The sequence below is a fragment of the Akebia trifoliata genome, chromosome 2 (assembly GCF_017979445.1).
Source record: "Akebia trifoliata isolate Shusen 1 chromosome 2, ASM1797944v1, whole genome shotgun sequence".
NCBI classification, from domain to species: Eukaryota; Viridiplantae; Streptophyta; class Magnoliopsida; order Ranunculales; family Lardizabalaceae; genus Akebia; species Akebia trifoliata.
Genome location: NC_141376.1, coordinates 18,255,691 through 18,327,779, shown reverse-complemented (window position 1 = coordinate 18,327,779; position 72,089 = coordinate 18,255,691). Strand labels below are relative to the sequence as shown.

Sequence of the window (72,089 nt, the reverse complement as noted above, 5' to 3'; positions counted from 1 at the left end):
TTGATTACCACAAGCGCAATAAAGATTCAACTTTTAATTTTGATTAATTTTATTAAAGATTTTGAGTCAGGCTCAAGAGAACAAAATATTTCCTTTTGAGACTCATCATAGAATTCACCATTCTCTCCATTGGTTTACTTGGGGAAGTAAGAATTTTCAGATCGATCGTAGACAAGATACTTGTGGCTTCTGAATCTATGCCTGGTTTAAGCTGAGTATTGAACTTGATTATTCGGATTTCTGACGTTTCGGCTCAAACTGCTCTCAGCTTGGGATTTTCTTCTATTTTTTTTTTATTACTCTAATTTTTGCCTAGATTGCCTTTCCAGGTTTTCAGTCTATCGAGCTTGCTCTAACTTTTACCTAGATCGCCTTTTCAGGTTTTCAATCTAGCGAGCTTTTTCTTTTTTTTCTTGGCTCTGATTGTTGCCAAAGTTGTCCTTTCAGATTTTCAACTTTGCGAGCTTGCCTTAATTTTTGCCTAAGTCGCCCTTTTCGGGTTTTCAACTTAGCAGGCTTCATCATTTTTTTTTTTATCTTTTTCTTTTTCTCTGACCTTCTAGAATTACTGTCTGATCATGTTCTACTACCCTCCTTGACCTTTTCACACGGTACTTAGGAGGACTTTTATAGGTAGGCTTGGGACTAGGCATAAAATGAAAGGGATTTTGAGGCTCAAAAACCCAAATGCCCCTTGTGTGGCATTTCATTTAAACTTTTTCTTGAATTTTCTTTCCCATTTTGGATGATATTTTTTTGTATTTTTTTTTAGATTTTTTCTTCATCAGGGAATCTATTTTTTATTTTGATGTGGTCGGGCCTGAAGTAACTTCTCAGGTTGCCTACGTACCCCAAATTTTTGGGATCAGACCAAAACGTAGTTCAGATCTTCCCTCCCCTAGGTTAGGTGATCGGGCTGAGAAAGAAAAAAGGCATCATTCATTTTTTTTTTTTTTTGAAAAGGCTATAAAGGGTTGAGAAAGGATATGTTGAACAGGGTAACTGGGTAATATGAGGATTGATTCGGCCAAAGATGGCCTCCTTAAATGTAGTACCGCTTGATCTGGTCAAGGTTGGTTGGTTCTGGTAGTTCATCTCCATCATGATCTTGAAGTCTGACGACTTTTCCAGACAGTATTTCCTTAATGAATGAATTTCTCCAATTTAGACTTTCTCCTATAGTCGATGAGGAGTGTTCAATTTTCTTTGAAGTCTGATAGTTAATTCTTTGACTTGTAAATGATGAGCTTTGACCTTCTTGTCAAATGCACAGGTGACTCTTCTTAGATAAGCTTGCACGTGGTACAAGGCTTTAACTCGTTTCCTTCGATCAAGTTTAATTCTTCATACTACTGACGAACCCAATCTGTTTCTAACAAATGATTTTCCAACAAGACCATGAGAGACGGAATTTCCATTTCAACTGGCAATACTGCTTCCATGCCATACACTAAAGAGTAGGGAGTAGCTCCAATAGAGGATCGAATTAGGGTTCGATATGTCCACAGCGTGAATGATAATTTTTCTGACCAATCTCGATGTTATTGACTCATTTTCCTGATGATAGTCTTGATACTCTTATTAACTGCTTCAACCGTTCCATTGATCTGAGGAAGGTAGGAGGATGACTTGTGATTCCGGATCTTCAACTTTGAACACGGAGTAATGATTTAAGCTTTGAAGTACGACCCATTATTAGAGATCAGTTCAAAAGGTATCCCCATATCGATTGATAATATGTGATTTGCAACTCAAGATGTAGTAAGGATAGTGCTGATATATTTTATAACATCTTCTTTGATTCCATCGATATAGACGAGTCAATATATAATCCGTGTTAGACAACACCCAAACTTGCACCTAACATATCCTCATAGGCCCACGTGAACCAAGTCTTCGAAATTTCTAAGAAAATTCATTATCCCCTTGTGTTCTTCTGGAGATAAGATGGTTTCTATTTGAATCTCTTTAGGAATTTATTTATGTTCCGAGGTCAATGACCTTTCCTTTCTCGATTAAAGGTTGAGCCTGACTCTTATCTTCGAAATCTATCAAATTATTAGTTAATTCGTTAATGCGCTCGGGGTATTAAAAAATTTTCTTTATCCAATCAAATTCAAGAGGGGCGATAAACACCTCTATAGACTCGATAAACTAACTTGACTCAATAGGAAAAAGTAGACTCAATTTAAGGAAAACATGACCTTGTTGGAAAAAAGGACTCGAGCTAACCCAAATGACTCACGAAAACTCAAGACAAGTACCCACACGAGTTTGATTAGGATTGAGGACTGAGATATTGCTTACAACCGGTAGGATTGAAGCACTATGATCTTCAAAGAACAACTGGACGATGTTGAGAAATTTTGAGGTCATTTCTGATTGTTGATTTGATATTGACGTTTACTTTAACTGACCGGATTTACAACCCTAGCTAGACGATAGACGATTGAGCTTAGATACAATGATAACCCTTAACCTCTTTGAAGATAAATTTAACCAATTTCAGTGTCACCCCCTTGATAACATTTTAAATGAATCTTGAGATTTTATTGAATTCTGTGCACCAATCCATTAAAAAGTTCATCCATTTAATGATTATTCAGAAGAAAAATAATTTTACTGCACTCTTGAAAAATATTGACAAATAATGTTTTCATTGAATAACAACTTCAAACATATTTCAATAATTTTTCATGCAAATATATATCTTTTGTAAATCATTTTTCCTTCATTTTCTTTTCTTTTGGAAAACATTTTCTTCTAAAAAATAATTTTTATTTAGAAAATATTTTCTCCTGGAAAATCTTGTTCTTATGGAAAACATTTTCTAAAAAACATTTTTTTCTTAGAAAACATTATAACACTTTTTCTGGAAAACACTTATTTTGGAAAATACTTTTTCTAGAAAATATTTTCCCTTCGTAAACCATTTTTCTTCTTTGAAAATTTGATTTCTATTTCGATTTAAATGGCCCGGTCCATCAGGATTGTTGGATCGAGTTGGGCTGGGTCATTTGCAAGAGATGGATTTTTTATTGGGTCGGTGCACTCATTTTGATTTTCAAAAACAACATTTTTTATCCTTGAGGACAATCATACACTCTGATCTCATCATTCACATACATTCACATACATTCATTAATCACATGTATTCATTCAATAAACAACCCGGGAACACCCATGGTAAGTTCGAGTCGTGACTTACTGGGAAGGTTTCTAAACTCTAAGCTTACTGCGTGCAATGCATTTTTATCTGGCCACCCTTGCCCAAGCACACCTATATACCTTTCGATACGTGGTGACTTGGTTTGATATACCGTATAGGTGATAATCTAAAACCTCAATTCACTTCTCTGAAGCCAAAAACAGCCAGTTTGATCTCCAGTTGAGAGGTGGCGCACAATGCTGAGCAAGGGCCCACTTAAATACCTCTCGTCTAGAATAGACGTAGTCTATCCCCCTCGTACAGTAGGGTACAGCGGGGCAAGATCTTGCTTAGGCACCGGTTTTGACCAAGAAGTGCAATTGATATACTTAGATTACCCTTTATACCTACGGGTACGAGTCAAGAGTTGTAGCTTTCATAAATGGTTTGGCATCCCACGAGGGGACCGACCACGTACTAGTACTACATTGGCAATCGGGACATGTGACTGTGTGGCTTACAATAGGTCAAAGGCTCAGGTCGCTCCAGCCTGGGTGCATCAACATACTTCTCAGAATCACCTGATCAGATGGTATTGATGCCCCTAGTTTGATATACCCTAAGGTACGTGACTGGAGTTGTGGGTTTCATGAATGACGTCGCGTCTTCGAAGAGACCGGACCACGCACTAGTGCCACGTTGGCTAAATGGGACGTGTAAGTGAATAAAGTGGTAAACGTGCATGTGGTGTGTGCAAAACAGGGTAGGGTGTGCCCGGGGCTTTTTTTTTCAAACAAATGGGCCCATGGGCCTGATCATACCATCATACATTGGATTATGTGAACATTCAATCAAGATCGACATCATTCAAATCATATGAATATTTAATCAAGATCACATTATTAATCAAATCACATGATTGAAAATAAATATATCAAGCGTATATCCATGTTAAAATCAAACATTTAATCCGAAATATTTATTCATGTATTTTAATCAAAGGTCATTTTGGATAGTCCAAATTAATTCCGAATTTTAAGGCACATTGGATCGAAGACAAATGGATGATCGCTAGCATGGAGATCCAAAATCAAATAACCCATTTTTTATTCTTTTATTTTTTTATTTTTTTTTTAAAACAAAAGCCTAAAAATTTGATCCTTAAATGAATTATCATATCATTTTTTACTAACGTCACCCCAATTTTCATATAAACAATCATTACAATTGAGGTGACATTAGAATCGTTGACATGTTTAAATCACATGAAAATAGATGTGCTAGATTTCATCTACCCATAACACGTGAAATCACCTTTTTTCTCCTTTTTTTTTTTAAATATATATATTAAATGGACAACAAGCAAAAACAGCAACAAAAAAAAAAAAACTATTTTAAAAAAAATTAAAACAAACGGCCAATTGTTAGGAACCAACATATTCAATAAAGGGGGGTGCCTTTAGTAAAATGTAGCTACCCTCACACCATCTTCTCCATCAGCTATGTTCACATTTTTTTTTAAAAAAACTGATCTAGACTCTCAACCCGATTGGTTGAGGTCAGTTTGATCGATTTAGAAATCTTATCAATGATCTCTTGTGATTCAAATCTGGATTGAGTTTGATAAAAACGCTGCCATTAACAACCCATTAAAGTTCGAGCTCGAAAAAAAATCTGCATAAACTCTACTAACCGCGGGTTCGATTTCCCTCTTCGTTGTATATTGAATACAACTCTTGCTTCAATTTTGAAAACCCGAAAACAGAGGAAGAACCCTCGAGTTTCTTAAAAAAAAAACACTTTCTTTTTTCGATGTTCCAATCCATAGATCGATTGGATCTATGGATCGAAATCGATTGGGCAAAAACAGATCCTTTGGTTGATCTAGAGAGACCGATTTAAAATGTGTCTCTCTGTTGGAGATGATGAAACCACATGTAAAAAACCAGATTTGAAGGAACACTCATTGTTGGAGACGTTGAACCTGCATTTAGCTCATTTGGTAAGATGGTGTGTGAATAGAACAATGTCATTTTATTTATCACACACCATTTGAAGGTACACAAAAAAAACTGAATTTTTTTTTTATTTTTAAAAATGGGTTTCTTTTTACTACACATCAGCCCCCATATTGCTGTTGACATCCTCCAAACAAAATTTTTTTTTTTAAAAAAATAAACTCTTTTTGTGATTTCCTTCTTGCCATCAACATTATTTTCCTAAAAAAAAACAAATTATTTAAACTAATTACATACTTTTTTTTAAAAAAATTGTTTTATAAAAAAAACTACAAAAACAACACACTATCCTATAATCAATCGCATTCACCCTACAAAAAAAATAAAAAATAAAAAAAAAAAAAATAAAAAATCTACACATGTAAAAAATCGAACGTCACAGTCTCTCAATTACTATATTATCTTCAACAAAATTAACCATTCCAAAACCCTTCGTTATTTAGGACCACCTAAGATGACCTTTGATTAATTCACAAGAATGATATGCCGAAGTCAAATATTTAAAGTAAAAAATGGCATGCTCAATAATCGAACGAAACAAAAATAACAACAAAAACGAAGATGCAAATAATGAACGAACAAACAAAAAAATCTAGATTATTTTAGCGATGCTCCCATACTTGGGGTTTTTCAAGTCTGATCCTCAATGTCCCCAGCGGAGTCACCACTGAAAGCGCCCTCGATCCGCGGGGTGCGCGGATCCGCTTTTGACCCTTGAGGTTTGGGAGTCGCCACCTAGTTATTGTGGTCTAGGAACCAAACTGACTCTAAAATGGATAAAAACTACTAATCTACTATAGAAATCTGAATCCGGGGATCATGTTACGGGGTTGGAAGGTGTTAGGCACCAACCCCGCCCGGCCAATGCCGGTCTCTACTTATCCCAAATAGATTTACATCGCTAATGATAAACCTAGATTAAAAAAATAAAAATAAACTTACCTTTGATCTGCAAAAGTACTATTCCCTCAGATCTGGTGAAAATGGCTCCCTGTACCGTGTTCCTTACTTCGTTCTATCTCCGGATCTGATTTCTGATCTCCAAGGTAAGGTATCTCCTTCTTGGATCTGGGTGCTTCGAATTTGTTGTGGATTTTTGGGATGTTTTTGAGAGATTTTTGGGTGTTTTTTAGGCTAAAATCGGAGTAGGGGTGTTAGAGAAGGAGTTGGGGCTCCAAAATTAGGGTTTTGGGAAGGTTATGGAGGCTTCTTCACCTACTTTTTCTAAGGTTTTTTCTTTTATACGAAAATAGGGTGTGGAGGCTCCTATTTATAAAGTTTTTATAAGCATTTAGGGTTTGATTAGGGTTTCTTTTAGGGTTTCAATTAGGGTTTTGACTTAGTCTTTAGGGTTTTAGGGTTTTGACTTTAGTCTTATGAGATTGACTTGATTAGTTTTAGATTAGGGTTTGGATTTAGGGTTTTGACCTTAGTCTTATGAGATTGACTTGATTAGTTTAGATTAGGGTTTTGATTTAGGGTTTTGACCTTAGTCTTATGAGATTGACTCGATTAGTACCTTGACTTCAGTCTTGCTTGATTGACTTTAATTTTGACTTCAGTCTCACTTGATTGACTTTAATACCTTGACTTCAGTCTTGCTTGATTTACTTTTAATTTTGACTTCAGTCTCACTTGATTGACTTTAATACCTTGACTTCAGTCTTGCTTGATTTACTTTTAATTTTTGGAGAACCCCCTTCTATTATATCTTTAATTCTTTGAACCCCCAAATGGAGGGGTCCTTAAAGAAATATCCCACGAACCCTCAACAATTTTGCCTGAGAGTCCAATTAATCGATTTTTTAGGTTCAACTTTTTAAATTAATTTCATTAATGTTTCACTTTAATTATTAATGTTTTATTTATTAATTTCGAATTTTTTAATTATGAAAATTGTGAAATTACCATTTTGCCCTCGGAGAGGATTTTTTACGTTTTAAGTCATTTTTCAATGTTTCAAGATGTTTTGGAATCAGTTTTTTGTAAGGAATTCAATGGGAATGTTGGTTTTTGTCATTTATGAAGTTTTTTATATGAAATGATCGTGAACTTTATGAGGGGTATTTTCGTAATTTTGTCAAATTTTGTGAAAATTGGCGAAGTGGTTTACTTGGTTTCGATTTGTTATTTTATGTGTTTGAACGGATTTTTCTAAGCGTAATGTAGGCTCTAAGGTTGTTTTGAGGTTAGGGGTATTTTGGTAATTTAATCATTTTTAGTGATTTTTATCGTGAAGCTTCTTTTTGGTTTGCAAGATGATGATTTCTATGTTTCTGGGGTCGTATTTTCCTAGCGTAGCGTGGTTTCTAAGTTTTGTCAGTTCGAGATACCTCATCCGGATTTTCGAAACACATCTGGTAACAAAGTAAAGCAATGGAATACACATCCATCATTGGGAATCCTTGCGATCGGGTTGACGAGTTGATTAATCAGGCGGATGCGAAAATGGGGTGTCTACAGATAGGCCCCTACTTCTCTGAGTCTTTTTTAGTCTAACAACAAATTTAACACCCATTGGGAACACGTCGTCTCTCAATATTGACTGAGGGAGCTAAAACGGGAAATATCGATGAGCAAAGAGTTATAGGAAGAAGACAAAGAGATAAGGCAAGCTAGACAAACAAGGCAAATAGTGAAAAACTTTAGAGGAAAGTACCTCAAGGAAAGGCCAATAAAATCGAACGGAAACACTGGCACCAACCCTCCCTGATAATCTTTCCACAACACGACTCAATTTGCCCAAAATGGTACCAAAAATCATACTACCCTAGTCGTACTCTTCAATCCAATTGACATCTCGAAGAAGGGATAGAAAATAGTGTTAATGGTTGTGTATTCCTTAGCAAAAAAATACTCGGTCAACGAAGTAAAAAAGAGTCGTCAGATCATCGTTGGAAATTTTGAGTCACTAGAATGGATCATCATGTACAAGCCATCCTTGATATATGACTTTTTCAACCAAGTAGAGTCAAATTTGTCAAGTCTGATCCACACAGAAGTGGACATGCACTTGTAACCAAGTAGTTAAGCAACCTCTTCATTAGACAGCTCGCATAAAGGGAGAGGTCGTCCCTCGAAACCAATACCTAGTTAGCTCAAAAAATTGGATGATCATATCCCATGCTCAACATCAGGAAGATGAAAGGTGTCCGTCTCTACAAACTACCTTTCCATAAGAGCACAAGCAAATTGTTGATCAACATGAGAGGCTAAGATACGCAGGAAGGCACTGAAATCATTCAAATCCATCAATGAGTGAAGATTAAGGGGTGACTTCTTATAAAGCTTACAGAATGTGAACCAACTTTCCTTAAAGTAAGCATTTGGAAGAGGCATTAACATATTAGCTTGAGCTCATGTGATAGGGTGGTGACACAATCTCCTCAATAAATGTGTGTGATGAACACACGTAGCTATCTTGTCTAGAATCATGACCCGGCAGGATGGACCAGGGTCAGCAGTAGGCACAACAATCTCAGTCTCCTCCTCCTCACCCTCTATGGGAATCTCGAGATCTTGAGCCTTGGAACGTAACTCGCCAAGAAAAGAGGATTATGAAGATTTCGAAGCAAATAGTTAAGAAGTCGATATAGTTTTACTAAAAACAAGTAAGAATTGAAGTCATATTTTCAACATTTATATTTCTTCTTCAAACGATCTCAGAGCTATACATCATGCTAGAAGATCGATTTGAGGTTTCTAAGAGTCATACATCGAACCACGGAGCCAAGAATAAATAGGTAACTCATCCCTGTTAGACCCAAAGCTTGGGAAGGTCATCTCTTACTCATACTTTAATATTCCACTTCAATTTAAATTTTCTTAAGCGAGGCAAGAAAACGTACACACTCGAACTTATCCAATCAAACAGGTGTTTGAATCTACATCTTTGTGATTTATTGCTCACAACTTTCACAAAGAAGGGCAGTTGTAGATAACCCAATTTGATCGAACAAGCCTGAGAACTCATTTGAATCCATGCATCGAAGATCAAATCGAGATAATTTTGATCAAAAAAATGAGACCTACTTGGACCAATAAAAAATGATCAATTTTGATCATTAGAAATTAAATTTGCTTCGCCATATGGCCTATATGGCCAAACATAGAGATTTGTTTGGCTGTACAAATCATATGGCCAAGCCATTTTTATATTCACCTTACATTTGTGATGTGCAAGCTTAAAATTGCACTGGCCTTACCTCAAGTATGGTTAAGCATAATTCCTTCTCACCATACCTACAGTACATCCAATTTAGTTAGAGAGCCCATGTGTGCACAAGATTCTCCACAAGAAATGACTCTTTAAACCCTTCTCTTAATGACTTATTCTCTAAGAAAATCTTCACTAATTTCTTTTTTATCCATGCTTTAAATTTCCAAATCTCCCCCATCAAAGACCTTTTGGTAAACTTCTTATTCTCTTAAAATTGACCAAGGCTCGTGTTTTGTCCCTACTCAAGAATAATTACCTTCTTTAACCTTGGTTTGTTGAGGCACATTAGGGTCACAATTCTTTTCTATCATTTTAACATTTTTCAAATATCAAAAGGATTCCATGGCATTTAAGGTAAATTGACCACTTTTCAAATCTTATGACCATTTTATCCAACCTTAAGAAGTCTCTAAAATTTGTGCCTAAAGACCTTTGTATCCTTAGTTTGTTAGAGAGATAACCTAAGAAAGTTACCCAAAAGGATAAAAGCCTTTATCAAATTACATGTCATTTATCCTAGATCTAATAACTAACCCAAATCATAAGGTCTCGGACCATTCTACTCCAATAAGAAATCTCTAAAATTTTGGGTGCAAAGACTATCATAACCCTTGATGATCAAGATTGTTATGACTCTACAAGAGGTTAAAGACCATCAAGGACAAGGGTTAGAAGGTGGAATTGATACTTTTCAAGAAGGTTTTTCCTAGAATATTTGGGGAATCAAGGTTTTAGGACAAAGGGTCTCCCAAAGTCTTATAAATAGGAGACCCTTTCAAGGTAAGTAAAAAAGGAAGATTTAGAGTTCTAAAATTTTGTCAAAATCTTAACTCAATTCTTCTAAACCTTTTCAAAATTCTGCCCAAATTATCTCAAAAAGAAAAATCGAAGAAGGAAAAAAAAGAACAATAACAAAGTAGGAGAAGTTCTACCACAATCCCATTCTCTAATTCTCCATCCTTACATCCCTATTTTTTACTTTGGTTGTTTAATTTCAAGCTTTCATTTATGTTTATTAAATAATGTAGATCTATATCATCAATATTATCTTCTAGCACTTTCGCTTCCACTTGATGACATGACACCGTGTAGACTTCCTTCAAGAGCTTCTTGGGTAAGAATTCTAGAAGAATAATCGGCACACGGGACGGTTGCTGAAGGATGTCTTTGGGGTCTAGGGGCGAAACTCGGAAAGCCTTCTTCTTTGTTATTCTCTTTCATTTATTTGACCCTGTACTTAGTTTTGACTTTCTTCTCTTTCTCTTTGGCTTCGAAATAGAAGGAGTTGGCACATATGTAGGGCGTCTTTTTCGACGAGTGACAACTGTCTACCATTCGTCATCAACTGAAGCAGACTCTGAGATGTCTGACTTTGAATTTGAAGTCGAATGAGATTGTAGTCCTTGTTGAAGTAAAGTGGGAAATGTGATGATTTTTATTTGATTTGGCCTTACCCCCAACGTGGGATGAGCCTTTTCAACATTGGAATATATGGATATGAGTTGTGATGGTTTAGGTAAAACTTTAGTGATTTGAGGAGATGGAGTCTGCGTAGCATACTGACTTGCCAAGAGTATTGGATCAAAAGATCCAAAAGTGACAGAGGTCATGTTGGAAGTAGCAACATTTTCAACACAATCAAATTCAATTTTCCCTTGACGTGTCAAATCCATAATCTTCTCTTTGAAGACGAAGCATTTTTCAATCGGGTAACTAATCACCCTATGATAGCGATAATATTTCAGATCATTGTCACGAGGCACTGGAAGTTCAATAAGCTTTAATTTCAGCAACTCTTCGAACATGCCCAAGACTTCAATATCAGGAAAAGGGTATTATTTTGCCTCAAGCTCTTTGAGAGTTTTTCAAGCTTTTCCTTTTTCTTGTGTTGAATCAGCTCGTGGCTGATCTTCTCTTCTTTTACCTGTGATTTTGACAGATTTGCTGGTAGTGGTAGACAAGACTTCTTTAGTTTTGAAGGACTTGCCATCCTTCTTTTCCTATCTTCGAGACTTGCTTGGTCATGGAGTCTGATGCACAGCTATACTTTGCTCCATGTCATAAGCTCGAGTAGCTAGCTCTTCGAAAGTGTGTGGCTTGATTCCTTTCAAGATGTAAAAGAGTTGCTAGTGCATTAATAGTAGAAGATTGAGAGAGTCGATCCATGTAGTTGAGGGAAAGATATATCCATCGCTCGATGTACTCGATAATCAGTTTATCCTTCATTTGTTTGACGGCGGTGAGTTCCACCATACTCATTATTTTTCTAGTACTGTAGAAGCGGCCGAGGAACACTCTTTCAAGTTGATCCCAACTATCTATTGAGTTGGGTTCCAAGTCAGTATACCAATCGAATGCATTGCCTCGGAGGGAGCGAACGAATTGTTTCACCATGAAATCACCGAATGTACTAGTGTTATTGCAAGTTTCGATGAAATAAGCAATATGCTGCTTTGGATTGTCTTTTCCTTCAAACTGTTGGAATTTTGGTGGTTGATATCCAGTCGAAAGACGCATTTATTCGATGCGATTAGTGTAGGATTTGGAATAGACCAATGAAGACTATGGCATGCCCCCATACTGAGCACGAATGGTGTCAATAATCATTGCTTGTAGTTGTTGAATAGAAAGCGAAGCAACAGACCCCTATGGTGGATCTCGAGTAGCTTTTCGTAAATTAGAATAGTCTGCTCGTTGTTCTTCTTCGTGCGGAGCCGCGTATGCTTCAGGGGTAAATCCTGGAGGATGTGAGGGTTCAGCACTCAATTCATTATCTTTGTCTTTCTGTTCCAAACGGCTGACGAGAGTTACAATTTGGATATCTTTGTCTTCCATTGCTTTTGTTAACTTTTTGATGGTGTCTGCCATCTGAGCAATTTGTTCCTCTATCGTTAGCGCTCCAGCTGTCATCACTGCTCTGATGGATGAGTGATTTTGTGACGGAGAAGTGATCGATAAAGATCTAGACGATCCCTCGCTTGACTTTGAATCAGATCCAGAATCTGATGAGTCGTCTTCTACCACGTCCGCCCATGATTCCTTCGTGGTAAGTACCGTTTTTGTGGCATGTTTCTTGGAGTGATGCTGGAGAGGCTCCACTAGCTTGGATCCACCAGTCTTTGTCATTGTTCGTGTCACATGATGATCACGACTAATAACCTGAGCAGATTCAAGATTGAAAAAAATGAGTTTCTTACCTTTCTCAGTAGCGACAGATGCGATAGCGTTGACGTTGCAAGATGTCATCGATGATTTAGTTGATGTTCTTGCAGTTGACTGAAAGATGAGAAGTTGAGATCGTCCCACCGGACGTGCCAGAAATTTGGCGACAATAAGTTTTAACGGATCTACCTCGAGATTCGTAAAATATGATCGTAAATGATTTTATTGATTTTTTGATAAAAAAGAGATACAGATCTCAATGTTTCCTCTGATTAAAAGTTAAATACAAAAAGATGATGATGTATGTAGCTTTTCTTCTCTCCGTGCTTCGTACTTTATTGGTTGAGAATGATGCTTTGACGATGTCTTTATTTTGTGATTGATCTTCTGTAGATGCTTCTATAGATCTTCTTCTCTCCGAGCTTCACGCTTTATTGGTTGAGAATATTTTCTTGACTTCCGGAGAAGGGCTTTATGCTTGATCTTCTCTTTAGTCGGAGTCCAGATCTCTGAAGAACCTTGCTTTATCTCTAGAGGAGGGCTTGAGAGCTTCTTCTTCTCTAGAGGGAGAACTTCTATTTTCTGAGAGAAAGTGATCCAGATCCCTCCTCAATGAAAGAGGCTCTTGTATTTATAGACTTAAAGGTAATTTAACTTTCCAATTATACTCCTAACTTAAAGGGGTTTAATTGATTTGTTTAAAAGGCTAAATTTATCCAAATCCAATTTTAAGGATTTTATGGATCATTATTAGGCCAAACTCATTTATTTAGGTGTAAGGCCCAATATTTAATGTGGATCACTTGAATTTGTTGGATTATGGATTTTATCCGTGAAAATAAAAAACCTAGGCTTGTAGGAGGCACATTCCCATTTAATGAACTTAATTTGGATTTGAGGTCCATTATAAAATTAGGGACTTTTATTTATAAAATTTGTAATGGCCTCCTCAAAATTTTGGTGACTACAGGTATCACATAAAAATTTCTTTTTTTCTATTTTATTTTGTTAAATTTTGTATGAATATTCAATTTTTTCACATTGTTTAATAGATTTGTCATTCTGTATCTATTATTTGGTGTTGATCTGGGTATTGGGTATCCCATAAAATTCTTTTAGTTCTATTATATTTTGCTAGATTTTGTATGAAAAGTTTGATATTTTGATGTCAATTTTTTTTTTCACATTGTTTAATAGATTATCGTCTTGTATATGTTATTTGATTGTGATTTGGGTAATGGGTATCTTATAAAAAATATTTTTTTTGCTATTATATTTTGTTGAATTTTGTTAAAAAAAGTAGATTTTTGGAAATTTATTTTTTAATGGCTCTACTTTACCTAAAGATTGTGAAAGAAAGAGAACATTAGTGAGTAAGCAAAATAGATGAATTCAGGAGATACAAATTTAAGTATTTTGTATTAAAAAAATGTGGGTAAACAATTGTTTTGTTATCATGGTGGAAAGAAGCAAGAGGAGAGTGGTTTACATGGTGTTCTCTATCCGTATTTTTTAATCTCATAATTTCATCTCATCTCATTCATAAATGATGTCGAGATGAATCGGGGTAATAAGTTGGATGAATCGATTTGTATACTATGCTTTAATAATTACTCCTAACACATGATTTAAGTTTTCTTGTTGGACACTCTTTAGAGGATAAGATATTTTTTTCTCATTAGTGATATTAATAGTGCTTCAGTATGACTCCATTTTTGCTTCTACGAAGTTATGTTATTAATTTATTTATTTAGATTTTTCTTTCACATTTTTTGTTCTGTATTTATTTATTTTTCAGTTCAAGACGTCCTTTGAAACAACAAATATGAATAAAGACAAATAAGTTGCAACACAAAATGACAACGGTAAAGTAAATTGGAGCCTGTATTTACACAAGACCTTTGTTGAAGTATATGTCGAAGTAGTCGCACAAGGCCGTAGGAATAGGCCAAACTTAAACAAGTTAAGATGAAAGTTTGTTCGAAATAAATTTCTCAAGAGAACAAAATTTCAATTCAAACAAAAACAATTCAAAAACCATTGAAACAAAACAAAATTTAAATTGAAAGGCTTGGTCCAATCTAATGAGTATAATTGAAATTGGTTGGAACGACTATTCCATCATCATGAGTGATGAATGGTGGATTGACAGAGAAATAATAATAAATATTTTTAATATATTTACTTTCACTTATTTCTTAAGTTATTTATAAATATCAATTAATAGTGTTCATCATTTTTAATAGCAACATCTTAGAGATAATAAGTTTCGTTATAAGGCATTGGAGTACAGAGATGAGTTGGACAAGTTATTTGGTGGTACCACAACTACTCGATTTCTTGTTCGATTTTCTACAATGATAAGCATGACGAATGAGTCAATTGCTGATTATGTCGACGTTAATACCCATGAATACATTCCAACGACATAAGAAAATATACTCGCAACTCATCCCGATGATAATATTGATGAGTCACCAAGTTCAAGACTACCATATAGAAGGTTGTTAATAAGTGATAACTATAGATCAAAATGCAAAAAAGAAGGAAAATTTGAATTATTCGAGATTGAATTCAGTCATTTAATAGATCTTTTCCAATAAAAAATTCATCGGGATGAAGTTTTAAATAAACAAAAAAAGCTTACTCTTGATAAATGCATGGTACTTCTTAATGAATTAGTCGATTAGATCCCTTTAGGTAGCGATCGATATTGTCATACAGTATCCAAGTTCATAGAGAATGTGAATTTAAAAAATGCCTTCTATAACATGCTTACAAATTATGTTCTCTTATTGTACCTTGATTTTAAATATTACCGTTATAGTGGTGATTAATAGAGAGTGGAGTAGTTTATTTTTAGGGGTTGGTCTTTTATGAATATTTTTTTTGTAGAATATATGATTTTGCCAAAAAACTATTGTTTCATAGATTATGGTTTGAGTCTACTCTATATGGATTATGTTTATTTATTTTCTTGTGGTTTGTGGATTGTCGATTATGAATTATGGTATACTTGTTAAAATTTTTTATTTTTCATAGTTTATGTGATTGTTTATAGATTGATTATATTTATGTGACTATTTTTATGGAATATTGAATGATGTTTTTTTATTAATAATATAAACAGAAACAAGATAGATTTTAAGATTCAAATTCTTTAAAAGTATTTTTAGGAATGTTCTTAAAAATATTAAGACAAAATAAGGGCATGAAAAGTATTGGTGATCAATTTCAACATTCTGAAGAAACTGTAAATAGACACTTTCATAAAATCTTGAAAACTATCATTGAATTGTGCAAAACTCTCATTGTGTCTTATTTTTTTTATAATGAGATCTCTCATCAAATTTGCACCAATTGAAGATTTTGACCTTTTTTAAGGTAAATTTAAAGTTAAATTCATACAAATTTAGAATGTTTAATTTTTAATTTAAAATTTCACATAATATGAAGGATTGTGTGGGAGAGATTGACGGAAATCACATTTAGATATGTGTTCCAACAATTGATCAACTTCGATATTTAGGTTGAAAAAGTATAATGCAAAATATAATGGCTGTTTGCTCTTTAGAAAATTTTCACATATGTATTTGCTGGTTGGGAGGGACAAGTAAATTATGCGAACATGTTTTTGAAAACCATAAATAATCTTAATTCATGATTTCTTCACCAGGTTGGTATTCAAAATTTTACTCATAAATACATTCAATTATATGTTATGTATTTTAAGTAATGAAAATATTATTCATTTGTAGGTAAATATTATTTGATTAACTCTGTTTACCTATTGATGGATGGGTACATGACATCACATCAAGGTGTTTATTATCATTTACAAGACTTCCTGAGGGGTATATGACAGAAGGAGAATAAATAGTTATTTAACCATCTTCATTCCTTATTACGCAATATCATAGAGAGGTATTTTGGGGTATTAAAGGCAATATGAGCAATTCTTAGGGACATGCACACACATACTCTATTAATTTATAGAGGGACATCATCATTGCTTGCATGAAATTATACAATTTTATTCGAAAAAAAGTTTTGACCCTATACGATGAAGTAGATTATGTAGATAAAATCATCCCTAGGAGTATAGATGAATCTGGACGTTTACAACGGGAAGGACATAGATAAATGAGACGAGGAAAGAAGTAATGACTGAAGTTATAAAAGAAGTTTGTGATCGATGTGATATAATTATATAATTTTATGACTTAGAAGTTACTATTAACTAAACAATTTATATATTTGGGTGAATTCAATATGTTTATATTATATGAACATCTTTATTTATTGGTATGACGATCACATGTATATTTTGTTGCTTGATGTTTTTCTTTCATTTTACATTTATTTGTGTGATTATTACAGTTTATTATAACTTTTATTGCTCTTATAAATGAAAGATGGGGTTGTATACTTCCAACACAAAAAATAGCAAAAGTAGACAATTTTGTAAGTGTCTATTATGAAAGGTAATGAATAATCTGTATTAATTTGTATCAGTCATAAATATTATATTACATATTTTTAATAAACTGTATTTATTTTTTCCATTTACAAGATCATGAAAATTTTTCATATGGTTTGATGAAACCGAGAAGATTGATCATAACGATAATAAATATGCGAAGAAAAAAACAAAAATAAATCTTTGAGGACGGGACTGAGGCTTATATGCATATATAGGATACAATATATTACAATCTATGATGATGTTAGTTTTGTTGTCTTTGATGGTTGTACTATTTTTCATTAGATAATTGTATGTAATATGAAACATGTTATTTTTATTAGAATATGACCATGACATACAATAGGCAATGATCAATTATGGATGCATAATTTTTCTTTATATAATTTTATGTATAATGATACATATTTTATTATATGATAATTGTCATATTTTTATACATGTTTTATTTTTCAAATGTTCAATATTTAGTGGATATATTTAGAATTTAAAATAATAATATAATATTTTTTATGAATAAAAATAGTAACTGTTATTTTTTTTTTAATCGTAATTTATTGAGTTATAACTTTAAATATCGTAATTGATACATATATGGGCATTTTGATTATTTTAACATAATTTAGAATAATTTTCAAATACAAAACTCTGTTAGAAGTACTTCTCAGAACTTGTATCCAAATAAATAACATATATTCAATTACTTAAAAGAGTACTCATATTTTAATTACTCCTGACTCTTTCCTTCGGACGGGCTATATGTATCAAAAACTATCTCGACGATCCCGGGGGTTCAAAAGTAGGGAACCGAGAACTCGAATTCGAACCGGGCGAACCAACGACCCGGTCTCGTAGTTTTCAACGGCAAAAAAAATCTCTATTCCCGTTGATGAGTCAAGAGCGCATGTGAGAGAGAGAGAGAGAGAGAGAGAGAGAGGGGGATGGAGGAGCTTCCTGAGTGCCCAGTTTGTCTGCAAGTCTTCAACCACCAAGATACGATCCCTCGTGTGCTATCGTGTGGCCACTCAGTATGCGAGGACTGTCTCGTACAGTTACTCCAACGTTTCCCAAACACCATTCGTTGCCCTGCTTGTAACCAACTCGTCAATTACCCTCAACACCAAGGCCCCTCTGCACTGCCCAAGAACATCGACCTCCTCAGCTTTATCTCCCAACAAAACCCTAACCATAACCCTAATTGTTCACGATCACACCATAAACAATCTCACAATGGTATTTCTCAATCCCCCCAATTTCTACCTCGCTTATGGTCCGAAGATTTCTACTCAATTTGGAAGGATTGGGTTCTTCCCAACGATGCTGTTTCGATTGAAGAGAGTGGTGGAAATCCATTTTTTTCTGTACTTCAAGGAAGAATTACTTCTTCTTCATCAACGAAAATCAGTAGTCGTTGTTTCAGAGAAGACCAAATTGTGAGTCTTCTTCATGTATTTTCTTCACCTTTGAGTAATTCTACGTTTAATGTTAGCTACATTTTTAGAATTATGGAAGCTTTGCATCAATTGAAGGATGGGGAAAGAGAAGAATTGAGTTCTATTTTGAACGCCTCTTCGAGACAGGTTCGGATCTGTAAGGTTTATGGGTTGTGGATGAATTTGGGAGATGGGTCTGTGTTTCTAGTGTCTGAGAGATTAAATGATAGTTTTGTAGAGAAGTTGAGAAAGTTACGAATTGGGTTTGTTGGTGACGGTTTATTTGAGGATTTGAAGCAAGATTCGGAGACAATAAATGGGGGGATGTCTGATTTTTCAATGGTGGGTATGGACCTGTGTGAAGCAATTATTGGTTTAAATTCGGAAGGATTGATTAGTGGGTGTTTAGCTCTGTCTTACTTTAATTGTGATAATTTTGGTCGTGCTTTTGTTGACCTAAATGACATCTTGGCAATGGGAAGGAAAGTGCGAAAGTGCATTGCAGAGGTTACTTATTCTAGTAGTCAAAGAAGCGATGACTTAGAAACAGAAGAAAGCTTTACCAATCTATTCAAGACCCAAGCATTTGTGAGTCCGGAACTACTACTTAAATTATTGCATAACGAAGGATTCACACCAGAGAGTGGTAGTTTAGGATATGCAGTTGGGCACGGTTCGGATATTTGGTCCTTGGCTTGTATCTTGGTCTCACTTCTTGTGGGATATAAATTTGCCGAAGAGCTGTTTAAAAATTTATATCGGCTTCTTCTAGAAAGAAATGAAGAAAAGAGTGGTGGAAAATTAGGATTGTATAGGGATTGGGTGGAGAGAGTAAGCTCTGCGTTGGAAAATTTATTGGGTACAGAATATTCCTCATTGCATCAAATTCTCTGCAAATGTTTGGATTTTGATCCTGGTCATCGTCCTCGTGTTACCGATTTATGGAAATGTGTTAGAGAATTGATTGTTAAACCTCATGTGGATATTATGGCCAACTTGGATAGGATGTTTATCAAGGAGAACACCGTTCATTGCCTAACTCTAGGGGATCTCTGTGATCTGCCAGAGGGAACTGTAAAATATTCACAAAGGCAGAATAGACACGATGATAATGGAGTAGATTTTGATCAAGTCGAGGAGGGGAATGATGAAAGAGATCTCATTAAGGGCTTGTGCCGGGGTAAATTTAAATCTATCAATTTGCAGGGTCACCTTGACTGCATCACGGGATTAGCTATTGGTGGTATGAATTCTACATGATTGAATCCCAAAATGAATCCCACATATGTTTTTCTTGATGCCAAATATTCTTATGCATGGATTTAGCTATCTTTCGTGCCAAACTGCCTATAAACTAAACAGTTTCTACTTATCAGAAAAAAGAAATTACTAAATAGTTTCTTTGATGTTTAGGCCTCCCTTATATCAATTATCGTAACTATGAAACTCTACTAGAATTATGAGCTATAAGGATACGGGCATTTCTTTTTGGATGCAAGTTGGCTTTTAAACATGGACATTCCTTAGCACCTACTTGAAATGTTTGCTCTACCCACCCACTCGATTTTATTTTTTAGCATAGCAAGCTTGCAGTCAAGTTTATTTGAAAGCATGTGACTGAAAACTGAAATTGATCTAAGATTTATAGGACAAAAAAAAAAAAAAAAACTGAATAACCTAGGAACAGATCTGAATATAGGTACGAAGGTTGTGTAAATCAGATTTAAGCAAGCGCTAAAGATCTGAAATTTAGGTTAGAAAAATTACTGTAATGAAACGGTACTTTATGAAATTTGAAGCAAATAGACGGCTGGACCAAGTCTTGCAGCCCCCCCGAAGAGTACTTAATTATGGAGTCTGACCAACCTTTTGTTACTTTGGATCAATTGGAGTTGCGCCAATTGGATAAAATAACAGAAATTTGCAAAAGCAAATAACATAATCATTCTCTATCTTAAAAATCCTGTATATTACCTGTATTTATATGTTGGGAGGTGGAAAAGTTTTTCCACTGGCCATCCTCTATTCATTTCCTTAAACAAATCCACTCGTAAAAAAAGTTCTTGTAAAACAGACAACTTTTAAAGCAATTAAAACCCCTATAAGCTATAGAATTTGTCATCTTTTCAATTAAAATGGAGACATTGACTCACTAGATATTTAGTTACTATCAATGGGATCCACATAATAATAGATCGACTAACCAATGCAAGTCACAAATCAAGCCAACAATGACGTGTATGAAGGGAAATTTTTTAATTATTTAGGTTGTTGTTTGTTTGGGTCTAGAGTTTTTATTTTCTTTTATTTTTATCATTTTTATTTTGTTGGGATGAGTTTTAGATTATTTATTTTTTACTTCTGAATTTTCTTTTAGTTATTTTGAGAGTTTGATGGGGACATTGGAGTTCATGGGTTTAACCTATTTGGGCCGTGTTTTAGTTTTAGGATTTTATTTTATTTTAATTATTGGGTTTTAGTTATGGGATTATTTAATTTTTTTTAGTCTTATTTCTTCTAGAAGTTTATTATTAGGTTAGTTTAAGAATTTGATCCAAGTCTAGGTACTATTCATGCCACTTTTATTTAGACCTTACTTTGAGGGGTCAAAACTTTATGGTATTAAGTTGATTTTGGTGTCATTTGAAATGTTATTCAGTTATCTATCCAACGAGCTAAAGATTTTGCAATTCTGATGAGTTTTGAGAAAGTTATGGTCAAAATACTGGTAGGGTATTCTACAAGGGATTTGCATCTCAAGGTCAAAAGTGTCAATTTTTATATAATTTTAGAATTAAAATTGTGAGTTTAATGGATTTTCTTTTTATACAAGTCTTTGTTTTCTTTAGAATGTTGTGCATTCAACGGAGTTGATGCCATGTAAATCATTTGGGTGATTCCAAAGTAAATCTTTTATATTATTCTTTTAATCTTTTTTTTTTTTTTTTTTTTTATTTTGGATTCATCAAGAAACCATCAAGAATCCTCATTTCTTGATTTTCTTTTTAGTTTCTAGTTCTTGATTTTCTTGAATCCTTGATTCTTGAAACTTACAAACTTCAACTCTTAATCCTTTTCTTATTCTCTTAACCTTTAATCTCTACTCTTTAAGTCATTTTCCTTTTAATCCTTGTCAAACCCCAACCAAAATATCGAAATTTACAAAACTTTGCATTTTACATCCCAATAGCCAATTGGGATTTTGGAAACCCTTTTCTTATTGGCCCCCAAATCCTTAACCCAATTCCAAATCCCAAATCAGATCCTCTAAACCCCTAGATTTCATCTTTTTCCTTCATAGTCCTGCATCAAAGTTTATGTAATATTCACGTTACTTTTCGTTAAGTTTTACTTTAAGGGTCAAAGCTTGTCATATTAAGTTATTTTTATGTCATTTGAAAGATTATCCAATTATCTATCTAATTAGTCCAAGATTTTGCGATTTTGATGAATTTTGAGAAATGTATAGCCAAAATACTGATAGGGTATCAGTTTAAACACGGGATTGACTTCTAAAGGTCAAAAGTGTTAATGTTTAATTCATGTTTGGAACATAGTTAGCAATTCAATTTATGGAAAAAAATCGTTATGGGAGTACGATTAAGAATATCCATCTAACAATTTGTTTAAAAATTTGGTTAGAAAGTCGAAGAACGACACAAATGTGACACAAGAATGGTTTGGGATCGTTGCCTTCCCTTAGGCGTAGCTTATCGAAGTAAAGATATTTGGGATCCGATATTAGAGAGAATGGGGAGGAGATTGAGTCGTTGGAAGGCTAAGTACTTGTAGAAAGGGGGTAAGATGACTCTTATTAGGAGCACCTTAGCTGGTATTCCTATTTATTACTTATCCATGTTCTTTTTGCCTCGGAACGTGAGATAAAGATGGATAGGATTTGTAGAAATTTTTTCTAGCATGATAAAGACAACAAAACAAAATATCATATGGTGAATTGGAAGAATTTGTGCTTCCCAAAGAGTTGAGGTGGACCAGGTTTCAAAACTTTGGTGAGATGAATTCGGCTTTGTTGTCAAAATGGCTATGGCGTTTTGGTGAGGAGGAGGGCAATCTATGGAGGGATGTGATTAGTGACAAATATGGGGTGAAAGAGTTCGGATGGGAGAATGGGATTGCAAAAAGAGCCTTCGGATGCGGAGTTTGGAAAGGTATTCTCAAGAGAACACCTATTTTTGTAGGAAGTTGAAATTCAAAGTGGGTAGGGGTAATAGGAGTTCATTTTTGGGAAGATAGTTGGTGTGGGGAAATGCCTTTGATGGGCCTCTTTCTAGATCTCTATGGGTTGTTGACCAAATAAGAAAAGCCAATTGAATCCTTCTTGTTTGATGTTGGTGGGGACAAGTCTTGGGATTTTGGGTTTAGACGACATTTCAATGATTAGGAAGCGAGTAGAGTGGGTAGTTTGGAGTTGCTGGATAAGGAGGTGCTTGGAGCAAACTCAGAGGATCGTAGACTTTGGAGTGGCACTAAAGAAAGAGTTTTCACGGTGAGGTCTATGTATGCTACCGGGTTTGGGTTGCCTCTCTCGCCTTCGGATGCCTTCTCAACCTCGTTCATTTGGAGTACAAAGGTTTCGTCTAAGGTTTTTGTTTTTGTGTGGCTAGTAGCGTTGGGTAGAGTTACTATTTTGGATCAGTTGATTAGAAGATTCCATATGCCCAATTTTTGCTTATTGTGCTTCAATGATAGTGAGACAGTGGATCATTTGTTAATGCGTTGTGTTCATACTCGCTTGGTGTGGTTGCACTTTCTTGGTCTCTTTGGGCTTGCTCATTCCTTTCTGTGCACATACAAGGATCTTCTTGCTTCTTGGTTAGGTTGGAGTTCTCACTTTAGAGTTGCAAAGCAGAACCTTTGGAGTTTTCTTCCGATGCTATTTCTCGGGGGATTTGGAATGAGCGGAATAGACGAATCTTTGAGGATAAAGAATGCGATCTGTAGGATCTTATTTTAGACATTCTAGGATTATTATTTTTTTGGGGGACAACCTTCAAAGAGTTCAAGGGAACTTTCTTCAAGGATTTTCTAGTTCGTTGGGATTCTATTTGTATTTTAGATGCTTCTTAGTTGGTTTTGTTTCATCTTTTGTTGTGTTTTGTATAAAAAAAAAAAGAAGAATGGTTTGGGTATAATTTGAGTTCAACACTCTAGAAAACTTGAAATAAATTTTTTTTTTGTGTGTATGTATATGTATTACATTTTTCATTCACATCAATATATATATATATATAGATATACATTACATTTTTCATAGTACTCATATCCACATATTTAGAGAACTCCCCCATCTTTTTAAGATTTATTATTTTTATATCTCATTTTCAAAATCCCAGGTCTGTGGTATTACTACTACAGAGACTTTGGCATCTCACCCCTTCTAAAAGAAGGGCATGCAACTAGCACTACTTTTGCCCAAGCTTCTTAATTACAGAGTTTTGATGGGATGCGGTGCATTAGTGCTGGTATCATTGACCTCTAGAATTCTAGGACTTGTTGACTACTGAATTAAAATAAGAACCTTTGCATGAAAGATAATTAATTATTAACTATCCATGGGACGACATGATAATGGATCAACCTACTTATAAACCCTCTAATTGCAGAATTAAATCGGCTCACTTAATCCTAATTTGTGTTGTCCAACAACATAAGGACCCTAAATTAAGGAATATTATTGGGCTGATCAAGCGGCTGGTCTTTCTTCATCAACATATTTTGGTTGTTGACTTTTCTTTTTTTTCTTTTGTTACTTGAACTTGTTATTTTTTGGTTTGATCATGTTGCAATTCTTACTACCCAGAAAAAAATTCTCAACAATTGTGATGTCCATTGTTTAGTAGTTTTTCTCTTGTAATTTCCTACACATGTAACACATTGCATTTTGATGTTTTCTTTACTTCTTTGTAGGGGGTTTTCTACTTAGCTCCTCCTTTGATAAAACAGTCCATGTGTGGTCTCTGCAGGTATAAATTTGTGAAGTTGTTTTGGAGTCATGTAATTACTGTTGGTTAGTGGCTTAGCGTGATATTTTTTTTTTCCAAATAATTTGAAATTGTTTAGTATTCTTTTACACATAGTCACCAAGTCGGGGTTCGGGAATAAGTCGGCAAGGGAAAAAGTCAAAAAACACAAAAAAATTGAGAGAAAAACGGGAAAAAATCGAAATAGTGTTTAGACAATATATATATATATTTTTCTATTAAGTGATGTTATCATTTATATCATCAAATCCTATTTTAAAATTAAGAATAAATGATCATTGAAAAAACCATTTTAAAGTAGCTTGCTCAGCAAAAAAAAAAAATTCACATGTTTTTGGTTTAAATCGTGACTTTTTCAAAAAGCTGTGATTTAATCGCCAATCTTTAAAATCGCGATTTAAACACGATTTTTTGAAAAAGTCAGCAACTTTGGTGACTGTTTTTACATCGATTGATGATGATTAGAAATAAAAACATCCCCATGAGCATGAATAACTTTTGCTCTATGCATGAAAAAAAGTTCTATTAAATACACATACTTGGTGGCAAAACAAAAATCCTTTGTTTATTGAGGCATTTTATTGATGCCCATTTTCTATATTGAACATAATTTTTACCAGCCTCATGGCATGGATTCATGATTATTGTTGTGGATCATATTTAAGAGGAAGACAGAAGAAAAGAAAAAGGAGAGAAGAAAGGTAGAGAGAGAAATGTAGGGATGGAGAAATCAAGGGAGTGGTGAGAGAATGAGAGAACGGTGCATACTATTTGAGGCACGGCTCTCCCGACTGTTATGTATATGTATATAAATTACATGTTTATCATTAGTAAGTAATAAAATCCAATTACCCTATTTGATCCTACACAAACATAAATTGTAATCATAAATAATGACTATTAAATTGTAATGAAACTACCTAACCCCCCTCAAGCTACAACATATATATCATATGCAGTTGAAGCGATTCTTTTGTAAGTGGTGATGGTTAAGAGCCTTTGTGAACATATCTGCCAACTTATTCTTTACCTCACCTATGCAGTAGTGATCTTATTATTAATCACCTTCTCCCTAATGAATTAGCAATCAAGTTGACCATTGATTTTTCAGCACGTGGCCCAATCTTCATCATCAGGGGTTGTTTAGTCACATAAGTTCACATGTGGTGTGAGATGCACTTGACTTAGCAACAACACTCTGCTTCTTACTTTGTTACATCACCAAATTTCCACCCACAAATGCATTATTCCCTACCTGGTGCCACTTAAGATATCATAGGATGTGAGTTATTGCTTCCATACTTAATGGGGGTGACGTGAACATATTTTATAGAGGACTTATATTTACAAAATGTTAGAGTTCTTATTTAATGTCGTGTAGGCCCAATACTTAAGCTCACACGACCCATATCTTATTTCTCATTAATTTAAGGTCGTATGGGCCCAATACTTAAACCCACACAATCAACCATATGTTTTTAATATAAAAGAGAGGTTGAACCCTATTGGGAGTGACCTACTCATTCTCCTTTCTTGTTTCTCCTTCTTTCCTTAACCCTAATCTTCTAACATGGTATCGGAGCACTTCTACCTTTAGATCAGTTTGATTTCTCTTATTTTCTTCCATTTTCTTAATCCCTTTCTTTTCCCTCTTCGATCTGGTACTTCCAAACCCTAAGACTTTAGTTCCAAAAAGGGATTAGGTGTTTGAGGCTTGTTTTTTTGCACCTAGATGTTTATCTAGGGCTTCGTTTGTGTTTGTTTAAGGTGTTTATGAATGATTGGGGAATTGGTGGATAATTTTAAAGCCTAAAATTTGGTTTCAAAAAAAGATTGTGAATAATTTCGTGTAAACAGCCCCGCGTGAATAGTGCTTGTGAACAATGTTTTCTGCATGAACAGTGCTCTGTGAACGGTGTTTTTTGCAAAAAAAAAATCGACTTCTCGATCAATAGTTTGAAATTTTTTCGGATCTTAGTTTGGGTTTTACGATTTTATTCCGATCATTGTTTCGTTGGCTCTCAACCCTAGCTGCATATCATAGAATATCCTAAGGGATACTCTATATTTGTTTGAGATTTTTTATCTCTATGCGGATTTTTAGTTTACTCCTCCTTGGATGGTAAATTTGGGGATTTTTGATGGTTTTGGTGCTCAGATCACCTCTGTCAAGCTCAATGACACTAATTATTTCCCATGGTCGCACTCTATGCGAGTATTCCTTTGTACTAAGAAGAAATCAAGGTTTTTGATTGAGAATCCACCTCCCCGGGATGACAAACAGTATGGAGATTGACAAAGTGATAATTCCTTGGTAATGACATGGTTGTGGAACATTATAAAGCCCTCTATTTCCTCCTATGTGATGTATTTGGATACAGTAAAACAGATTTGGCTAGTCATACATGAGATGTACTCTCAAGAAAAGAACGTTTCTAGGATATATGATCTATTTGAGGCCATGTTCACTACTAAACAAAGAGACAGATCCTTGAGTGACTATTATAGCTCTCTTCGGGATATGTGGGAAGAACATCATCATTATCAACCTTTGACTTGTAAAGATGACTTATCTGTCTATCTATTCTTTCTGTTTTCTATTTGTTTCCCCCACTTTTCAATCTTTTTTGCCTTGTTTAATAGTCAACAACCCATTACAATCTTTATACTTATTTTTTTCCTTTTGTCAAACTTTTTCATTTTTATTTTATTTTTTATGTTTTGTTTATTTATATTTTATTTTAATATGGTCAAGTTCGCTATGTTGATATTTTTTTATGTCCTCTCTTAGATACTTATGGACATCTAGACATTTTGCATCTGTGCCACAAACCTAAATAACTCTACTTGAACAATGAGGGGGTTTGGATTGGGGTTGGCTTATACTTGTTCGAATGCTTGAACTATTCAATTGTAAGTCCTTAAGAGCCGGTTCCACACATTGAAATGAGAAATATATATTTTTTGATGTTCAAAGATAAATTTTATATTAAGGGGGAGAGATGGCCGCCACAAGACAAAATTTATGTAAAATATTGAGAAAATAAAAAATATTGGGAGCTAAGTTATTTCATATTGTTTTTATTACCCAAAATTTGACGTAGCCACATAACTAGAAAACATGATACAAATATCCCAATATTCACATGTTCAAAAGGAAAACACCAATCATAGATGTTTCAATCATGGTTCAAATATTCATCCTGTTTTGGAATGTTTCAGTTGAACATTCTGGTTTTAGTGAACATTGGAATGAAACATTAACCCTAAACATTGAATGTTTCAGATTGTCGCAGATTGTTAGTTTAGAATGTGTTGGTTCTTCTCCTAATTGAAACATTGCATTGAAATAAGATTTTAAACCTTGATTTCAATAAACAACAAGTAGACCCCAAATCTTTGGGATAAGGCTTCGAGGATGAGGATGATGTGGTTTCAATAGACAACAAAATAATCTTTATTAAAAGTATTATAAAGAAAGAAAGAATAATCACAATTCAATATCAGTATTAATTTGCAGCATTTGTTGCTTGCAAGGTCAAAACATTTGACATTCACTAGGTTAGAAGCTATGCATGTTTCAAAGACAATGAGACATGACAGAAAGACTGACCTCCAGAAACCTGATGCACTGAACAATTCTATCAGTTTATTCCATGTTATATTTAAAAAAAAATTTCAATTAAAGTTTATTGAAATAATCTAGTTATTTTAGTCCTAATTGTTTTTTGGTAATAGCTTTTTATTTATTTCTTATTGTAAGGGCATTTTTGTCTTTTGACTCTTATTAATATAAACTCTTGCCTAGTTCTCACAAAGAGACTCGACAATTATTCTTCTCAAATTCTTCTTGGTCTTAGGGCCTAAATAATCCATTAATCCTCTTTGGGTTCCCCTCTCTAGGTCGTGGGATCTTGAAGTCTCCTTTCTTCTTTTTTCTTCTTTCTCTCTCCATCAACAACCCTGGATTTTTTGAGACCTAATAACCTAGTAGGAATTTCATTAGAAGGTCTCTCCTTCGGGGGTTTTTTTTTTTCTTCTTGTTCATCTTCCCTTGATTGCATGTTGCGATAGGGATTCTATCAATTTTTTTTCCACATGCTGCGATAATATCTTCTGCGCTGTGTTTCTACCCTACGATAGGGTAGGTTGATTGAGTTTTTTTCTTGCTTGCGACTAGGGTTTCTATTTGAAGGAATGCTTCCTATTGCTTGCGATAAGTTCTTGGGGACTGATGATACTTGCAACAGTAGCGTAACTGATGTTCAAAGAATTGCGATAGCAGCAGTAGGCTATTTGAGGAGCTGCAACAATATAACTGCTGTTTGAGGGCTTGTGATACACCTCTTGGACCCTGTGAAAGAGTACGACAGCAGAAGGATTGCTCGTGCAGGCTTGCAATAGGGCTGCTGATCCTTGTGAAGGCTTGCGATAGAACTATTGAACCTTGCGAAGGAGTGTAACAGCTGTTGGATTGCTTGTGAGGGTGCGACAGCAGTAGGACTGCTTGTGCAGGCTTGTGACAGGGCTGTTGGTCCTTGTAAAGACTTATGATAGAACTTTTTAACCTTGCGAAGGAGTGTAACAGCAGTTGGACTGCTTGTGAGAGTTCGCAACAGATTTGTTGGACTCCCTGAAGGGTTGCGACCACAGTAGAACTTCTAACTTGCTGTTTTGGTAATTTTGAGTTGCTGTTTGGGTTGCCGACAATAGTGGGACTGTTTTCTATGTTTTGCAACTGACTTGTTGGTTCCTCTGAAGACTCGCGACAACATTAGGACTGCTGTTTGGGCTGCTGAAAGACCTATGACAGTGCTGTTGCCCTCCTTCTACTTGTGATTTTTACAATGCTGATCTCCCTTCAAACTAAAGTTAGTTATTTCCTAGCGAGTAGTGACGACGAATCCAGAGTCTAAGGATTCTAATACGACTTTTGGGGCAAATTTCTCAGCCCAGCGAATCCAGAGTCTAAGGATTAATCCGGCTCTTGGGGAATTTTCAATCCTGATCTCGGTCTGTGCGTCTTTATTTGGGCAATAAAGGGAAAACCAGATGGCTTTTGGGTATCATTATTAAACCACCCCTTACTAATCCCAAATTTGAACTATGAGAAATTGACAATTGTACTATTCTTGGGTGGTTATTAAATTTCATGGAGCAGCACATCTATACCATGTTTTGTATCATTAGTCTGTCTCATCCTTGTGGTCAGTTCACACTCAGACACATACGCATAGCCCAGGCTACGCAAGGGACTCAGAGTGTTGCTGATTACTTTGATTTTCTTCAATCTCAGTGTGAGGAGCTCTCCCATTATGAGTCTATGACTTAGTTGTCTGCAGAGGCAGCTAGGTATGTGGTTAAGAGGATTTTTCGACATCAAATATATCAGTTTCTCATTGGTTTATGTCTTGAGTTTGAGACACTTCAGACCTAGATTCTTAAAATCAATCTTTTGCCCTCTCTGTTTGAGACATTTGTGACCATTGATAGTGATGAGCATCGTCATTGTGTTGTCCCCTCTAAGGCACCTAGTATTATTTCTGCTTCGGCTACAGATTAGATGATTTTAGCAGCCAACTCGAGTTTTCTGACTCTCGTACCCCCAGATCAGGGAGTAATTGTCGTGGCAGCCGTGGTCGTGGTAAAGGGAGTGGCCTTATTTGCAGTTATTGTGGAAAAACTAGTTATGGGAAGGCTTGCTACTTTCAGCTTTATCCTCATCTGATACCACAATCTTCTTCCACTCCATTTTCGGGACAGTCTGCTCCTCATGCTGTTACTGTGGAGTCATAATCCATTCCTCTCATTGACCCTCCTTCCTCACTTGGCACAATTGACTTGCAATAGCTACAGACTTAGATTGCCACTTTGTTCGGGATTAGATTCATGCTCATACTCACCCCTCTTCGACTGTGGCCTCAGTTACTACGCCTCCAGTTACATCCTTTGCTTTCCATGTCATTCAGTCTGGGTCTGCTTCTCTGACATATGTTGTTGATTTTGGTGCCTTTGATCCCATGACCGTGAGTCTAGCCATTTTACTTATTTTATTTTTCCTACCACTTATAGGGAGGTTCACCTTGCTGACGGATCTCTTACACTTATCCACAGTAAGGGTACCATCTCCTTATCCTCTAGGATTTCACTAGACTGTATACTCCATGTCTTTCATCTATCTCTTAATTTTATGTCTACGAGTAGTATTATTAGATCTCTAAATTGCTCAGTTATCTTTTTCCCTACTAACCGTAATTTTTAGGATCCGACTTCGAGAGGATGTTTGACAAGGGATATAAAGGGATGGGTTGTACTTGTTTGGATCTCAGCCTACTGCTATTTTAACTTCTATGCTTCCTTCCTTTGATAGTCACTTTTTCTTCTCAAACTCTAGATTTATGGTATACTCGCTTAGGACATGCCAATTTTTAGCACTTATGTTATTTATTTCCTATTTTAAAAATTACTTGTAGTGGACATAAATTTCAGTGCTCTGTGTGAACTTTCTAAACACACATGTACTTCTTATATTCCTCGTATGCATCGATTTAATGCAATATTTGATTTAGTTCATTCTGCTATGTGGGGGCCTTCCCATATAGTTTTAATGGTTATACATATTATGTTACATTTATTGATGACTATTCTCACTATACTTGGGTTTATTTGATACGTTCTCTTTCTGAGGTGCTTTCTAATTTTGTCAATTTTCTTAAAATGATTCAAATTCAGTACAATATCATTGCTAAATCTCTTCGGTCTGATAATGGATGGGGGGAAATATATATCTGATGGGATTCGCTCCCAACTTCATAAGCATGGTATGCTTTACCAATTGACTTATCCTTATACTCCTGAATAAAACGGGGTGGCATAATGTAAGAATTGCCACCTCATGAAATTGTTTGATGTTTTCTCCGAGGAATGCATCTTCCTAAGGCATATTGAAATATGGCAGTCCTCACTGCGGATATTTTTATTAAACGTATTCCTAGTCGCACTTTAGGGTTTTGCGAGACCTTTAGTGGACTAGAGTTATGACTGTTGAGATGGATGCTTTGCAGAAAAATAATACTTGGGAGTTTGTTGCTAAGAGGTTTACATAGACTTTTGGAAAAGATTTTGGTGCCACGTTTGTTTCGGTTGCCAAACTTTCCACTATTTGATTTCTTATCTCTTTAGCTGGGTGTAACTCCTAACCACTTCACCAACTTGATGTGAATAATGTTTTTTTGAATTGTGATTTGATCGAGATTATTTATATGAACCCTCCTCTTGGGTTTCGAGGGGAGTATTTTGAGAAGGTATGCCGCCTTCTTAAATCTTGTATATCTTGAAGCAGTCCTCGAGAGCCTAGTTTTAGCGATTTTTTAAGTTTAGTTTATCTATGGAGTTTTCCAAATACCACTCAAATCATATTTGTTTTGTTCGTCGAGGAGTGAATGGTTGTTGCACTATTGTTTTGGTTTATGCAGATGACATTATTGTGACTGAAGATGATTCACAATGGATTGTCAGAGGTAAGATGCTATTGGGTCATGTTTTTTAGGTTAAGGACTTGGGTCCACTCAAGTACTTTTTGGGGATAGAAATGGCTCGCTCTCGCCGTGGTATTTCACTATCTTAGCATAAATACACATTGAATTTTCTTCAGGACACTAGGATACTTGATTGTTGTCTTGCTTCGTCTCCTATGGATCAAAATTATCATCTTCATGCTGACTCTGGTGATCTTTTATCAGATCCTTTTTATTATCAGAGACTTGTAGGTTATCTGATTTATCTGACTAACACTAGACCGGACTTGTCCTTTGCGGTTAGTGTGGTCAATCAGTTCATGCATACTCTGTGTACTTTTCATCTTGATGCCGTTTATTGCATCCTTCGCTACTTGAAGTCGTGTCTTGGTTCTTGGGCTTTTCTACTCTTTCACTGCTCAGTGGCATTTGTCTTGTTTTACAGATGCTGGTTCTTTTACAGATAGGAGATGTACATATGGTTTCTATACTTTTTATGGTGATATCTCGTGGAAAAGTAAGAAACATAATGTAGTTTCTCGTTCTTTTGCTGAAACTAAGTATCTTGCTATGGCCTTTGGCACATGTGAATTAATTTGACTTCTATCTTTACTGACAGAGTTGGGATTTCCTGTTTCTAATTTTTCTACTTTGTTCTGTAACAAGTTTACTATTATACTTGCTTTTGACTCAGTTCTTCATGAAAGAACTAAGCATATTGAAGTTGATATTCACTTTCTTAAGGAGAAAATTCGATTTGGTGATCTTCAGATGGTCTTCGTTCCTTAAATCAATTTATCGACATGCTTACAAAGTTTGTTGGTCCTTCTATCACTAATTTCCACTTTGTCAAGTTGGGTTTAGTTTATATATTTGCCCCAACTTGAGGGGGAGTATTGGAAATAATCTAGTTGTTATATTAGTCCTAATTGTTTTTTACTAGTAGTTTTTTATTTATTTCTTATTTGTAAGGGTGTTTTTTTTTTTTTTTTTTCTTTTTTGACTCTTTTATTAATATAAATTCTTGCCAAGCTCTCACAAAGAGACTTGACAATTATTCTTCTCAAATTCTTCGAGCTTAAAATATAGAGAAAATGTATTTAGATTAATACATAATAATCATATAAGCCATTAAAGAAGCTGTTGGTACAGTGTCCCAATAGAACAGTGTTATAAAATCATTCTGGAAGATAAATATAAAGGAATATGGATTATTTTGTTCGTTCTCCTTTTTTTGTCTCTGTATGTTTCTTTTGTTCTCTTGCTTTTTTTGTTTGTCTTGATCTTGATCATTTAAGATTTGTTTCTCATGCAGGATTTTTCTCATGTGAAATCCTTCAAAGGCCACGAGCATAGAATCATGGCTGTAGTCTTCGTGGATGCAAGTGACCCTTTGTGCATAAGTGGTGATAGTGAAGGTGGCATTTTTGTTTGGGGGATCACCATTTCTCTTGAACAAGTGCCATTGAAGAAATGGTATGAGCACAAGGATTGGCGTTATAGTGGTGTTCATTCCTTAGCCGTCTCTGGAACTGAATATCTCTATACTGGTAGTGGAGATAAGACAATCAAAGCATGGTCATTGCAGGTAATTAAATTTGTACTTACTCTATGATCCATTAATTTTCTGGATTACATATTTTTCATATATTGTTACAAGTTACAACACATTGTTCGCACCCCATTTTGTGGCGACCAAATTTAGAACTACATAACACTTGGTGGAAGATGTGACATCTCCTCACCCATTACAATAAAGGAATGGTTCTTCACTTCAAATAACGGAGAAAATCTGCTTAGGTAATAGTTAGACATTTTCTTGACCTATAACACTGAAGTCTTCCTCTATTCTTTTTGTTTTCTTCTTTTATTTTTTCGTCTTCATAACTTTTATGTGATCATAGTTATTACTTCCTAGCTTCTTTCTGTCCCAAAATGCCTCGGCCAAGACTCCTCGATCTTTGAGGTAACTAGAGCACTATATTTTCTGTTTTTCTCTTAGATGTAGGAAAATCTTATACAAAATGATGCTCCCATTTAAAAACGTGAGTACACCATTCTAACTGAGGATCACTTAGTACTAGTGATTCTGAGACGATAGAATTGCTAAATTATTCAAGATAGACTCTTGGCACGGAACATAAATCATGGAGTAAACTCCACAAGGAATTTAAGGGGGTCTTCTTTGAAGATTTTCTAGTGCGATGGGATATGGTTTGTTCGTTGCCGCGAGAGTAACTCGCCATTCGCTTGTTGTTTGTTTTTTCTTTCTTTTGTTGCGTCGCTTTTCTTTTTTCTTGTTGGTTCTCATTGTTTTTGGGTTGGTCATCTTAACCCCCTAGCTTTCTTTTTTCAATAAATTTATCTTTATCGATAATAAAAAAAACATAAGTCATGAAATTGTATACTTTTTGTGTTTGGTACTTTGAAGTTAGAATCCATCCATTCAAAAATGAAGTAATCATTTAATTAAATCTTTGAAATAACCTCATCATTGAAGCTCTATCCCAAGGATTTGATCAACTAAACAAACCTTGTTCAGTTGCTCCTTCATTCCACTTAGTGCGAGCCATGTCTTCTATTATTGAAAGTGTGTTTATATCATCTTTTAATATCTCAATCCATGTTCTTTTTGGTTCTTCCTCTTGCTCTTTTTGAACCTTTAACTTGATTATTTCTTTTAACTGGGATTGTAATAAGCCTTATTGAACATGCCCAAACTATCTCAATCGATTTTCTTAGTTTGGAGCTACTCCTACATTTGAATGCATGACATACATGGTTCCAAATATCATATTTTTGTAACATTCTGATAGAAAACCTTTCTAGAGTTAAATGTTTTGGGTTGTATCTGAATGTTTTAGTTTTTATTTGCATATTGGAATATTTTGACCGAAACATTTCGAAACAAACCAAATCAATATATATAGTCAGCCCGATCTAAAATTTCTAAATCCATTAAAAGTGGTCTACAAATTATTTGCACTAATTTTTTTTAGGATGATCTTCTCATCATAGAGATCATCCACGCAAAAAATCAGCTCAATCCATATTTTGAAAAATGATTGTTATTACATTGTTTTTACATATGTTTTTACTTATGTCCCATGATCCACCCCCTATATATGTAGCGTTCATTTGCCAAATTCCTAGACAAAGTGTTTTGTTTTATATGGGCTAAAATTTTCGGCATGGCCTGATTTTTTGTGAGGATGATCTCTATGGTGAGAAGACCACCCTCACAAAAAATCGGCCCAATTTGAAAATTTTAACACTAGTTTATAAGTTGAAGAATCGTGAACCCTCAATTTTTAACCGTTAATTTGTAACCATTTTTCATGGGGTTAGAAGTTTCATAATGGGCTTCACAAAAAATCAGCCCATTCCGAAACTTTTAGCCCATATAAGACAAAACTTTGTCCAGAAATTTGACTGTTGAACCCGACCCTACATAGAAAGTGTGGAACCCAGCATCAATGGCATTTTTGTATAAAAAAAAAAAGGTAAAGGAATAGAGATTCGAATGATGTTAAGAATCTTTGCAAAAAAAAATTCAATTCTTTCGAATCTTTTTTTTTCTTCAGAGAGTTGTATTTTAAGGAGTCATTCTCAGATGAAATCCAAAAGGAAATAACTACAATATTCTGATTAAAATCAATTGCGTTATCTATTAGGTGTTGATGGAGGGATTTAGCCCTCGACTAGGAATCGTTAGTGAATTAGGAGGTTGTCACTTGGCGCAGGTGTGTCAGTGTAAGATTGGAGGATGCCATATGGCGTTATAGGATTGAATGGCATTGCCAATGTGGAAAACGGAAAAAGAAAGGCGGGGAAACTTCTAGAAAGAAAATGTGAGGATTGCATGATTAGACAATATCATGTGAGCCATCACGTGGGGAACACGTTGGCTAGGTGGCAGATTATCATTAGGTACTCGAGATGGCTAAAAAGGTGGTAGGACCTGTATGGCGAGACATGAGGGAATAGTCTAATGAATGAAATCAAAGGACACCTGGCATTGGGATCTCTAACCATAGTATTATATTAAGGAAAAGTGTAATTTTAACGATCCTACCTTATCCACAATTACATTTTGGTGACTTTACTGGGGAAAGATCACCTCTACAAGCATGAGAAACACAAGAATCCAAACTTAGGGTTCCAGAGTGAACATACGAACGAGGAGGAAAGGAGGACATCAGTAACTATTGAGACAACGATCCTGGACACAGTTGAGATAACATTTGCCACGGTAGCCTTCATTGAAACGACGAAAAATGTGGAGAAAACTAACACGAACATATTATTGGCACTACAAGAGCTAAAACGAGGAACAACACTGTCTTTAGGAGAAATGTTGGAGCCACGAAGAGGCTCTTCTTCCACAGCAGCAAATCTTCGATAGGAGGATCACGCCAATGTACCACAAGAGGGTCCGACACCCTTTGTGCAAGAACCTGCCCAGCTGTTGGTAGAATGGTACGTAACTGTGGGCGACCTCGAAAATCCCAACCAAGGAGCTAGAGGATTGTTTCTATGAGTTGCGCCCCCCTTATCCGATGGAATTCCAACAACATTCGTATTCGAAGGGCTATAGGACTCTATCCTTACCCTCTTATGGGGGAAAGGGAAATGCTCGCTAAAATTTAGTATATTTCTTGGAGGCCATGGGAGAGCATGAAGCAAACCAGTGTTTATGTTTGTGAGAGTTCTCGAAATCTCTGAACGGTCGAGCTTACATCTAGTATGACAATCTGCAACCCGACTCTATTGGGTCATGGAGGCAAATAGTCGATGTATTTCACAGGAAGTTTTTCGTTGTGGAGGAGCAAGTTACAATTTCGGATTTGGGTCACACATCAAGTAAGGAGAGGGGAATTTTGACCGATTTTGTGAGATGGTTTAGGAATGCGGTAACTGAATGCCATGAACTAGTGGTAGAAAGGTGTCTTGTCGACATGTGCATATCAAGGATGGTGCCCAATACAGTGGTCATCTAGAAAATCTGAGGATACCCAACTTTACAGAGTTGCACGATGCCACGAAACGCATCGCAGTAACTATACCGATGACGACAGAGTATGCTGAAAGATAAGGTTGGAAGCCAGAACGTCATCTCTCTCGAGGGACGCCCCAGGAGTTTGTAGCTTACGTGACCAAGAGAAAGGAGAACATAATGTGAGTCAAGGGGAGAAACAATAATTTATGCGCCAAGATGAGCAATCACCGGATTACCCATGCAGTATGGAAGATGTCGAAGAGTTGTTGAAGACGTGGTGAGAGACAATGTGATCCAGCTACCCTCACCAAGACAAGAACTATCAATGAAGGAAGAACATCATTCACATTTTTGTCGCTACCATCGAATAACAAGATACCCGATGAGTGAATGTCTTGCGACGCATCTTCGTAGAAATGTTGAGGAATGGAGAATTGCTATTGCCAGACGAGCCAAGTACGGAGGAAGCACCACGTTATTGAGGAACCAAAATGACACGAGCAAGGACTGTAGTGGCCACGCATGACCGAAGGATACATCGGAGGAAGAAGATTACTCGGCGGTGTCAAAACATTTGGAACGTGTTGAGACGTTAAAGAAAATGCTTGACAACCTAAGGTTTTCCCTAGAAAAGAGATACAAGGCGGCCATGACGGAGTAATTTCTCATCGAGAAGATGTAACTCACGAAGTTGTTCTGTCGATGTTGTTTCAGAGGGACTAGACGCCATTGAGCGACATTATTTTTTCAAAGCAGGACCTGCTAGAATACGAAGTGGAGCCTTCGCGTCCGTTGTATGTGACGGCGAAGATAAACCTAAAAGAGCTAAGGCGCACCTTCGTTGATACTAGAGCATCACTCAATTTGATGATTGCTTCTACTTTGGAAGCCATCAAAATCCAACGCAAATAGCTAGTGGATTTCCCAATGGAAGTACATGGTTTCAGTAGGCACACATTCAACACGATTGGGTATGTGAAAGTCGACTTGTGAATAGGGTTGACCAAGGGTGCAACACTCTTCCATGTGATAGAAGCGGAACAGCCTACCATTTGTTGTTAGGGTGACCACGGCTACATCAATACAAAACAGTTAACTCTACGTACGATCAATGCGTAAAGGCGTGTGTAAAAGGGACGGTTGTCATGGTCAAAGCCTCTGGAGAACCTTTTGCAAAAGAGGAAGCGCACTTGCTAAAAGTCGCTTTCTACAATAGAGATAGGTGAAATATATTCCACACCTTTACTAGTATGGGGAGAGGAGTCGTGTAGGTTACCAAGCAAAAGTGCTTTATCGGCAAAGGACAGGTTGGGGCCGAGGGTCACAAAAGTCACACTCCCATATGGGAGGGTGGTGTATCAATTATGACGGTTACCTAGGGGGAGCCTTTTGTACCCTACTCATACACGTAAGGAAACCTGTGTAGTCGAAGAGTCGATGGCGCTACCAAGGGAGATGCAGATGAGAAAGGGGTTAGATGCATTGTGGATGAGTTAGAACTGATGTACATAAGAAATGATAGAGCTCGCCCTGTCATGATCAGCGCCGGGTTATTGTAAGAGGAAAAGGAAAAGCTCATGACATTATTGGTCGAATATGAAAATGTTTTCGCATGGGAGTATTGAGAGATGCCAATGACATGAGATTGGAACACAAATATAGGAAGTTCGCAAACTTTTGGCTGCAAAATTCATAAAATCGATTCAACATCCATCGCGGCTAACAAATGTAGTCCCTCTCTGAAAAACTAAAAGATAAGATGTGTGGATTTCTGTGATGTCAATAAAGCGTGCTCAAAGGATGAATTTTCATTATCGAATATTGATCTACTGGTCGACACCACGATAGGGCACGAGATGTTCTTACTCAAGGATAGATATATCGGTTACAATCAGATTCGAATGGCGAAAGAGGATGCTAAGAAGACAACGTTCCGAACACCCTTGGGGAATTTCTATTATGTTGTCATGCCCTTTGAGTTAAAGAACGCAGGGGTGACACCAGAGGGCCATGACAACGATATCTGAAGACGTTGCACAACAAAATCGAGGACTATGTCGACGACATAGTAGTGAAGAGCAAGTAGATGAGTGGACATGTAGGAATTTTACACAAAGTCTTTCAAAGATATCGTCAACACAACCTCTAAATGTACCTACTCAAATGCGCCTTTGGTGTTCTGGCCGAGAGATTCCTGGGGTTTGTAGTAAAGAAGCATGGAATAGATGTAGACCAAGACAAGAGACGCCGCAAGCGATAGAAAACATGCTATCGCCCTCTACACTTCGTGAAGTAAAGAGTTTTTTGGGGAAAGTATTGTACATTCGTCAATTCATCCTTGGATTATCACAAACAATTGCGCCACTTGTCGCATTACTAGGAAAATAAGCGATCTTCCAATGGCCACGGGAACATCAAAAAGTGTTTGATGAAGTGAAAGAAACAATGAGCAGAATGCAACCATGGGAACACTAGTAACTAACCACTCATTCAAGCTTTATCTAGAAACATCAGAGGGAGCTATAGGAGGACTACTTTGTCCAAAAGATCAAGAAAGCGTAGAAAAACCCATTTACTATATCAGTTGTGCCTTGAAAGGGGCCGAGTTACGATATTCTATAGTAAAAAAGACTTGCCTCTCTTTGGTTCATGCCGCTCAGAAACCCAGACATTATCTTTTTGCGAACAAAGTCATATTTCTTCAAAGGTAGACCCCATAAAATATTTTCTTTCAAAGCCAGCCCTTTCTGGGAAACTGGCGAGCTGGCTATTATCCCTATCTGAATATGACATAGAGTGCATATCACCAAAAGCAATTAAGGGACAAGTTGTGGCGGACTTGCTAGCTATCTTACCTGAAAATAGCCATGGCTCGATAGAAAGGACTGATGAAATGGTTAGAAAATTGTTAGAAGATATAATGATGGTTTCTGGCTCGCCATCACGGAGGTTGACACTACATTTCGACAGTTCGTCTACTACAAATGGTATAGGTGAATGTGTAGTATTGACTATGCCTAACGGGACCTCAACCTCCATGGCTTTCAAGTTGTATTTTGCATGCACAAACAGTGCCATTGAGTACGAAGCCTTTCTGATTGATTTATCACTAGCAAAGGATAAAACATCTAGATGTCAAAGGACATTCGAACCTATTAATGAAACAGATGGTTGGAAAATTCACATTGAAAGAAATTACCTTGGTACCATACAAGGCGGGGACCAAGAGTTATGGAAGTTTTTTGCGACAACTATATTACATGTTGGGTGAGCATCCAATAGATGCGTAGACGCCTTAGCGATGTTGGCTACAAAATTATGTTTTGAAGAGGTAGAGGCTGGAATTAAAGTTTTAAGGAAGTCAGTATCGTATTCATGGTTTCCTACTGAAGTCAAAGACGAAGAAAATGATTGGTGAATTTCAGTAATTGATAGTTTGAAGTCTTTAAATAAACGAAGGAAATCCGAGCAAAAAGCTTGCAAGCATGTCTTATTCCAAGAGATATTGTACCATCGACAACCAGATGGCAAGCTGGCAAGGTACGTGGGGCCACGAGAAGTGGAAGGCATCTTGAAAGAAATTCATCACAATGTGTGTGGGCGAGGCTCTGAAATCCTGTTGCACAGGCGAATATAGAGATAAGGGTATTATTGGCTGGAGATGATGGCCCAGGCACATGCAGTCCAAGAGTTGTGCCAAGATTACCAGGGAGTGCCTAGTCATAGAGAAGTTTTAGTCCCCGACGCAATGACCAATTGGCGAACGCCTTATATTAAGTTCTTGATAGATGGGACAGTCCCAACACACCACAAGAAGGTGGCGAGGTTACGCCATATGTTAAGTGTTACATACTTTTGGATGGTTTTTTATTCCGGAGAGGAATAAAGGGGAGGATGCTCTGCTGCCTAAGTATGGACGAGGCCTTGAGAGATGTTAGAAATGCACATGGCGTCAAGAAATCCTTGTTGTTCAACGCTCTTTGATGTAGACATAATCGCGTCCTCTGGTTGCTATTGATCAAAGTTTGTGACGGAGGACGCCATCAAATCCATTGGTGCTACCTCGGTGATGATGTCGTCTAGGTGAGCCATGGGGACGTCTAAGGGAGGCGTCCCTGAACCCGCCTACGCCTTCTTGAGTTGATGTCTCGGTTTCAAAGCACCCGCAACGAGAGTATCCTCTGAAGGTGAGGCAGGCTCCTCGTGAATAGTAGTCGAGGAAACCTGCCCGAAGGAATATAGGCACCCTGGTCAAGTCAACAATTCGAACGACGAAGATTAGCTAAGTTAGAGTGATGAACAAAACAAAGTAAACTTAAGAGATAGCATTCACCTTGGGAAGAAGGTTGGCGATGACGTCCTTCAAAGTATCAATGTCACAACTAGAAGTCGCTAGCTCGTGTAAAGAATAGAGAGCGTCTGAGGCACTGCCCTGGCGAAGAAGACAAGTTTGCCTTGATAATGGGCCTTTGAGGAAAAGGGGCCTACTGGACACTTTTTCTTTTCCCCAAAGTTCTTTGGTGCTTTGGGGTATTTGAAGTATTGACTTTGGCACGTTTGAAGTCCTGGCAGGCAGAGGGTTAATGGCACGAATTTGCTTATGAATAGGAGAAGTTTCGGCATTTGTATGCTTACTACTGGGTTCAGCATGAGTGTTATTGCATTGCAAAGGAAGAATCCGCTTCAAGCGAGGATTTTTAGTAATCGCTTTGTCACTAACTAGATCGAAGGGAGTTGGCGACGAAGCTAAGAATGAGAAAATTGTCTAATGTTTCGCCCCAAAATGTTTGAACCTCTAGGTGCACAAAGCAAGCACGTTTCCTGAAAAAAAGGGAAGGTCGTCTGACCGTGGCATATCCTTCCTTCACTCCCTGCCAAGACAAAGTAATCCAAAACTATTGTCGAGTGAGGCTTATGACCAAGCTTGTAGGGAAGGAACTGATCAAACGAGCATTGACGGGGGCAACGATCGATGTTGTACATTTGAACGCCCCAATGACACCATAAAAAGCTTACTAAATAACAAGGGTGGAATTAAGCAGACAAACCATCTGCCTTTCACTAAGTCTTACCCTATTACCTAGGTCTAGCGTGACCCCTTCGTTGAGTGCTTATGTTACAATTAGGGATACACTTGTTGGAATGTGAACATAAGGCCTGAATATTACGCCTTGAGAAGAGTCCATAATGTTCGTAAGGTCAATAGTGGGCCTGGCGCCACACCACCTCCAGATGCAAGGCCAATCAGAGGGAGTATTTGTTAGTGTTAACTTGTCGTCTTTCAAAGTAACACTAGCTCACAACACGACGTTGAAGAGCGTGGGGCACAAGCGTTGAAGTGTTCCCATATCCACACTTGAAGGAAGTTGGTGTGAATGAAGGTTGAAACAATGTAGGCATCGTTCGAAACCTTTAAGTCAACCTCAAAGGTATCCAAATAGTGGTACAAATTCCCCAAGAAGACGGTGCCAAGAGGAAAGCGTAGTCCTTAAACCATCTTAATGGCGAATGAGAAGTGGAAGGGATGAACCTTCTCATGGGGATCACACTCAATGAGATGGTGCGAAAGCCAATAATCAATAAAGGCTTCCAAGGCAAAAGGCAAATCATGCGTCGTGCCAGTCACAAAATCTGAAGAAACTGTTTGTCCCCAAAAATGCCTCACCCAGCCGGCGAAGTTGGCATGTTTTGACTTAGCCGACTTTGTTCGAGAATCTGCAAAAGGGGTAACTTTGGAGGCAAAAAATGCTTCAAGCAATGCATCTTCAATCACTTGCTCTTGTGGGTCTAAATGCAAATTAAACTTGTCCATCTCTCCCATGACTAGGAGACCAAGTAGTACGGAGACGTCTTCGAGAGTCACAGTCATCTCTCCCCAAGCAAAAAGGAATGTATGGGTCTAAACATACCATCTACTCACTAGGTTGATTAGACTAAGGATCTCCTTTTTGATCTTCAAACGGGTTGAAATGCATATGGTGTCATAGATAATTGCCTGCTTTAACTTCAAGGCAAACGCCTATTATTGCATCATAGATATCGCCCAATCTACCCATGCCTCTGAAGAAGAAGTGTGACTATCAAACTTGACAGGCGAAAGAACAGTCGCCACGACTAGTAGGGAATCGTATGACGTACTCAGTGTTGGCGGTCACACCCTCCTCACCCCTTAGATTCAAGGTGGCCCAGGTGTGATGGTTGGGAGGTGAAAGATAGCGAAAAATTGACCGCTCAATAGGAAAGTGGTCGTCCAAACGAAGGAACGACCTTTGATATGCCATCACCTTCTCGGCTATGGAGGGAGTTGCCCTTTTCAAGTAGCCCGCTTGAAGCGCCCGCATAGATTTGCCTCGCCCAGCCATAAAGAAGATTCAAAAAAAGGTGATACAAATTTGAGACCGAGAAGATAGCGGGGCGCCTTAAGAACTCAAGATCAGAAGAAGGGACTAGCTGAGAGAGGGAAATTACGAAAAGGGCGAAATGAAAGGAAAATGCCCCCTTTTAAAGCATTTATATGTTGGGCAGCCATCGTATATTAAAGGGGCACATGTCTCAAGAAGGTCATCATAAGGAAGCACCCATATGTTTTAGGCAGCCGTCACATTTAAAAGGTGCACATGTCTCGAGGAAGTCATCAAAATGATGATGCAATAATGAGCCCCAAACATTCTGCATCTCAAGCTTGTGCGGCGGAAGTTATCAGTGGGCGCAGATGTGCCCTTTTATTTTACACAATCGATAAATGGGCCTACTTTCCATTTATGGGACACTAGAACCGATGAGATAGAATGGCATACGACGACGTCCTCACTATAAAGAAAGGAAGCGAAATCAAGGTGATTTATTACGAACCAAATTGTAGTCGACATGGCGCATATTACACTCAGGCTGGAAAAGAGATGGTGATGTGGTAAAAAGGTCATACATGTGCATAATCCCCAAATCATACACATGTAGGGGGACTATTGTTGATGAAGGGATTTAACCCTCGATCAGGAATCGTTAGCGCATTGGGAGGTTGCCACCTAGCGCAGGCGTGGCATTGTAGGATTTGAGGAGGCCATATGGCGTTATAGGAGCACATGGTGTTGCCAACGTGGAAAGCAAAGGAAACTTCTAGAAAGAGAATGGGAGGATTGCATGATTAGAAAATATCACGTGAGCCGTCACATGGGGAACACGTTGGCTAAGTGGCAGATTATCATTGGGCACTCAAGATGACTGAGAATATGGTAGGACTTGTACGGTGAGACGTGAGGGAATATTCTAATGGACAAAATCAGAGGACACCTAGCATTGGGATCCCTAACCCTAGTATTATATATAGGAAAAGTGTAATTTTGACGACCCTACCTTATCCATAATTACATTAGGTTACAAGTATTTGAGAGTATTGGAAATATGTAGTTTCTTTATATGCTTATTTCTATTTTGCCATTGTTAGTTTTCTATGTAAGGGCATTTACGTCCATTCTCTTTTTAGTTAATTATATCTGTCAAGCTCTCATTATGAGACTTGAGAGTTCTTTTCTACAATTCTTCTTGGTATTAGAACCTCTAGAGAATCCAACGCCCCCCTTCTTGGGTTCTTCTCCCCGTTTGTTTTTTTCTCTTGAAGTTCTTTGTCTCTTCTCGTTCCTTCTCTCTCCTATTCTCTGATTTTTTGAGACCTATTGACCTAGAGCATTTTGATTAGAAGGTCTCCCCCTCGAGGGCTTTTTTTATTCATGTTCTCCTAATCACATGTTGCGATAGGATTGTTTATCAAGATTTCATATGTTGCAATTGATATTGCACGCTGTGTTGTTTGCCCTACGATAGGGTTCCTACCTTGTGATAGGTTTTTTGCTTTGGATTCTACCCTACGTTAGGGTTTGTGTTTGTGATAAGGTGATTGGTGGACTGTTGGAGACCTACGATTGGCCTCTGCCCTTGCTACTGCCCTACGAAACCCCCCTTAGGTATTGCGACAACAACTGTTGAATTAGGTCTACACTATGACAGCAAAAGGATGCTACTGGGAGTTTTTTCTATGCAAATCGAAGCTATTCTGCGTTGCGATAGCAATTGGCAGGTTGTTTGTTGCCTTGCGATAGCAACAAGGTTGTGCAGCACTGGTTTTGAGGTGTTTTTCTGCCTTGGGATAGGAACCGGTAGGTTGTTTGCTGCCTTGTGACAACAAGAAGATTGTGCGACACTGATTTTGGGGTCTTTCTGCCTTGGGACAGCAACTAGTAGGTTGTTTGCTCCTTGCAACAACAGCAAGGCTGTGCAGCATTGGTTCTGGGGTCTTTTTCTACCCTACGACAGTATTTGTGTGTGTTGTGTGTTTGCTCTACAACAACAGTAGAGGTACTATTGGGCTGTTTGTTGTCTTGGAAAAGAAATTGTGTTGTTGCTAGGGTGTTACGACAACATTCTGGACTGTGCGACATAGCTGACCCCTTCCCATGTTCTCTCTCTAATATGTTCGATAGGGTTGGACTTTGTAACTAGGGTGTTGGCTGATTTATGTTGTTAGCCTTGATACAGGCTGTTGGCTGAGATGAAGGTTGTTATGATCAAGACTCTGATAGTGTGGTGCATGTGCAACAAGGTTGGGTTGCTGGTTGTGTACTTCTGTAACCCGATGATGTTGATGTGTCGCGATAAAGTTGGTATATGACAGCACTATTGTTCTTTGCAATTGTGCTGGATTTTTTTTCAAGCCGAAGTGTAGTCTTCCTCATCAAAATGTCTCTCATTTACTAGTGAGAGTTATGACATTGCATCAGTCTTGGTGTCGGTTTGTGAGAATCTATTTGGAAAGTAATGGCAAATCTAGATGGTTTTTGGGTACTATTACTACTCATCGTGGTTGAGGGAATAACTTTATTTGTAGTCATTGTGGGAAAATAGGCCATGAGAAAGTCTAATGCTTTCCGCCCTATCCTTATTTGTTGAGTTTTACTGCATCTCCTTCGTTGGGGCATTCTGTTCCCCGTGTTGCCACTGTGGATTCCTCACTTGTTTCCACCACTGTCTCTCCTGGCACATTGATTTACAATAGCGTCAAACCCAGATTGCCACTATTGCTCGTGATCAAACCGGTACTCATCCTCGTTCATCTTCAACTATGGCCTTAGTTACCACACCTCCAGGTATATCTTCTGCATTTCATGTCACTCAGTCTGGTCCAACTCTCATGACATGGGTTATTGATTCTGGTGCCTCTGATTACATGATCGGTGAGTCTAGACATTTCACTTAATCTATTTTCTCTGATACTCATAGGGAGATTCGCTTTGTTGATGGGTCCCTTATACCTATTCACAGCAAGGGTACCATCCCTTTGTCATCTGATATTTCTCTCGACTCTGTGTTCTATGTTCCTTACCTATTTCTTAATTTTTTGTTTGAGTAATCTTACCAAATCTCTAAATTGCTCAGTGACTTTTTTTCTTACTCACTATACTTTTCAGAACTTGACTTCAAGGAAATTTTTTGGCAAGGGTTATAACCTATTTGGATCTTCGCATATTGTTGCTCCGGCCTCTATGTTCTCCTCTTCTGGGAGTCACACTTTTTCTTTTCAATCCTTAGATTTGTGGTATAGGCGCTCAGGACATGTTAATTTTCAGCACTTATGTTTGTTAATTCTTACTTTAAAAAATTCTTGTATTGGGCATAAGTTTTAGTATTCTGTGTGAGCTTTCCAAACATACTCGTACTTTATATATCCCTCGCATGCATCTGTTTAACACTATGTTTGGTTTAGTTCATTCTGATGTATGGGGGCCTTCCCTTATTACTATTTTTACTGGTCATCAGTATTATGTTACATTTATTAATGACTATTCTCATTGTACTTGGGTCTACTTGATGCAATCTCAGTCTGAAGTGCTTCTTATTTTTGTTAATTTTCTTAAAATGATTCAGACTTAGTACAACATCACTGTTAAAGCTCTTCGATCTGATAATGGAGGTGAATATATTTCTGATGGGATTCGTTATCAACTTCATGAGTATGGTATGTTTCACTAGTTGACCTGTCCCTACACCCCTGAGTAGAACGGGGTGGCAGAACACAAGAACCACCACTTTTTGAACATTGTCCATTGCGTTCTTCGAGGTATGCATGTTCTTAAATTATATTGGAACATGACAGTCCTCACTGCGACTGTTCTTCTTAAACATTGTTTCGAGTCGCACTTTAGCGGGACAAGTGCCTTTTCATGTTTTTCGCCTTGATAGCACCCTCTTTTCGATTACAGTTAGATTTTTTGGTTGCACTTACTTTGTTCAGGACCGCATCTCTCATTGTACGATATTAGATGACAGCCATTCAGTGTGTTTTCTTCGGCTACTCATCTATGTCAAAGGGGTATTGATGTTATGATCATATTTCTCATCGTGTCATTCATTTTATAGATGTCACTTTTTTTTTGAAAATGTTCCCTATTTTCGTGCCACATCTTCTTTGCAAGACTCTTCTTATGTTCCTTCTCCTATAGTGTTGCCTTCTCCGATCTTCGATCCAACTTCTCCAATACTTAAAGTTTACTCGCGTTGCCCTCGCCCCTCTCTAACCTTGCCAACCTCCTCTTTGAACTTAGGTATATAATCTCCTACCCCTGCTCTTATTCCATCTGTTTCTGACTCTCACTTACCTATTAAACTTCGCAAAGGTAAGCGGAAGTGTGTTACTGATCATCCTATTGCCCAGTTTGTTTCCTATTAGGGATTCTCTCCTTAGCAGGTCTACCTTGCCACTATTATTTTTATTAGAGTTCCTCGATTTGTTTTAGAGGCTTTACGAGATCCTCAGTGGACCGTACCCATGATTACTGAGATGAATGCTTTGTAGAAAAATCATACCTGGGAGCTTGTTCCTCTTCTCTTTGGGGAGTGGACTGTTGGTTGTAAATGAGATTTCACTGTTAAGTATTTGACGGATGACACTGTTGATTGATACAAGGCTCGCCTAGTTGCTAAGGGATTTACGCAAACTCCAAGAAATGATTTTGATGCTACATTTGTTCCTATAGCTAAATTTTCTATTGTTCGCCTTTTATCTTCTTAGTTGCATGTCACTCGTGGCCTCTTCACCAACTCGATGTGAAAAATGGCTTTTTGAATGGTGATCTGACTAAGGTTATCTATATAGACCCTTATATTAGGTTTTTTCTTCAGGGGGAATATTCTGAGAAAGTATGTCGCCTCTTCAAATCTCTGTATGGCCTGAAGCAGTCTCCTCGAGCCTGGTTTCAGTATTTTTATGAGGTTATTTTATCTATGGAGTTCCCCAGATGTCACTCAAATCATACTTGCTTTGTTCGTCGAGGATTAGATAGTTGTTGCACCATTGTTATAGTTTATGTAGATGATATTATCCTGACTGGAGATGATGCATAGTAGATTGATAGGGTAAAGATGTTATTGGGTCGTGCTTTTGAGGTTAAGGACTTAAGTCCCTTCAAACACTTCTTGGGGATAAAAGTGGCTTGTTCTCGCCGTGATATTTCGTTATCTAAGCGCAAATACACATTGGATCTTCTTCAGGACACTGGTATGTTTGGTTGTCATCCTGCTTACTTTCTTATGGATCAAAATCATCACTTTCATGCAGAATCTGGTGATCTATTATCTGATCCTTCTTCTAATCAAAGACTCGTAGGCCGTCTGATTTATCTAAATAACACTAGACCGAATTTGACTTTTGTGGTTAGTGTAGTCAATTTATTCATGCATGCTCCATGCATTTCTCATCTTGACACCGTTTATCGCATTCTTCGCTACTTGAAGTCGCGTCCTGATTTTGGACTTTTCTACTCATTCATTGCTCAGCCTCATTTGTCCTGCTTCATTGATGCTAATTATGCTGGTTCTCTTACAGATAAGAGATCTACCTTTGGTTTCTACACTTTCCATGGTGGTAATTTGATCTCGTGGAAAAGTATGAAACAGAGTGGGGTTTCTTGTTCTTCTACTGAAGTTGAGTATCGAGTTATGGCCCATGTAAGCTTATTTGACTTAGGTCTTTATTGACGGAGCTGCGATTTCCTATCTCTAGTTCCTCCACATTGTTCTGCGACAACAAGTCTGCTATTATGCTTGCTTCTAACTCTATTCTTCACGAGAGAACTAAGCACATAGAGGTTGATGTTCACTTTTTTAGGGAGAAAGTCCGATCTGACGCTCTTCAGACAGTATTTGTGTCTCCTTCAAATCAACTTTTCGACATGCTTACGAAGTCCGTTGGTCCATTTGTCACTAACTCTCACTTTGTCAAGCTGAGTTTGGTTGATATATATTTGCCTCAGCTTGAGGGGGAGTATTGGAAATATGTAGTTTCTTTATATGCTTGTTTTTATTTTACTATTGTTAGTCTTCTATGTAAGGGCATTTATGTCCATTCTCTTTTCAGTTAATACATATATCTGTCAAGCTCTTATTATGAGACTTGAGAATTCTCTTCTACAATTCTTCTAATAGCTCATTGAAAGTTGAAAGAATAAAAATACTGTGATGCTATCTAACTTGGTGTATTATCATAAAATGAATGATAGAAAGTTTCGTCTTTTTAAAGATTGGTTCAACGTATGAGTGAAATCTCTTTATCAGATGATTCGATGAAATATCAAATATCTTGGATCTATGTCAAATATTGTAGCAATCAAGCTAATCTCGATCTGATGGGGATTAATTGATTTTTATGAATTTTTCAGGAATACCTTGGAAAATTCTGAATGTATCGATTTTTTTCCTTTCTCAAAACCTTCATCCAAAATGACAAAGATCTTGAATATATATATACTCCCACATGTGGGGTCGACATGGATATCGTGTTGGACATTCCAACAATATGTAGAGTAGTCTATACCATGGCATGGAAACCATCTTCACAAGTAGTTACTTCATTCTCAAATCACTTACTTCAAGTAAAGTTGGCTTCTAATTGGAAAATTCGGAGTACGCAATTAAAGCATTAGTTTAGGTATATTTGGTAATATAGGCATGGATTGATTTTTGGCGATGATGGTCATCATGGTGATGGCAACTTAATGTATGGTTGGATCGTCCAATGTGATACCCATGTTGGTTCAACAGAATACAATTAGGATTATGTATCAACCAACTCTTTCTTATAAATAGAACAAATGCTTCTTAGATGCTCCAGACCCTATGTACTCATTCCACGTCCACTCCCTCTCATACCTATGCAACTAAATTTGTCTTGGATTTGTCTCGGTCTATATTTTACCATCTCAAATTTTCAACAAATAGAAATGTACCTTGGATTTGAGATTATGGGTAAAAAAATGGTATTTTTTCCTCCTCCTTTTACGAGTAGGGATTGAATGCTTCTTTTTGAAGAGTATATTGTCAGAGTCAAGCCTCTGCTCTTGCTTGTGGTAACAAAACTTTTGCTTTCAAAACCACTCCAATGTTCAAATTGTCTGGGTAGATATCCCAATAGACAGCTCTCACAATTATAGAATTTGTTGTAACATGTTCACTTCATATTTTATATTCATTAGATGTTATTAATTTGAACAGTGTTTGAGCTGGCCAACATCATAGGTAATAAATATTTCTTTTTCAATTGCTTGCGCTGGTGAGAACCTTCAGCTACTAGAAATCTCAAGATATAATCCCCAGTGATTGTGGTAACTAATGATTTTCTTTCACATATTTTTTTGGGTCTAAAGTTTTATGTCATTATGTTTACAATGCTTTTTAACTATGAGTACACATTCTCTCTTTCTCAGGATTACACCCTTACATGCACTATGAATGGTCATAAGTCGGTCGTATCTTCCCTGAAAGTGTGTGATGGGGTCCTATACAGTGGAAGTTGGGATGGAACCATTCGCTTGTGGTGTCTTAATGATCACAGTCTTCTAACAGTATTGGGGGATGATACACTTGGAAATTTGGCCTCGGTCTTGTCACTCTCAGTTGATCGTGATATGCTTGTTGCTGCCCATGAGAATGGATGTGTGAAGGTTTGTGAAACTTTAGAATTTAGAGCTTCTCTTCAGCTCAAGTTGTTGATGTTGAGTATGCAATTCTCTCAATAAAGTTCATTTCTATGTTCTGAGGTGAAATAATCTTGAGTTGGCATATCTTAAGGCTTTTAGCATTAACTGGTTGATAAAAATTGAGGGGAGTGGCCTCTGCCATTCTCTCCAAGTAGAATGTTCTTTGTAGATTTACTAATTTGTTTTATTTGATAACTACATTTCTTCATCTTTTCTCCTTCTCTCAGATTTGGAGAAATGATTTCCTCTCAAGATCCATTCAAACTCACAATGGTGCTATTCTTGCCCTTGGCATGGAGGGGAAGTGGCTTTTTATGGGAGGTTGGAATAAGACGGTCGATGTACAGGTGTTCATTATATTGCTTTCATGAGTAATTTAATCTAGCCATCCTTTATATATATTTATATATATAATAAAACACAACGGTGGGGTTCACTTGTGGGGGATAAAAGTTCCCTCAACTACAGTGGTGCTTTTCCTCTTCACCTTGTTCAACTTTATTGTCTTCACCCCCCCCCCCCCCCCCCCCACCCACCCTACACACACTTTCCATGATATCCCTCCAATTTTACTCTCTTTGCTCTTTGCCCCCTAAACCCCAATGTAGGCACAAGCAAACTCTAGCTTGTACATATATATGGGAACAGATCAAGGGACATGAAAAAACATATGTAAAAACAATGTAACATTAATAAATTTTCAAAATATGGGTTAGAAGTTTTGGATTGAGCTGATAATTTGTGAGGATGATCTCTATGATGGGAAGATCATCTGAAAAAAAAAATCAGTCCAATCTGAAACTTCTAACCCAATAAAAGTGATTTAGAATGTGGACCGTTGATTTTTTGCCAATTTTTACCAATAATTTGTAAATCACTTTTGATGGATTTAGAAGTTTCAGATTGAGCTGATTTTTTGTGAGGATGATCTTGTCATCATAGTGACCATCCTCACAAAAAATCAGCTCAATCCAAAACCTCTAACCCATATTTTGAAAAACCATTGTTTATCTATATATATATATATAGATATGAGTTTTTTAATATAATAGCCATCCTTCATTTTGGATAGTAGCAATGAGTTGAATCTTCACTAAATTGGAAGCAATCCAAGATTCCAACCTCTACGCTTGTAAAGGCATTGGTTACTAGACATTCTTCATATTGGTTCTGGGTACTAGTGTGGAGAAATTTGTTCCTTGTGTACAACAACCATAGCCTAGCCACTGATTTGGCTCAATAGCAGAAAGAAAACACATAATAAAACATATTAGCATTTGGAAGTCATGTTTTAGATTTAATTTTGTATTTTGTTAAGTGATGACAATAATTGAGTTATCCATTTTTCATTCAATTCTTGTTGTTTGTAAGCCTCTGATTCGTGCTTACCATTCCCCAATATGGTCTTTGATTTTTAGGAGCTATCAGGAGATGAACTTCAAGTAGATACCAGGCCAGGTGGGTCTATTACTTGTGATTCTGTTATAACAGCTTTGTTGTACTGGGAAGGAAAGCTTTATGTAGGATTTGCCGATGGGGCTATCAAGGTATGCAAGAAATTTATCCTTTTCTTTACTAGATTAACATTGTGCTTTCTTCTATCCTTGTCTGTATGCTTGGCTGTGGCATTTCCATTTTCTGAAGTTGGACAAACAATTCTTGACACTAGGTGCGTTAGTGATGCTGAAAGGCATACCAACCCCACTCGTAAAGACCATCGGTCTTAAATGTTGTCTTACATTCATCTCCTAGTCGGATTCTACTCTGATGGTATCCACTCCAAAGATCAATCTTAGAGAATATAGTGGAACCTGTCATCATTTCCAGCATATTATCGAGGCACGGAATCGGAAAGTCATACTTGACCGAAATTTTATTATCATTGAACGCAAATCAAGCCAACTGTCACGGGGTTTCAATGATAATTTTTTGATCATTTAGATTATCACCTGTTTGGGTCTATAGTTATTTTTTGTCATTTTTGTTTTGATAGGATTAGTTTTGAATTTTCCTTTTCTTTTGGTTAGTTTAGGAATTTGATTTGAGCCTGGCAGTATTCACGTTATTTTTCTGTAGGCCTCACTTAAGGATAGTCAAAACTTTGTCATATTAGGTTGATTATTGTATCATTTGATAGGTTATTGAGTTACCTATCTAACGAGACCAAAATTTTGCGATTCCAATGAGTTTTGAGAAAGTTATGGCTAAGACACTAATAAAGTTATGACAAAATTTTATTGATAGGGTATCAATTTTACACGGGATTGATTTCTCAAGGTCAAAAGTGTCAATGCTTAAGTCATATTGGCATTAGGGTTTTAAGTTTAATTTGAAACAGAATATATATATATGGCATTATAATTGGTTTTTGACTGTTTATGATTGGATCATATTCCATGGTAAATATATTATCATTTTTTATTTTTAATCTTATTTTTCTCCTCTGTCTTCTTCTTCAAGTTAAGAGATCAACCCACCCAAAACCAATCTTGATAACAAACCATCCAAACTTAAGCAATTCATCTAAAATCCCAATTTTTTAATTTTAAATCTGAAACCTACAGCCCAATCTTGATCCTCAACAAACCATCCAAACTTAAGCTAATTCATCTAAAATCTATCCAAACTATTTTTAATTTTAAATCTGAAACCTACAGCCCAATCTACAACTTTCAAACATCAAACCTGACCAATGAAAATATCATTTTGGGCTTGAAACCTCTTTCTAAATTTTTCTTTATTCTACACCACCTCATTAGCCTTTCCACCACCCTTCCCAAAGTAGAGCAATCTTAGAATCGAACAAAGATATATTTACAAGTTTGATGATGGTAGATTTCTCGATGAATAATCAAGGGTTTTCTTTTAGATGTTGAAGCTAGATGGATTGAAGATGTAGTTGAACAGTTTGAGAGCTTGAAGATGATGGATTTTGGGGTAGAAAAATCTAGGGTTTTCTTCAAGAGGTTGAAGCCATGGATTGAAAAAGAGTTTGCATAGGTTAAAGATTTTGAAGATGATAGATTTTTGGGAGAAAAATCAATGATTTTTTATGTAATTTTGGGAGAAAGTTGGTGGGTTTTGGCCTAATTCAGTGCAGTTTGGGCCTAACTCAGCCAAGTTTCCATATCAACTCATCAAGTTTCCAAGTTGACTCGACGAGTTGGTTCAATCGAGTTTTGTAACTAAGTCGCCTCGAATTCCAATTGAGTGGAGTCAACTAGGATTCATTTTAAAACTATGTTCCACTTATTTTACTCTTTAATTAATAATAATTATAATAAATTACTAATATACCCTCGCATTTAGAAAACAATTAAGTGCTTCAACAACCTCTCCTTGTTCCTCTGATATTGCTGTGGAAACTGATCCCCATCATTTGCTGTTCTTTTGGTTTAAGTTATTTAAGAAGTTTAAGGATATCTTCTTCAAGGACCTATTGTTCATGTGGGATTAGATTTGTAATGGTGTCATCTCGACCAGTGTACAATTTCGTAACATTTATATAGTAAACTTATACCTCTCATAATGGGGGCGGGTGGGCGGAAGAAGAGAAAGAGAACGAAGAGCATAAATGGAACTTGAAGTCTTGCCCAGAATCTCTATAATGTTGTAATCAGACATATCTATCCGATGTGGTTCCTAACCCATTTATATTAGCCAATGAAACATAGGGCCCGTCTGGATACAGGAGCCAGAAGTACTTAGAACATAAGTAGTCCCAGAAGTACTTTTTGAAGTATTGTCTAGAGTAGTTCTGACAGAGTTTTGTGTTTGAATGCAGGTTTTGAGAAGTACTTCTAATAGAGTTTTGCGCTTTGATGAGTTGACGAGTGATATGTCAAGTAAAATGTAAAATCTCGTGACAGTATAATACCGCAACTTATATTTGACGGACAAAATTGCTCCATGCAAAAATAGTTTTGAGAAGTATTGCTCTCGGTACTTCTCTCAGAAGTACTATTTTTACTCTTTTGCGGAATTACTTCTCCAAGTACTTATGTATCCAAACGTTTGATATAGTGCTTCGGCTTCCCGCAGGAACTAAAAGCACTCAAACCCATAGCTTTTGCCATATAAGAAGAAGATTTAAAAATAGTAATCATTCTGGTGAACCATATGTTTTTTTTTCCTGAAACATATATTTTGATTTTCTTTTGCCGCCATGGCTTAATTGCTGAATTCTTGAATTATTTCACCAGGTATACTACTATGGATCATGAATTAAAAGTCTCACTTGTCGGCACAAATTCATAAATGAGAAGGTAATATTGCTACCTATACTTTGAATTTTATGCACATGAAAGGGCAAGACCTGAGAGGGGGATCAATTTCTACTTGGTTCGCCACTCTTGATGAACGAACCCGCATTTTAGGGTAGTTTATTGTTATTATTATTTATTTATTAGGAAAAAATACTTAAAGGACCTTGGTGAAAGGATTTATTTCTTAATAATCCTTAAGTTTTAGGCTGTAGCTTGATTGGACAGTTAGGAAACTTTTTATTTTTTAATAATAGGCCCTCATTATTGTCGAACTTGCCGCTTTTTATTTATTGTCGAGTTCACAACTTTTAATGTCAAACTCATTACTATTTATTTTCGACAATAAATAAAATGGTGAACTCGACACTGGTAAAATCCACCCATTTTCGATTAAAATACATGGAAAGATAAACAAAAAACTTTAGATAATGACTTGTTTAGATGATTTCAATAAAAAAGAACCATTCTTGATAGATTTCATACAAAAAACTAGGAAAAAAAATGAGTGAAAAAATCTTAGTTTTTTCACATACATCTTCAAAATATTTGAAAAAACCTTTGAAAATGACTTCTTCCTACTTAGATTCTTTCCATCCGAATGAAGTCTCTAAAACTCAATTGAGATGCCAAAAGTCCATTTTTTTTGGATGAAAACAATGAGTTATAATGGATAGGGCATTCAATCGTGAGAAATGTGGGAGATGAGGTCCAGAGACTTTTGAGAAAAGAAAACTTTAGTAAATGAACTAAATAAGAAACCACTCAAAATTAGGGATTATTTAGAGAAAAAAAAACGTAGTTCTGCCAGGGTCATCTATATAATCTTCCCTATTTATTATTAATTCTTTAATAAGATGTTTAATGAACTTCAATTTCAAAGTAAGTATCACAAGATGGTATGAATGAAAGTGCGATAATAAGAACTCTTGAACAGAGAAAGGATGTTTCTGCTTCAGAAAAGAGAAAGCCTAGCTGGACCAAAGACTTGACGGAACGGATCGGAACTATAAAGAAGAAGGGGAGTTGGGTAGGTCGCAAGAAGCCGCCGGTTGATTTTGTTAGATACTTATAATGATCCAGATTTTAAATATTAACAATCATGACGTAGTAATATATATTGAAAAAATGTAATAAAACTAAATGTACATACATTCAAAAAAGTAAACTGTGTTTGAAAATATATTATCGAAAAAGATTACATATATATGAAGTAGAAGAAGAAGAAGATGATCACGAATCAGGGACAGAGCCAGGATTTTCTTGTAGTGGGCGCAAATTATGATTAGTTGTATAGTTGAAGAACTTGAATGGAGGGAGTAGAGGGTGTAGGGGCAAAAATTGGACGGAGATGAGGGTGTGAGGGCAAATGGGGAGAGAGGTGAGGGAGTGGGGACAAAGGGGGCATGTAATTAGTTGAAAATATAGGGGTGTCTCAAAGTTCTGTGGGGGGCAATTCCTTACTAACTCCACCGGTCACGAATCGTAATTGAATTTCTCTAAAATCGTTTTTGTTTGTTCACTATTTGATTATTCCAACCCAATGGAAAAATTCAGTGAATTGTAACTGTTGGATTCACAAATTAATTGTTAGTTTGTTGTATTCCACGAATTGAATGCAAGTTGATATTGCGAATTGGTTCACTTCACCTTTCAATAAAACAATTACAATAGATTTTTATGGCCATCTTATATTGTAATAAAGTAAAAGCGCCAAAAAATCCTTGCAATTTTTTTTACTAAAATGGTGCATTGTTCAACTTATTTACCAAAATTGTAATTTATCTTTTTGGTAAGTAAGTTATTTGACCAAAATAGTAAAATTTGAAAAGAGAAACAATTTTTTTATAATTCTCATACCAAAAATACCCTTTTAGATTTGTTTTATACAACGGTATATACATGTCCTCGATTTAAGTAAACAGATAGAAATATCATTGTTTTGTTATCTAATTCTTCTATTGTGATGTTGTTCTTTTGAGTCGTGATTTTCTAACGTCCCCTTTAACATACTCTCCTGATGTGTCATGTGAATAGAATCATAGATTCTTTTTTCTTTGGGATATGTGCAGTTGTATCACGAGATACGAGTGAAAAAGCATCTATGCTTCCTATCCACTTTCATGTCAAAAAGTGCAATATGAGATTCCAACTTGAGGTCACTCCAGCACAATTCTATTTTAAATCATGATCAGGATCATGTGTTTTATCATTTGTCAACATTTGCATGTATATATTCCGTAGATAAAGTGTTTTGTCCTATATGAGTTAAAAGTTTTGAAATGTCCTAATTTTTTGTGAGAATGATCTCTGTGGTGGGAAAATCAGTCAATTTTATCTATCAACGCTGTCCATATAGAATTTTATCTACCGAACGTTGTCCATATATATATATATATAAATTGATTAAAATAATTTGACCCTACCACTTCTAGGTGAGTAGACGATGGAGGTGAGTAAGCGACATAGGTGCGGGTAGGTAATTCACTCCATCCAACTACCACCTCAACCATCACTTATTTCTACGTAAGAAAACCCTACGGATTCATCCCCTTTTATCAAGTATTTGATATACGTGATAAAGGGTTCTACCTTGATTGAGACTCGATTCCCTTAGACAAGAAACTTTTTTCTTTTTGCCCCCACTAAAGGCCAAACCATGTATTTGTCTATTTCTTCAACTTTCAAGCAATCCACTCAAGTAGGCATAGCATGAAAACTTGATGGGTCCACTATATTTGACTCAGTCTTGTCAAAATGTGATCGATCCATTTCTTGATCTAAAGCCCGAACCCAATAGGCTACTATATAGCAAGTTAAGAGTTTTTGATAAATTGAATAATTTGTCCTCTTGTGAGATTTCATTAAATATATTTAATTTTCAATTAAGTTATAAAAACCCTCAATAAGTATTCTAATTTATCTAATGATATAATGTAGATAAATTTATCAAAATGGACTACTTTTCAGAATTATTTATCAAAACGATACTCGGTGCATGTTTGGTAAATTTAACTATAATATAATCCTAATTCATCATTTTTAAGATAATGAGGTGGCAAGGGAAAATGCACATTTAATATAAGAGTTTTTTTTGCAATTTAAAATATTAAGTAAAGAGATTTTGAAGATTAGATGTTTTGTAATTTTAAAACACTTACTAAGGTGGTTGTAGGGCAGTGCAATTATAATTTTAATATATATATATTTATTTATTTATTTATTTTTCAATGAAGATGACCTTGATTTTATTAAGTTTAAATGTAAACGTAGGGGATTTGTGGAATACCAAATTTTGGGGTCGAGAACTTCCTCGTTCTCCCATTATAATATTAAAGATGATTCCATGTATCAATTTACACATATCTCTCTCTCTCTCTCTCTCTCTCTCTCTCTCTCTCTCTATATATATATATAAAGATAAAGGTGGTGTTGAAGGGCCAACTTTTTGTGAAAACATTTTTCAAAACATGAGTTAGAAGTTTTGGAATGGGCTGATTTTTGGTGATGATGATCTCTACGCTGAGGAGATCATCCTCACCAAAAATCAGCCCATTCCAAAACTTCTAACCCCATAAAAAATAGTTTACAAAAAATGGACAGTCCACGATTTTTCAACTTGTAAACATGGGTTAGAAGTTTTGGAATGGGCTGATTTTTGTTGAGAATGATCTCCTCACCGTAGAGATCATCCTCACCAAAAATCAGCCCATTCCAAAACTTCTAGCTCATGTTTTGAAAAATGTTTTGCCAAAAAGTTGGCCCTTGAACGTGATCCCTATATATCTCATGAATCATATATATTATACACTAGAAGAAAAGATAAAAAATAAAAAAGAAGATATGGGATGAAGGATATATTACGCCTTATTTGAAAGCCAAGTCAAAGGCGTAATTAATTTTGGTGTTTTTTTATTAATTGGAAGAATTTATGGTTACTAAATTGGTGTTAAAATGAGTTTTATAATAGTTGTCATGGTTCTAAGTTTCATATAATTTTTGAAATCTTTCAATGGAACATCCTGATTAATTTCCTCCCCGACATTGAGTGAGTGGCATGGTTTTTAAACTCATCTGAGACCAAGACGTATCACCTGAGTTAATTCAGTATCAGAACTGAACGAGATCAACTCACAAAGTTATTTTTTGACCGAGATTTATGATTCACGTTCATTTTTTTTATTTGACTCATGAGACATCTCAAACGTATCGAAAAATTCGTTCGAAACAACTCGGTATCAAACCTGGACGAGACGAGATGAAATACCAAGTGTAAAAACCATGGTGAGTGCGGGGTCTATTTGGAAGAAAAGATTCGAAGTGAAAATTGCTAACTAACAAAACAAAAGTTGTCGTTTGTTTGTTAACGTCCAAATTCAGAGAATGACAATTTTAACTCACCCTAGAGCCTAGAGCCTAATAATATAAGAAAATAAATATAATTAATCCGATTATATTTTGGAGATATTAATAGAATCATTAACCTGACCTCTATCAAATTAAACATCTTCTATTTCCCAAATAATAAATAGAGAAATCAATCATATTAATGGCCGGCCCACATACATATATCTCCACCACTCGATCATGAAGCCTACTGAAGGATCTAGTCCATCCAATCCAAACACAATCTAAATTGATTAAGTACTAGAGTTGGAATTCTTTGCAACTCTATATGAATTCTCATAAGCAAATAAAGTTGGAGTTGTAATTAACTTTCACTATCAACTATCGTAAGTTGAATTTTAGAAGCCTCAAGAGTACAATTCTGTAAATAAAATAGACCCTTTTGATTGTATCTTAATGTTTTTGAGCATTAGAATTTATTTTGATTGAAATAAGATTTTAAACCTTGATTTTAGCTTCAATTAATTTACATTTAATATGAAAAATTAATTGATCATAAAAATATGAATTGTTAATGCATTTATAGAAATTGAATCCCCTTGAATTGGTTTGGGAGGAATTGATTCAGCTGGTTCAAGTTGTAATCAGCTGGTCCAAATCAACATCTGGACTTACCCACTCAATTCCAAAACCCATTCTTTGGAACTGCCATCAAAATTTTATTGATGGTGAAATTTGTCTATTAGAGGTATTCAAGTAATCTTCAAAGGCACGTGACCAATATGACTAGTCTCTTTCTCTCTCTCTCTTATTTATTTATTTTATTTTAGTGACCAGACATAGAATAATGATTTGTTGAGACCACCCCCTTTGACGTACATCCCCTGACAGGGCATGGGTCATAATCATAACTATTTTTCCTCGGGATACACAACTGTACATATTTATGATTATAGCCTAAGAAAAAAGATCTATGATTATAGCCCATGCCACATCACATCAAGGAGCGTATGTCAAAGGTGACATTAGAAAATCATGACTCTCTAGACATAATCTTCCCCTTTTCGATGAAGTGTGAACATGTGAGTACCCCTATATTTTCAACTTCAAGCATGACATATACCCTTGACAGTCTTCTACGAGAGATTAATTGAAAATAACCTAAAAAACCCCAAAATCCAACTGCCAAAGTCCATTGTCTTCTACTTCCCTGAAAATCCCATCTTGTTCTTGAGATTTGAAAGTTGAAAAGAGAGAATTTCAAAGTTGGAGATAGAGGTAAATAAATGTCTCAAAGATTTGAGATTATCGATTCTGAGGAGCAATGCTTATTTGGAAGTAAAGAATTGAGGGTGAAAGTTGGCGACTTATAGAAGTTATCACTTCCATCCAACTTCATTATGATATAATTCTCCAACACTTTGTAGCTCTAATTATTTTTAAAAAGGGGTTACAATTGACTATCTATCTATGAACCTAATATAAGAAAAAAAAAATTGGTAATGACGATAACGATGATGATGATAGATTTTTCCACCTACAACTAAATACTAGAGTTGTAATTAACTTAACTTTCAAAAGTTGAACTTGAATAATTCAAGAAGAGTACAACTTCACAAACCAAATAAAGTAGAGATTAAAGATGAGGGCCTTTGGGTCATTTTATTAGTCTATTAGATGTGACTCAAGTCAAAGAGTCATGTTGGAGTGATCCAAGAATTTTGAAATCTCGACGTAAAAGGTGAAGAGGAACCATATATGCTTTTTCACTTGTATGTGAAGGATAAGATCTATGATTCTCGTACAATTTCAATTCAAAAATATGTACAACCTTTCGACTTTTTTTTTATTTTATGTAAGGTGAAGTAGGTAGTAGGAGTTGTCATGCTTTATAAGTTGTTGTGGTACATCCACTTTATCTCCATTCATACTGAAGCTGTTTACTTGGTGTGGTACACATGGATCTCAGTTTTGACAACTTTGTTGCATTATCATTTCTTTCTAACAACATCTACAAATTGCCATATGATGTAAAAGCCACATAATATGATCTATATATAAGTGGCAAATGGATGCCTTTTGGTCTAATTTTTCTATTATTTTCATTCTTAAAAAGTTGTCTTTCAAGTGGATATTTATCTTTAAAAGGTTATTTATGTAATTAATTAATTAATTAATGTGAATTATTATTAGTGTACCTTTACGTCAAAAATGGTTATGTGTGCACCTTTACGTAAAAAAATGTGAGAATCACTGAAAATTCTAATGTCACCCCAGCATTACTCATAAAAAAAATAATAATAAATGAAACCCATCCACGTCAGAAAATGGAGATCCTCTACCTCATTAAAAATAATAAGAATTTTCTTCAATATTTATTTTAAAAAATAAAACCCTAATTTTTATTTAATGTAAAAAAAATGAAATAAGAACCTAATTAATTATTTACTATGACCACCTTTTAAAATATAGAATCCAAATTTTTATTTAATTAAAAAAAAAAATAGAAAATAACAACATATTTGCTAAAACCATGTTTTAAAAGGACTCTTCAATTTTTAAGAATTTTTTCTGACACCACGCATCAATAGATCTCTTCAATTTTTAAGCAAAAAGAATTTTTTACCATATTTATTTTTAATTTATTTTAAAAATAGAAATCCAATTTTTATTTAATTTAGAAATACAAAAATTAACAACTTATTTAACAACATGTTTCAATAGGATTTTTCAATTTATATTTAAATTTAAAAAAAAAAAAAAAAAACTTAATTTTTATTTGATTTTGAAAATATAGAAAATAACAATATATTTACTACCACTATGTTTCAATAAAACTTTCCACTTGATATTTAAATTAAAAAAGAACTTACTTTTTATTTAATTTAAAAAATATAAAATAACAACGTATTTACTAACACCGTGTTTCAATAGGTTTTCCAATTTTATTTAAATTAACAGAGAAATCAAATAACTTATTCACATACAATAAACGTGCATTTTACTAGTTTCCGAACACAATCAAATCCAATTTCCATATGTAAGCAAAACTTTTCATCTCCAACCCAACCAACACAAAACCAAAATCTAACGATCTTTGTCTCCCCCAAATACAATCCATTTTCAATCACACACATAATCATACCATATCCAATAGAGAAACGAAGAAAAAAGCCTTCCACATATCCCCCTAATATCTAATCGCATATTCCCCCAAATCTGAAGAGGAACGAAGAAGAAAATCAAAAGGAAATATAAGATAAATGATGAAAATGAGAAGAAGAAAAAAAATTCACCATGATGCCTATAGACACTCCAATTTGAACGGGCTCTCACTCAAAACGGCTTAAAAATATCATATTTTCAATAAAATTTGCCAATGGGCCTAAAAAGCCCAAATCGCCTAAACATGTCATTTTATCGATTTGAGGGCTCCTAAGACTCCTAAAGATCTAAGGGACCCACAATAAAGACTTGTCGTACCCCCACCTCCCTCACCTTTCACCGCTCCACCCTCGATATCGAAACTACCCCAAACCCTATTAAAGCCCACCAACCTTTAATTCCTAAAAATCACTCTTCACCTCATCCAACTTAGCCTAAATCTAATTCTATATTACCCAAATCCCAAAACATACCCACCCTCAAAAATTCATTCTTAAACATACATTAACCAATTTCAAATAGCCTAAAACCCAAGCCCAACACACCAAAGTCCAAATCAATTCAAACCCACATTCATAATCTACAAACCATTACCCACAATCCATTATTCACATCAATCAATCAACTTTTGATCATCAAATGGACACATGTCACAATATAACTCACATCTCAAAATATCATTTTACCCAACCTATCCCATCACCTTTCTTTAACACAACTACCAACTTACATCACAACCCATACCCCTCACCCTCCATGTGATAAACCTAATCCATCATTTTTTCTCTAACACAATCACCAACCCACACCTCCCTTCATCATTTATCCTCAACCCATTCTCACATGACATCCTTACACTCCTTCCAACCAATCAACCCACCTAAACACTTCATCTCTATACTCTTTTTGACACATGTCATTATCCCCTTAACCCTCCCAAAAACCTAAACACCTAACTCCTTACACACTTCATTCTTCTAATCAAGTACCACACCTTCTCATCTCACCTAATACTCAATCATATTCGTTTAACTAAACACCCTATCATTTCACCTCATCAAACACTCAATCCAAATGGGTTGGGTAGGATCCAAACCATTTGGATAAAAAACTATCCATTTACCTCCCTTCCACATATACTCTCATCTTTACCTAAAATTTCACACCCCTTACCCTTAAACCTCATGCCATTCTCTACTCTTCTAACTTTTCATCCCATCTTACCCTTAAAAGTAACCCACCATCCCTATAAATACCTTTCATTTTTCAAAATAGGTATCCAAGGTTAACTAAAAAAAAATAGAATCTATTCTCAACTCTTTATTATTCTAGTTCATATTCTCACATTACCTTTTAAAAGAAATATTTTCATACTTTACTAAGGACTCAAGAAAGACTTAAGAAGAAATGAAGGAAAAAAACTAAGGCCTCTAGGTAGAGTTAAAGGAATTCATACCCTCCCCCCTCTCTCTACCCTCTCTATATCATTATTCTACTGTCCCATTCCTCTCTTTAATTTTTATTATTAGAAATCTTCTAAGATGTAATGCTCCCCCTCCCCTATCTCTGGTAGATCATACATCGGTTTGATTGAAAGTATAGTGGTTGTAACTGAAAGTGCCCTCTATCCACGGGCTGCACGGATCTACTTTTAACTTTTAAGGTTTGGGAGTCGCCACCTAGTTATTACGGTCTAGGAACTGAACATTGACTCTAAAAAATTAAAAAAAAATTAATCTATGAAAAATAAGAAACTAAATCCGGGGATCACGTTACGGAGTTGGAAGGTGTTAGGCTAGTACCTTGCCTGACAAACGTCGGCCTCTACTAATTTTCAAATAGAACTACATTGCTAAAAGGATCTAATCAATAAAAAAAATTTTAAATCTTTTACCTTTATGAAGACAACGGTCTTGTTCTCTTAGATCTGGTAGAATAGTTCTTTGTACAACACTCCTCGTTTCGTTCTGTCATCAGATTTGTTTCGGATCTCCAAAACAAAGTATCTCCTTCTGAATGTTTTTAATTTTTTATAGATTTCTAAGATGTTTTGAAAGGGTTTTTAAGTATTTTTTGAGCTAAAGTTGGGGTATGGATGTTAGGTAAGGAGTTGGGACTTCAAAATCAAGATTTATGGGATGTTAGGAAAGTTTTTTTACCTATTTTTTCTAGGATTTATTTTTTTATACGAAAATAGGTTGTAGAGACCCCTATTTATAGATTTTTTAAGTACTTATTTTGATAGAGTTAGTGTTTAATTATAATTCTTTTAGAAATAGTTATTATTTAATTATAATTGTTTTAGGTAGAGTTATATTTTAATTAGCATTATTTTCAATAGAGTTATTATTTAGTTATGATTATTTTAAATAGAGTTATTGTTTAATCAGAATTCTATTAAGATTTTGACTTTTAGTCTCACTTGATTGACTTTAAGATTTTGACTTTTAATTTTACTTGATTGACTTAAGATTTTGACTTTAGTTTTACTTGATTGACTTTAAGATTTTGACTTTAGTCTTACTTGATTGACTTTAAGATTGACTTTAGTCTTACTTGATTGACTTTAATAACTTGACTTTAGTTTTACTTGATTGACTTTAGTCTTATTTGATTGACTATTGACTTTAAGATCTTGATTTTAGTCTTACTTGATTGTCTTTAAGATCTTGACTTTAGTCTTACTTGATTGACTTTAATTTCTTGACTTTAGTCTTACTTAATTGACTTTAATTTTAATTAGGATTTCACTTTAATTTTAATTAGATTTTAATTTCAGAATTTTTAATTATTAAAATTGTAAAATTATCGTTTTACCCTCGGAGATGACTTTTTGCGTTTTAAATCAGTTTTTGATGTTTTAGGATGTTTCAGAATCGATTTTTCATAAATAATTCAATGGGAATATTGATTTGTGTCATTTATGAAATTTTTTGTGGAAAATGGTCGTGAACTTTATGAGGGGTATTTTCGTAATTCTATCAAAAATTGGTGCAATGATTTATTTGGTTTCAATTTGTTGTTTTATCTAAGGATATTTTGATGTTAGGAGTATTTTGGTAATTTGATAATTTTTTAGTGATTTTTATCGTGAAGCTTCTTTTTGTCAGTAAAATGATGATTTCTACGTTTTTGTGATTATATTTTCCTAGCGTAACATAGTTTCTACAATTTTGTTAGTTTGAGATACCTCATCCGTATTTTTGAAACATATCTGATAACAAAATAATGCATTGGAATAAACATCTATCATTGGGAACCGTCGGGATAACGAGTTGATTAATCAGGCGAGTACGAAAATGGGGTGTCTACAGTAACTACTTTCAAAACAAAATCGTTTTAACCCATCAAATTGTTTGATGGCAACCGGTGTTCGGGTTCTTCTTAATTCAAGAGAATGGACCTATAACTGAAGCTAACACTTTTTCAAAATGTGTTATTTCCAAGGATATGCCCATTCAGATCATCTCCATCGATGAGATGATCTTTAAAAGCTAAAGTTGATAGTAAATCCCTACTTAGGGTACAAGTTATCGACACGTGACATTTTATTTTATTTTGTATTTTCATCCAAAAATGACCGACTTGAGTTGAGGTTACCACCACTCGGTGGGGAGAAAAGGGTACCTAACACCTTCCCTTTTCTCTAATCAAGTCGCTTACCCCGATCTTAATGTTGATTAGCACCTTATCTGAACGAGAGTCACTAAACTTCAAAGACGACAATTTTCCTTAAAATGTACATTAGGTAACCATTCACACCTTTTTACAATATGAATGGCGGCAACTCCAATCTTTAGTAAAAGTGGTACTCGTAGTCGAGAATAACATATCTACAACTGGTGACTCTGTCGGAGACCATGTGTTCAACCCTCATATCAACCCAATCATTGTTATAAATAAATAATTTATATATATATATGATTTGCTAACATTGTTTGTGTTTTTTGTTTATGTTCTTTTCTTTATTTATTTACGCATGACATGTTATAATATTTACTTTCTTTTGTTTTTATTACATACTTGTAAGGGGGTCGATTGAAAAAAAAAATGAATAAAAATGCACAAGCACTTGCGAGCATAGTCTATTGCATAAGTCACCCACCCTCAATATATCTAGCATCGATGCCTAGTAATTCTACAGCTTGACATCGTTATTTCAAGTGTTGAGGATGAACACATCAAATCTGATCACCAACCAACGATGTGTGTACTTTGGTATGCCTCGAGATTTGAAGATCGGGTAGTCATAAACCCACCTATTAGTTGCATGCATGCTCCCGATTAGACAAATCTAGGACACAAGTTTCCAAGAATATATCGACCCTCGAACAAAATTGTATTCATCTAAGTTGTTGTCGAGCCTCGAAGTCCAAATTGTAAGCTCAAAAAGGCACATTTGTTAAAAGCATAGGGTGCTAGTTAGTTATTTTCAATTTCCTTTTCCACCGCCTTAGGTAAAAGGGGAGGAATGGGTATATTGCATCATGTTAAAAAAAAATAATGAGTGACAAGGGAAAAAAGTGAGGGACATTGAAAATAGGGGCCAAGAAACTAATTTTTGTGAGTTGTAGAAACTAGATTTCTTTCTAGTCTGTGTTCATAACATGAATAGACAAAAATGTGTCTCACCTATGTTTAAAGCATAAATGAAATAGAATGTGTCTCATTCATGTTTAAAGCATAGATATAATAGTTAATGTCTCATCCATGCTGAAAACGCCATCGATCCGAGGGGTGCGCGGATCCGCTTTTGACCTTTGAGGTTTGAGAGTTGCCACCTAGTTATTACGATCTAGGAACCGATCATCAACTCTCAATAGACAAAAATAACTAATCTACTTAAAAAATAAATGGGTTTAGGGACCACAATACGGGGTTGGAAGGTGTTAGGCACCAACCTTGCCCGGTAAATACCGATCTCTACTAATTCTCAAATAGAACTACATTGTTAAAAAGACCTAATCAATAAAAAAAATTTAAATCTTTACCTTTACGAAGACAACGATCTTCTTCCCTCAGATCTAGTAGAATGGTTCTTCGTACAACACTCCTCGCTTTGTTCTATCATCGGATTCGTTTCGAATCTCTAAAATAAAGTATCTCCTTCTGAATTTTTCTAATTTTTTATATGGATTTTTGAGGTATTTTGGAAGAGTTTCTAGGTGTTTTTTGAGCTAAAGTTAGGGTATGGATGTTAGGTAAGGAGTTGGAACTTCAAAATTAGGATTTATGGAAGGTTAGGAGAGCTTTTTGACTTACTTTTTGAAGGGTTTATTTTTAGATACGAAAATAGGTTATAAGGACCTTTATTTATAGATTTTTTTAAGTGATTGTTTTGATAGAGTTAGTGTTTAATTATAAATCTTTTGGAAATAGTTATTATTTAATTAAAGTGTTTTAGGTAGAGTTATATTTTAATTAGAATTATTTTAGATGGAGTTATTATCTAATTAGGATTGTTTTAAATAGAGTTATTATTTAATTAAAATTCTATTAAGATTTTGACTTTTAGTCTCACTTGATTGACTTTAATATTTTGACTTTAGTCTTACTTGATTGACTTTAATATCTTGACTTTGGTCTTACTTGATTGACTTTAAGATTAACTTTAGTATTACTTGATTGACTTTAATTTCTTGACTTTAGTTTTACTTGATTGACTTTAATTTCTTGACTTTAGTCGTACTTGATTGACTTTTAAGTTTTTGAATTTAGTCTTACTTGATTGATTTTAATTTTAGTTAGGATTTCACTTTACATTAATTAATATTTTAATTATTAATTTCGAAAATTTTAATTATTAAAATTATAAAATTATCGTTTTATCCTCGGAGATGACTTTTTGCGTTTTAAGTCGATTTTTGATGTTTTAGGATGTTTTGGAATCGATTTTTCATAAGGAATTCAATGGGAATGTTAGTTTTTATCATTTATAAAAAAAAATGTGCGAAATGGTCGTGAACTTTATGAAGTGCATTTTCGTAATTTTGTTGAATTCTGTAAAAATTGGCGAAATGACTTATTTGATTTCGATTTAATATTTTATGTATTTGAAAAGATTTTCTTAAACATAATATAGGCTTTAGGGATGTTTTTAGGTTAGGGGTATTTTGATAAATTTGATCATTTTTTAGTGATTTTTATTGTAAAATTTGTTTTTGTCTGCAAGATGATGATTTCTATATTTTTGAGGTTATATTTTCCTAACGTAGCGTGGTTTTTATAGTTTTGATAGCTCGAGATACCTTATCCGAATTTCTAAAACATATCTGATAACAAAATAAAGCATTGGAATGATTATCCATCATTAGAAACCGTTGCAATCGGGTTGCAAGTTGATTAATCAGGCGAGTGCAAAAATGGGGTGTCTACAGATGTCCCTCTTTGGCAGAGGGTTGAAGCAAATTAGATAGAAAATCTATTTTGGTAGATAGTGTGATATCCGAATGCCAAAGTTAGTGATAGTTCATTTTACAGCTTGATTTAGCAATTCGTCAGTGTGTTCGGATCCTTGAGGGTAAAACTCTCCCTGAACTAAAAGGTTGTCTGGTTCTTGTGCGCAAACTCTCACTGACGGTGTCAGATCCTTGAATTTTAGAGAATTTTTCCTGACTAAAAAGTGCAAGTGTGAGTGTGTGTACTGTGTGAAACTAAGTAAAAATTAAAAAAATTGAGCATAATATGAGCAAAATCCAAGATAACCCTTGGCGGCAACTGAGCAAAATTCTGAGAAACCCTTGGTGGTAACTGAGCATAATTCCGAGAAAACCCTTGGCGGTAACTGAGCATAATTTCGAGATATCATCTACGGTAACTGAGCATAATTCCAAGAAAACCCTTGGTGGTATCTGAGCATAATTCCAAGAAAACTCTCGATGGTAACTGAGCATAATTCCGAGAAACCCTCGACTATATCTGAGCATTTTTTCAAGAAAACCCTCGGTGGTAACTGAGCATAATTCCGAGAAACCCTCGGCGATATCTAAGCATAATTCTGAGAAAACCCTCGGTGGTAACTGAGCATAATTTCGAGAAAACCCTCGACGGTATCTGAGCATAATTCCGAGAAAACCTTCGGCGGTAACTGAGCATAATTCCGAGAAATCCTCAACGGTATCTGAGCATAATCCAAGTTAACCCTTAGCGACAACTAAGCAAAATCCAAGATAACCCTTGGTGGTAACTGAGAAAAATCCAAGATAATCCTTGGCAGCAACTAAGCAAAATCCAAGTTAACCCTTGGTAGCAACTGAGCAAAACTGGCTGAGGAATAAATGAATTTTGGGAAATAATGAATGAATCTGGAGAAGAATGATTAAAATGAATCTGGAGAAAAACGATTGAATCGGGGAACGAATGAATAAATCTGGAAGATAATGAATCTGGAAGAAAATGATCGAATATAAGAATGAATGGAGCTGGGAATGAAAGAATGCCCTATCTCCTATTTTAAGTAAATGAGTTATTCTCTTGGCAAAAATCAAAATGAGATCAGGAAAACTTTTGTTTGAATCTCAAGGTTTTTTTTAAAAAAAGTTTTATGAATTTAAAACCTGAGTTTTTATTTCTTTTGAACCTCAAGGGTTTTTTGAAAAATTATTATCAGAAGGGTAACCTTAAGTTTGGGATTCCTTTTATCCTTTAGAATTAATATTGCTCAACCTTAAAAATAAAATTCCCCTAGTTTGATAGAAAAGATGGCATTGGAGATAATTGAACTCATCATACAAAAATTAAAAAAAAAATACCCTTACTATAAGTGGGAAACTACATATAAAAGAAAAAAGAAGGTGTCCTGTGTATGAAGGTTTGAAATATTTGATTACCATAAGCGCAATAAAGATCAAACTTTTAATTTTGATTAATTTTATTGAAGATTTTGAGTCAGGCTCAAGAGAACAAAATATTTCCTTTTGAGACTCATCATAGAATTCACCTTTCTCTTCATTGATTCACTTGGGGAAGCAAAATTTTTCAAATCGATCGTAGACAAGATACTTGTGACTTCTGATTATTTGCTTGGTTTAAGCTAAGTATTGAACTTAATTATTTGGACTTTTGATGTCTCAACACGAACCTTTTGAGATTTTCTTCTATTTTTCTTTGTTGCTCTAACTTTTACCTATATTGTCCTTTTAGGTTTTCAAACTAGCGAGCATGCTCTAACTTTTGCCTAAATCGCCTTTTCAAGTTTTCGATCTAGCGAGCTTTCCTTTTTTTTTCTTCTGCTCTAATTGTTGTCAAGATCATCCTTTCGGATTTTAACCCTTGTGAGCTTGCCTTAATTTTTGCCTAAGTCGCACTTTTTAGATTTTCAACCTAGCGGATTTTTTTTTTTTTAATATCTGAACTTATGGAATTGCTGTCTGATCATGCTTTACTACCATCTTTGACTTTTTCACACGATACTTAGGAGGACTTTCATAGGTAGGCTTAGGATTAGACATAAAAAGAAAGAGATTTTGAGGCTCAAAAATTTAAATGTTCCTTGTGTGACATTTTCTTTTAAATTTTTTTCTTTTTTCTTGAATTTTCTTTCCCATTTTGGATGATATTTCTTTTTCTTTTGAATTTTTTGCTTTTTAGATTTTTTCTTTGTCGGGGAATTTATTTTTTTATTTTGATGTGGTCGGGCCTGAAGTAACTTCTCAGGTTGCCTACATACTTCAAAATTTTAGTATCAGACCAAGACGTAGTTCGAATCTTCCTTCCCTTGGGTTAGGTGATCGGGCTGAGAAAGGAAAAGACATAATTTTTTTAAAAGGCTACAAAAGGCTAAGGAAGGAGATATTGAATTGGGTAGCAGGAAAATTGATTCGGCCAAAGATGACTTCCTTAAATGTAGTACCGCTTGATGTGGTCAAGGTTGGTTGACTCTGATAGTTCAATTCTATCATGATCTTGAAATCTAACAATTTTTTAAGGTAGTATTTTCTTAACGAATGAATATCTTCAATTAGGTTTGAACTTCCCTCTGGGGTCAAAAATAAGTACTTGATTTTCTTTGAAATCTGATGGTTTTCAAAAGTAGTGTTTCATTACTTATGGATGAATCTCTCCAATTAAGTTCAGACTTCCTCCTATGGTCGAGGAAGGGTGGTCAATTTTTTTCGAAGTCTGATGGTTAAATCCTTAACTTGTAAGTGGTGAAATTTGACCTTCGTGCAGATGACTATTCTCTGATAAGTTTACACGTGGTACAAAACTCTTAGGTTGTTTTTTTCAATCAGGTTCAGTTCTTTGTACCCAATGAGGAACTTAGTCTATTTCTAACAATTGATTTTCGATCAAGACCTTGAGATATGGA

At 35.6% G+C, this 72,089-nt stretch overlaps 1 protein-coding gene across 14 annotated transcripts; it reads left to right on the top strand.

The window, feature by feature from the left end:
- The first annotated feature begins 17,804 nt into the window (after positions 1–17,804).
- Positions 17,805–55,270, top strand: LOC147409853 (zinc ion binding protein). Of its 14 annotated transcripts, none has more exons than XM_086431937.1 (9): positions 17,808–19,706; positions 24,392–24,447; positions 33,298–33,570; positions 50,733–50,969; positions 51,233–51,352; positions 52,424–52,552; positions 54,790–54,857; positions 55,047–55,103; positions 55,208–55,270. In XM_086431937.1, exons 1-8 carry the CDS (start codon positions 17,972–17,974, stop codon positions 55,051–55,053), a joined length of 2,625 nt encoding a protein of 874 aa, XP_086288063.1. In that variant the 5' UTR covers positions 17,808–17,971; the 3' UTR covers positions 55,054–55,103; positions 55,208–55,270. The 14 variants fall into 14 exon arrangements, with proteins under 14 accessions (XP_086288074.1, XP_086288073.1, XP_086288072.1 ...); XM_086431938.1 differs by having other exon boundaries at positions 55,047–55,115; XM_086431939.1 differs by having other exon boundaries at positions 54,790–54,947.
- Positions 55,271–72,089: the final 16,819 nt, after the last annotated feature.

What these genes read in the sequence shown, in the direction of transcription:
- LOC147409853 (XM_086431937.1), top strand. Translation starts at nt 17,972, where the DNA reads ATGGAGGAGCTTCCTGAGTGCCCAGTTTGTCTGCAAGTCTTCAACCAC. An exon ending in CACGGGATTAGCTATTGGTG is followed by an intron (nt 19,707 to 24,391) that starts GTATGAATTCTA and finishes ACTTCTTTGTAG; the next exon opens with GGGGTTTTCTACTTAGCTCC. An exon ending in TCCATGTGTGGTCTCTGCAG is followed by an intron (nt 24,448 to 33,297) that starts GTATAAATTTGT and finishes TTTCTCATGCAG; the next exon opens with GATTTTTCTCATGTGAAATC.